At 43.2% G+C, this 70,370-nt stretch overlaps 3 protein-coding genes across 4 annotated transcripts in view; 2 read left to right on the forward strand and 1 right to left on the reverse strand.

Moving 5' to 3' along the window:
- The first annotated feature begins 41,739 nt into the window (after window positions 1-41,739).
- smu1a (SMU1 DNA replication regulator and spliceosomal factor a) lies at window positions 41,740-47,273 on the forward strand. The gene is made up of 12 exons (XM_070963061.1): window positions 41,740-41,854; window positions 42,366-42,576; window positions 42,897-43,049; window positions 43,250-43,360; window positions 43,520-43,648; window positions 43,762-43,881; window positions 43,968-44,084; window positions 44,327-44,454; window positions 44,605-44,731; window positions 44,823-44,990; window positions 45,284-45,436; window positions 45,860-47,273. The coding sequence occupies exons 1-12, from the start codon at window positions 41,829-41,831 to the stop codon at window positions 45,956-45,958; spliced, it is 1,542 nt and encodes a 513-aa protein (XP_070819162.1). The 5' UTR covers window positions 41,740-41,828; the 3' UTR covers window positions 45,959-47,273.
- A 164-nt stretch (window positions 47,274-47,437) lies between these two features.
- On the forward strand, window positions 47,438-59,230 carry LOC139331226 (probable carboxypeptidase X1). Of its 2 annotated transcripts, XM_070962613.1 has the most exons (15): window positions 47,438-47,763; window positions 49,031-49,174; window positions 52,422-52,531; window positions 52,629-52,768; window positions 52,901-52,985; window positions 53,609-53,768; window positions 53,855-53,946; window positions 54,722-54,845; window positions 56,507-56,703; window positions 56,801-56,980; window positions 57,227-57,424; window positions 57,544-57,640; window positions 58,320-58,459; window positions 58,570-58,672; window positions 58,829-59,230. In XM_070962613.1, exons 1-15 carry the CDS (start codon window positions 47,439-47,441, stop codon window positions 59,131-59,133), a joined length of 2,400 nt encoding a protein of 799 aa, XP_070818714.1. In that variant the 5' UTR covers window position 47,438; the 3' UTR covers window positions 59,134-59,230. The 2 variants fall into 2 exon arrangements, with proteins under 2 accessions (XP_070818714.1, XP_070818715.1); XM_070962614.1 differs by lacking the exon at window positions 49,031-49,174.
- Window positions 59,231-62,324: 3,094 nt separating this feature from the next.
- elp1 (elongator acetyltransferase complex subunit 1) overlaps window positions 62,325-70,370 on the reverse strand; it is a 10,169-nt gene continuing 2,123 nt past the window's right edge. The window contains exons 6-36 of the mRNA XM_070963056.1: window positions 70,352-70,370; window positions 70,065-70,255; window positions 69,801-69,924; window positions 69,610-69,703; window positions 69,296-69,526; window positions 69,046-69,216; window positions 68,783-68,870; window positions 68,531-68,686; window positions 68,342-68,448; window positions 67,948-68,051; window positions 67,800-67,853; window positions 67,597-67,702; window positions 67,335-67,450; window positions 67,122-67,195; window positions 66,900-66,978; window positions 66,721-66,800; window positions 66,478-66,615; window positions 66,269-66,354; window positions 65,954-66,102; window positions 65,659-65,782; window positions 65,315-65,412; window positions 64,757-64,958; window positions 64,612-64,673; window positions 64,461-64,523; window positions 64,219-64,279; window positions 63,960-64,073; window positions 63,671-63,770; window positions 63,443-63,570; window positions 63,001-63,152; window positions 62,754-62,832; window positions 62,325-62,524 (exon numbers count right to left, since the gene is read on the reverse strand). The exon at window positions 70,352-70,370 is cut by the window's right edge and continues 67 nt beyond it. Coding sequence (XP_070819157.1) covers window positions 62,457-62,524; window positions 62,754-62,832; window positions 63,001-63,152; window positions 63,443-63,570; window positions 63,671-63,770; window positions 63,960-64,073; window positions 64,219-64,279; window positions 64,461-64,523; window positions 64,612-64,673; window positions 64,757-64,958; window positions 65,315-65,412; window positions 65,659-65,782; window positions 65,954-66,102; window positions 66,269-66,354; window positions 66,478-66,615; window positions 66,721-66,800; window positions 66,900-66,978; window positions 67,122-67,195; window positions 67,335-67,450; window positions 67,597-67,702; window positions 67,800-67,853; window positions 67,948-68,051; window positions 68,342-68,448; window positions 68,531-68,686; window positions 68,783-68,870; window positions 69,046-69,216; window positions 69,296-69,526; window positions 69,610-69,703; window positions 69,801-69,924; window positions 70,065-70,255; window positions 70,352-70,370 — 3,418 coding nt within the window. The 3' untranslated portion in view covers window positions 62,325-62,456. The remainder of the gene's footprint in view (window positions 62,525-62,753; window positions 62,833-63,000; window positions 63,153-63,442; window positions 63,571-63,670; window positions 63,771-63,959; window positions 64,074-64,218; window positions 64,280-64,460; window positions 64,524-64,611; window positions 64,674-64,756; window positions 64,959-65,314; window positions 65,413-65,658; window positions 65,783-65,953; window positions 66,103-66,268; window positions 66,355-66,477; window positions 66,616-66,720; window positions 66,801-66,899; window positions 66,979-67,121; window positions 67,196-67,334; window positions 67,451-67,596; window positions 67,703-67,799; window positions 67,854-67,947; window positions 68,052-68,341; window positions 68,449-68,530; window positions 68,687-68,782; window positions 68,871-69,045; window positions 69,217-69,295; window positions 69,527-69,609; window positions 69,704-69,800; window positions 69,925-70,064; window positions 70,256-70,351) is intronic.

The raw sequence follows: 70,370 nt of genomic DNA on the forward strand, positions 1-70,370 counted from the left end.
GAACTACGTTTGAAATTGTAAATGAAAAACTTTTTTTCTGCTTAGGTGGCTGAAATCGGCTCATTGTCTGCTGACAGAAAATGTGTCTCCTGCAGGTAAATGGAGGGTTGTTGTTCAGCATCTCAACTAATGGTGACAGAGTGTTCCGAGGATTCGCTGCGACACCAGCAGACACCTTTTGTGCTATTTTGGGGACGTTAACCCGGCCTCCGGGACACGATGGATGAGAGCAGATGAGTTCCTGGACTTATCAAGAGTTCTTTCAGTTGGACCACAAAAGCTCCGGAAGGACCATCAGGAGGTTCAGCACGCAGTCGCACACTTTACATTCTGATTACGGCAATTATCAGAAGTGTGCTCATGTTCAGGTTTAGATTGGCTGGATGGCTTAAAAAGGGTTAACAAGCCATTCACTGAAGTGAAGCAGGAGGCATAGAGGGAAAAACAGATGGTGCACGATACGTTAAACCGCCCGATGTGCCGGCATGTACACTGCTGAGCTGATGTAAATACATCAGACTTTTTATTTAGGTCAAAATACTTTAGAGTTTATTTTCAGTTTTCGAGTATTAAGAGCTGAGTACCATTTAGGCTTCAAGAAAGCAGCACATGCTAACAGAATGTGTTGAGTGTTTTAGTTCATTTTGATCATTTTATGTATTTTGTGTTATGGCAAAAACAGAGCAAACAACAAATGAATCAGGTCGAGTTGCAGAGTCAGTCATACACACTCAAGCCACACTTTGTCACACAGTACTCCAGTGAGTCTGTGACTGTTTAAGGTGGAAATATTTCCATTTTGATGCAGGTTATACATTAAAGCCAAGTAAGAGCTGCTGTTTTGTGTCAGTGTGCGTGGTCACATTTAAAGAAACCCTTAAATCAACAAGAGGAAATGCATGTATGCATAAACCTATGGGTTCCCAAACTGACCCCTTTAGTGTATTATGTGGTGGTATTAATGATTAATAATGTACAAGAATACCAGAATGAACATGACATCAAGTGCAGCTTGAAATATGAAATGCCAAAAGTTCATTACCTGCCAGTGTTTTGTTTTTAGACCCATGTTGCATTTAGCTGTTAAGCTGGGATATATGTAGCTGAAGGATCACGAACCAACAGCAATAATATTAACACGCTGTTCCTCAAATACCCAATCAGATTTGTCTACAGCAAGATTTTAACAATACATGAAATCAAATGGAAAACGAAGCCTAACAGAGGCCATGATGCTTTATATTTCAAGATGAGTAACTGACAGAGTAACAGGGGGAAAAGAGAGGGACAAAACCTCAGGAGACATGTGACTCTAAAAGGATATGTATGTCAGTGAGCGCAGCAGCATTCATATTACCATATACAGCATAAATACACACACGTATACATATACGAAAAAACAAAGGCATCGCTGATTAAAGAAATCCCTCCATCAAAGTGGAAGCAGCGTCTGCTCCGATCATGTTAAGGAGGGATACCAGTCTTTTGTCAGGGGACACATGTTCAACATACTCAGTGCCAGCTGTCTCGTCTGTGTGCAAGTTAGTAAGATAGATTTGTAGACAGGGTGCGAAGTACTAGGAAGGATAACGTAGCATCAACACTCAAGATCTGACTTATCTAAATTTTTTAATCTCGTGACACTTTTGCATTCAGGATATGATGACAGATGCACTTCCTGACAGAGAGGTCTGTGAAGCATCTTCAGCTGCTGGTTGTATTACATCCAGGAATCCTCCACATCGTGTGCAGTCCCTAAGATGCTCTTTTCTCTTTCCTGCTAATGACAAACTAAAACTGTATTTTTTTTTAAGATCGTTTTTCTGGTATTCTTGTTAGACAGATGATAGTAGACAATAGCAGGAAATGTGAGCAATAAAAGACACCAGGAACATTGTAATTACACAGCGTGCACCTTAAGCCCCACAGGACACCGCCGTGACCATAAATTTCAGATATTACTGTTATTCCTCTCGTATGTATCTGCCCTTAATATCCCTGTATCTGCTTTACTTTATTTGTCTTTTTTCAGAAGCCTGAAAACAACCCAGAGGCTCTCGGAAGCTAAAAAGTTTGTTTAGCGTGTATTTACCACGACTTTGTTCCCGAAAGAAAAGCTTAATAAAAACAGCTGCAGTCTCCCTGTCGACCACGTGTGTGTCCATAAAGCTGCAGAACCATTTCAGTTTGTTATTTCCAGTATAAACAGAGCGAATGTAGATTTTTCCTCTGCACAAACAAGCTTCTGTATACAGCTCTGAGTTTCTTCACAGTGGATGCAAACCCTGCTGTACTGATGCATAGACGTACCCCAATAATTTACATGGTGGGCCTTTTCAGTAAAGGCCTCCTCTAAACTAAATACCTTCCATGCATTCAGAACTTGGATTTTCACAGATTTAACTGGATTTTTGTCTTCAGTAGGAACCGATGGTCTTGGACCTGAGAGGAAGAGACAGGGACGTCAGCAAGTGTTGAGAGAAAGACTAAAGTACAATAAGACATGTGCAGAAAAACACCAGGTTTATCCTTTAAGGTTGAACTAATGCAGGACAACAAAGCAAAGCAAGTAAATTTCCATTTCACACTCTAGTCTGAATGTACAAGCGTTACATTCTGCAAAATAACCACGTTTGGTTGTGATATTATCCAGTTTTCATCTAGCGAGGAGTATGAATAAACATTGCTGACAAAACTGACATTTTGGAGTTGAATCACTGTGCAATTTAAATTCATGATGATGCATGATGCATCTCACTGAATAAAAGAAGGCAGGAGGATATTTTTGTTCCCAATGTGACTGGAAAACAAGAAACTCTCTTTAAAAAGATCAAATAAAATAAAATAGTCCCTTTATGCTTAACAGCTGAAAGCATTTGTTGCCAGAAACACTTTCCTGTGATGCAGCTTCTCAGTGTTTCGCTGCGTCCCTTTGGTCGATTTCCCGGCTTACTGGGCTTACTGAGCAGCTCTACTGGAAGTATGTGACTAATGTGGAGCTTAATCAAGGCAATCGTTTGAAAGGTCATCTAATGAGTAGGAGTGAAGATCATATGTTAGCCTTTATCCCTCACTGTGGGATGTCGGGGTGAGCGGGGAACACCTGCCGCCGCCTGTCAAAACATTAGCTCATGTTAATTAGCCGAAGTGATCTCCTTGTTTTACCAGTTCAGCTGTGGGCCAGAAGAAGAAGCAGCAGGAAAGATCTTCTACAGAAGACTCGTGAACTTAGGATGCATACTTTGAATAATCTCATTTTAATGCAGAATAATTCAGAAGCTCCTGAATGGACTCATTTCAACTGTACTATCCATTTTGAGCCAGTTAGCCTAAGCAAGATAGCGGTGTTAAAAAATTAATTTCAAGCTCGGGCGATTGTGGCATAAAATAGATCCGCTTCAGTCCTCGAAGCTCGTTCCATTTCAAAGAGACGTGGTTCTCCTCCCTTAATATTAGGATTTACTGCTCACTGGAACCTTTCAACGGTCACTGGGTCTCTTAGCACCGGTTTGGTGACACACAGGGCATTTTAGTCAGCATTACTTTAAACCACAACATTTTCACTTTGACATATGTTATAGATGTGAACTGAGAAATCCACCGAGCGTATGATTGGCACTGGTTGCAGTAACAGGAGTACTATTACTCCCTTCCTGATTTCTGACTCCTGAGTGAACCGGCATTGCAGCAGATTGCGTTTTTATATCCTCATGAATCATGATCTCAGTTGGCCGCAGTCACTTTCATCAGCCAAAGCACACTCTTTTATGCTCCTGTCAAAATGCACTGCCAGTATTTAAAGCCGAGGTTTTCCACAATGAGACGTCCTCCAGCGAAACACGCCTGAAGGCACCGTGCGCTCGTCGTAATGGAATTCTATACGGTGACCGCTCGACTGTAAAAGTCAAAGATCACCTGAGGGCCAAATCATGACCAGATTAAATTAGCCACCGGCATAATTAGCCGGCGAGGTCACGAGGTGTGTTTATGATGGAATTTCCCATAATTCAGTTCCTGGAAATGAATTTCCATTCATTAGTTTTATTTATCTGAGGATGTGCCGTCCGCCCCTCACATTTCCACTTATAACCATCTTATCTTAAATATTTCGCCATATTAATTTCTGTGTGGACCTCCACTGGCTTCCTTTCTCTCCTCTTCTCCACCTTTTCCTTCGTTCTTCTCCTCTTTTCCATGATTTAATGTTTTTGCCATCGTGTCTCTTCTCCTTTCCAATGCTAACTTTTTGTCTCCTCTCCTCCATCCTTTTCTTGTTTCCTCTCATTTTCTCTCCCTCTCTCGTTCCTTCCTCACTTTCTGAATATATCTCGTCTCGCCTCTCCTTCCCCTCCTCGCCTCCTCTCACTTCCCCCCTCCCACCCCCCTCGCTGCAGCCTCGCAGGACTCCTGTGGATATCTAAAGGTCAGTGAATGTGGGACCATTAAATGCACACACACGCACCACTCTCAAAAAAAAAAAAAAAAAAAAGGCGGCAAGGACACACTTACACCTACACACTTACACACTTCCAGGTACACACAGACACACAAACTCATTGCCAGTCCAGCGGTTCAGTGTGAGACACTAACTAGAAGCCAGCATGCGAAGGCTGCCATGTTTCTGAAAGAACGAAATCACAGTAGGTTTTTCTGTGACGGTGCCTTAGCGTGTGCGTATGAAACCTGCACAGCTGGGCTGGACGCACACCTTTAATATAATGTGATCCATAGACTGTGACATTTAATTCACATTCGTGCAGCACTCGCATAAACTCAAAGTAATTGGTGCATCTTTTGAAGAAAATGCATGACATTTAGTTGAGTTGACAGGCTTGACAGTGTGTTATGTCACCCTCATTCACATGCCGACAACAACAAGTATTCTCTAGGGTTTCTGAATAAAAGTATACAAATTCATGAAGGAAAATGTGGCTTTAACATAACAGCTAACATGCTAAGTTCATTATAATGGAGGCTACAATTCCACAGCTCTACTTCCATCAGTGCAACAACTCACACATTGCTGTATCATTTTAATAGAAATACTGAATATAGAAAGAATAGAAAGAACTTATTATTTCCCACAAAAGCTTCAAATTAAAATACTTTAAAAGTCTGTATATACACAAAGCAACATGCATGTTAGCGTGAGTTCAGTGTAAGTCCACTGAAAGTCTTCTCCAGTACACCGCACTTCTTTCACCAAATGCCTCCCTCATGAGAGTCATCCGGTCGGTTTCCAGCCTTTTAGGGACCTCACACACCAAACTGGAGAAGAGTTATATTTCAGATTTAAACACATTAAACAGTGACAGAGAAGGATTGTGTCCTTTTAGCCACTGGAAGGCCTTTAACCAAAATATGTGAGCAGGAAGTGTCGAGTTTCAGCCGCTGAGGAGCGAACAGTAATACAGAAAGGTGTTTGGACTTTATTCTTGAAGTGCTGAGTTTACATTTGTAGGACAGATCAGAAAACATACTTACTAAAATACTACAAATTTTACTTGAAACAGCTAAAATTGAAATCAAGGACTCTTCCTAACATGTCTATTTTGTTATTTTTGCAGCTGAGGTAAATAGATATATGCTAGAATGAACATTTGCAATAAAGCAAATACCTTGAATTTAAAGTGGAGCATGTCTGACACACCTAAGGGGCATTTAGCAACAGTAAGGCTTCTGTTCAACACGCAGCGAGACGTGCTTTCACTCACCCCGCCAGGTTTTTTAACGCGGCACCAGAGGAACATGTTGCGTAGCATATGGTGGAGGCTGGATGTGCTGCTTCCCGCTGAGGGATGATTTCTAACAAACCTCAAATTGCACTTGATGCGATGTCTGCTTTTTAATTTCAGCTGAAGGATTAAAGCTATAAATGCTTCTTTCACAGACTGGAAAGGAGGCAGAAACAAAATGCAGCAATTAATGCCAACAAATCATGCGTTATTACAAAAAAATAAACTTCACTGCGTCACTGTGGCCTTTTCAGCAGCTTGTCGATCTTTGAGAGGTGCAATGCTTTCCTCTTGACATACAGGGAGGAATGAGACATTTGGCTGGATTTAGATTGAGATTTGAGGTCATACAGTTACTGCATGCAGTAAAAACATTTAGCTAATAATTAGTTGCTATTTGATGATGAAATTGATGCATATTTCACCTTTATTGTGTGCAAACTCCTTTTGCTCAAAGCGACAGTATACTGAGTCTGTTTATCTGGTTAAACAAGAGTTAAATCTATTACCTCCAGTGTCATCAGTCCTGCTGTCTGATTGGCTTTGTTTTCTTTCAGCCCAGTTATCACTAACATCCCCCTGCACACAGTCTGTTTGCTCCGCTGACGTAAAACTCTGATCCTCCTGAGAATTCAGTGCTCCAATCTGCCGTGAAGTCCCATCACCTCCGCACGTCAAACTCGTTTAGCCCCGTCAATTTAAAATCATCTTTTCTTTTCAAGCTGTCGTCAGAGGCACATGTCCCATTAGAGAGGTCATATTTAAGCCCAGATCTTGTCAGTAAATTTCTTTAACAATGGCAGAGATTCACAAAGACAGTTTGACATCATCTGGTTTGCTCCGAATCTCCAGAGCTATCGAGCAAGCTTGTTAACTCGCCCGCTCATCGTGATGTTATCTCACACTTTAGCAATAAAATGCAACATGCAGGGCTTCACGGTCAAGTTGCCAATCATAGATATACAGCATCCAGTCAGCAATGTCCAGTTACACTTTCAAAATAAAGCTTGTTGAGGACAATAAGAAATATGTGGTTAACATGAAACTTTCATTAGGTTTAGGCAGCAAAACTTCTTGGCTGGGTTTGGGGTCGTGGTCGTTACGTACGTTTACTAGCTTACCTATAATACATTGCTTCATTTGCCAAAGGAATCAGCCTTCACTTATGGTTCCTCACAGGATACAAACTTCAGTCTCTTTGGTGAGGTTGCCTTCGAAAGTGACGCAAAGGAGCCATGAGCAAGCATCCATATGTGACGAGTTGGCAGCACGTCAGTGTTTTAAAGAGACCTGGATAACATGTTTGACAGTTAGCTCTCCAGGCTTCCTCACGCTTGTGCATGTTTGTGCTCAGTTGGGTCCCTCTGCAGAAGAACTGGCTGAGCACATGCATGTTCAAGACGTCCTCTGGCCGAGCCAGTCGCCTTCCTCTTGGCTTGAGCATAGCATAAAATAATATCATAGCACTGCTCAAAATTGACAAAAGAGTCCAGAAAGGAATGAATGAATGAATAAATGCTGCTGTAAAATGCAAATTTCAAATGTTCTGCAGTTGAAACAAAGTGTGACAGAAACTCTTTGTTAGCTTTGAGGTTTCATGCCCCGTTCTTCCTGTGTGCATATATATGGTTCATGGGAGACTTGGCTGGAAAAACTATTTTTGTAGGCAGCTCCACTGTCACACTAGCCAAGCAGCCTTCAGGCATTGCACCCCAGTGGACGCTCTTGTTTCAAGCGAGCTGCAGCCACACGCCGTGTTATTTCTTCATTGCAACTCACTGTACGAGGTCCTGTCACAGAAACTGTCTTTGAAGGAAGCCTTGCTGTCACAAAGGCACAACAGCCCGCAGGCCTCCACGCCTCAGCGGATGCCACATTTTTGCTGCAGTCTGTTGCTCCGTGTGTGACGGACACGCCGCTGTTGTCAGTAGCAAATAGGGATGATGGGAAGGCCCGAGCTTTTAGCAGCCTCTGACGGGGATCTGCTCTCAAGGCAAACACCCAGTCTTGTTTAATTCAAAGCCCTTCCACGAAAAGTTGCCTGAAAGTCCGAGGGCTCTAACAAGCTTTAAAACTTATCCAGAAAGCTTTCATGTCAGCGTTCATCATTTCAGCCACGTATACTAGTCGCCCACTAATGAGACTTTAGCCTCCACGCCGCGTTGCTGGCCTCCCTCTTTGGTCGTCTGGTGATGCGTTAGACAGCGAGATGCCGAAGATGCAGTATGGACAAAGTGATTTTAAAAGCCTCATTTGCTGTTGTCATGACTGATGCGATCGCCCACCCCCTCCTCAGCACACACAAACACACACACAAACACTCCGCGCCGCTCTGCTGTGAATTGCATATTCACTTCCTGTGCATGTGTTATTGTGTTCGTGTCTGAGACAGAACAAAAGGGGAAAGACGGACAGAAAGCAGGAGAAAGTGTGTGTGTGTGTGTGTGTGTGTGTGTGTGTGTGTGTGTGTGTGTGTGTGTGTGTGTGCTCTTATATTTCTATGTAAGCAACTTAAACTTACCTGTACTTCAGATTTGTTACTGTACACACAAAGCTATATGACTCTTTATGATCCTTACCAGTAACTCATTTCTATTTTTGGCATTGTGTATATTTGTACTGCCTCTGGATGAGTAAAGTTCTACCTTATCATATTTTAGACCTTAATATCGAGGATTGGTCCTGAACAATTTACATGATTCTCACTTTTTTAAAGGACTTGAAGGGTTAAAGATATGCTGTGCAGGAGTTTCCTAAAAAAAAAATCAATGCATATAATCTCTCTCCATCATCACTTATGACCCACTAAAAGTGTTAAGTGGCGTTTTTATCTGCAGAAATCTTCCTTCTGCCTGTATTTTCTTCTCATTTCGCTGTGGTCCGAACGTTTGAGCCCACAGCCAATCGCAGATGAAGCTGGGACTTAAAAAGAGGAAGCGGGAGACAAACGCAAATACAGTGAGGAAAATGAGTTAGCTTGGCTTTGAATTAGCTTAGTTAACTTGCTTAAGTATCAGCTTTATCAGCTTATCTCCCTGATATGAATAGAGTGGACAAAATGATAGAAACATCCCTTAGTGATTCATTAGACTGCGTTCAGAGCGTAATAAACTGAAAACTGCTGGCACTTCAGTTCCATCCTCTACAAATCACACATACATAAACCTAATTTGCACTGCGAGGCGTCACCACACTTTTTGCACTGGAACACATCGATGCCAGTGAACCCAATCTGGGCAGCAGCACATTTCCTCCCAAAATGTATTAGTCAGTGCAAATTAGTTTTAAATGGGTGTAATTTGTAGGTGACAAACTTGTACATATTCATGGCCTGCATGCATGCACGTGTGTCTGTAACGAGTTTGCGGTGGAGTGGACGTCCACATGCTATTAATCACAGGGTGAACACCAGAACTGGCTCACATCGTAAGGAGGTTAGATTAATCATTTGTTTGAGGGTTCAGATTTGGTCGAAGGTGGAAGTTAGTCTAGGGTTTGTAATTAGGCGAAGGTCAGAGTCAGCCTTATGGAAATTAATGCATGTCCTAAGTGTCCTCACAAGACTTTCGAGCTTTGTTTCCATGAACTCTTGTTGAACTCTTGAGGTCAAAGCCGTATCCTCACAGTACATCTGTGAGCAGTTGATTTGATTATTGATTAACACCCATGACTCAACAGTTATTGGCTTGTATCTGAGATTTCCAGCCTTTGAAGGTTGTGCACTGCTAAGCTTCATCGATGGAGGACGGACGTTTCTGTGAGCAACAAACATTATGAGACATTTCAGTCAAGAGAGCAAAAAACAAATGACATTATTTCACCAGGCACCATGGTGACATTTCAGCTCTTTACCTGTTTTCTTCTCCTGCTCTCATTAGACAGCTTTTACCTGCCAATATTGTGAGACTTTATTTTTTCAACCCTCATGTAAAAGCAAGTAAAAAATCCTGCTGCAAAAAGCTCAACACCATAGAAAATCTCCTGTAATAGCACTGACTTTAAGCTGCTGTGCTAATAGGTTCACACACACAGTGTCTTAAGGTGAAAATAAATTAATTACAAGGAGGATATTGGCTTCCACCTCTGAGGTTTTATTTCTTCATTATCGACCGGTGTTATTTCGCCGCTCTGGCTGAGATACTGTGCTGAGAGGCCAAACGTGGTTTCTTTTTTTCAGCGCCTGATGAAACATGATGGGAGGAAGAAGCAATTAGATCTACTGAATCACAAAACAGCTTTTTTGGACGAATCGGGAGTCTGAATTTGTGCCAATCCTTGTATTATTTGTTGTGTTGATTATTTGTGTGTTCATTCATTCATTAATTCACACATTCTGTATTCACTCGTTGCATTTCATGCATGATTCTTGAAGAATGTTACCGCCTTCAGCTTATCTACCATCCCCTTGGAGCCAGCTCAAACTGGAAAAAAGCAAACAAATATATTGAATTTGGTTGTTGTTGAATCTTCATCAGTCGGTTACAGATCAGGTACATTCATGTATGGGTTTGGTGGGCAGAAGAAAAATGATTAAACAGGATAAAAGCTCCCAATTTTGATTGATAACTGATTACATCCTGCCAATGTTACGGACAGTATCTACTAATATATTTAAAAGTCCATTGCAGAGAAGCTATAGAAATCACAAAGATTACACAAAATATTGAAAATATGATATATATAAATACATATACGGATAATAGAAAAAGAGGATAGAGTGTAACATTGTCAGGGAAAGAGTCTGGGAACAGTTATCCTTCAAAGATGGATCACTAATGTGTTTGAAAATTTCGTTTTCTTTTCTTTCGTCTGGCAGCAAATAGCATCCTGTGAGGGTAATGTCGATGTGGTGGTTCACAGTAAAGCACAAACCCATTATCCGCCATCCTGTGGTCTTCTTGTCTGAACCAGTCTGTTGCCAGTCTGAACTGAACTGACTGCTTTCTCTCAACCTGCACATCCAAAGCGCTTCACATGTGGGACACAGACGCACGAACGCAAACACAAAGGAAAGCAGAAATCTTGATTCAGGACCAAACACCAGAGGCTGATTGTGCCGCCCGCCTCGGACAGAATGCCATCTTGGATCGTCTGCGAGCTTTGATGAAGCGCGGTCGCAGCAGTAACAGCTGACTGCATCGCTCTTATCTCTCCAAGACATCTAATTAGAGATGAGATGTGTGATCGTTGACCGAGATGAGTGACGTGTTTCTGCTGAAGCCTGAAACCAGGAAAGCCAACGGAGCTGGCAGATAAAGTAGGGGAGGTTTGTGCGTGCAGCATTTTCTGTCTGAGAGCGTGTATGGAGAGAAAGATGGCGTGACTGCAAATATACTCTGTCTATAGTAGTAGTATTAAATAATTCAGGGCCTTTGCTCCACTGTTGACATTCCCACTAATGGCGGCAGAGAGTGATCCCACCCAGCTGAAGCGCCGCTCGTTACAAACACACACAAACACACATACTCCCGCTATAAATAGGCCAATCGCAGGTCCTGCTCGTTCTCTCTACCCCAGCTTGCTACGAGGGAGAAATTACAGGCTGTTAGTGAATTCACAGGCTGTTGTAGCGATAGCAGGACTGAGACATTAGACATTAGTGACATGCTGTAGCATTCGCTTCATGTCATTTCTCTTCATTTGTGAGGTCGTCATGCAGCAGACAATCGCTGAGTCATGATGTGAGCAGGAAGCTGAGGGAGGCTCTCAGTATATGTGAGTTAAATGGTTAAAAAGGGCAATAAGAAGTCAGGAGTCGCCTCCAGTATTTGAGGTTATTCAGATAAGAAGACATTCATTTGAGAAAACCCTTTTTTTTTAATCAGTCTGCATTCAGTAATTTCCTGAAATGAGCTTGATGTCTAAATAAAAATGCATGAAATACGTGGCAGCCTGCGAGCTCCGTGGTCGAGACGAGCGGCGGTGGGTGTGTTGGGAGTTGGCGAGGACAATTTTGAGTTGAACTCCTGACTCATGCTGCCAGTTTTCTATTGTCAGTGAAGTTTTCCTCAAAGTTTATTTCTAATTGAAGCTGAGCCTCATTTCAAAGCCTCGGTGTGCAGAATTGTTATGTGATTGGTTCAAATTACTCTATTGGTATAATAGAGTCATTCTGGTGCTTTTAGCTCAATTATGTGTGCGTCCCTGGGTCGCACACAGTCTGCCAGTGTCTTCTGACATGAGGCCTGGGGGGACGACAAATTCCAAAATTTAACAGCAAATGGTTTTGAATTAACCCTGTTGTGAAGTGGCACCGCCTGCTCTTCATTGTCAGCTGGGATTGGCTCCAGCCCCCGGAGACACATCCGAAGGATAAGCGGCTATGGATAATGGATGGATGGATGGTTTTAAATTCTTTGACATGACGTCCTTGACTGTCACAGCTTAATAACATATTGCGTGGACTGAAAATCATGACTCATAAGCCGTGTTTGCATCTGATTGCCAGTGCCGACATCCATCAATAAATGAATAAATTTGAGATGGGATGGGCTACGTTAGCATAGCTGCACTGAACGGAGAAGAAGAAGCAGAGGTTGTGAACTGGAGACAGAAGCAGTTGTTTGCCAGCCACCAATTAACCTCAAAGAAGAAGAAGGCAAAGAGGAAGAGGAGGATTTTTTATCATGGATGAGACAGAGGAATAATCATTGGTCCACATGTACCTGTTGCTACAACCGGCCATGTTATGGGAATATCTGGTAAGACACCAACAGCGGCAACAGCTTCTTCTTCTTCTTCTTCTTCTTCTTCTTCTTCTTCTTCTTCTTCTTCTTCTTCTTCTTGCTGCTGCCTCTGATCCTGAACTCTCTCGAGGAAAGGCTCGAGGAAAAAGGGGCCTTTCTGTGTGGAGTTTGCATGTTCTCCCCGTGTTGACCCGGGGTTTCCTCCGTAATAACCCCCACTAAAAACAGGCAAGAAGATCACCACCTGACCAATGATGACGAGAAGGGATGGGTCCCCGGGCGCGGGCACCAGCATCGGCTGGCAGCTGGCAGCCCACCGCTCCTGGTCTGCCGCGGAGGATCGACAGACCGATGATGGGTCAAATGCGGAAAAAATAATTTCACTGAAGCATGGCGTGTGTGCATGTAGTGTGCAACTAACTATGTGTGATAAATAAAAGTACATTTCTTCTTCTTCTTCTTCTTCTTCTTCTTCTTCTTCTTCTGTGAAGGGAAGTGTAGTTCAATGACTCCACGCATGGCCGGCGTGAATACAGGAGGGTTCCGATCCTGAAGTGAAAGGGAATCTCTGAATTAAGCTTCCCAGCCACGTTTGGAGCGCTCTGTATGCATCCACCGTCCTGCAGCTGCTCCAGAGGTTGCATTAAAACTCGATAGCTCTGGGTGTGTGTGTGTGTTTGTGTGTGTGTGTGTGTTGTGTGTGTGTGTGTGTGTGTGTGTGTGTGTGTGTGTGTGTGTGTGTGTGTGTGTGTGTGTGTGTGTGTGTGTGTGTGTGTGAGGCATGTTATCGGGGATGAATCATCTTTCCCTGACTAAATAAAGGTTATAAAGATCTGACATTTGTTCCAACCGCTTGATGCCGTGGTAGCTTGCATGTGGTGACACTGAGAAATGCCACGGCGAAAGGCAGAAGTGTGTGTGCTCTCTGACACCGCTGCAGTGCGTGACAGTTTTTTCAAGCTGTGACATCGCTGGAGCATTACAGCCTATACGTTGTCTGCTCTCAACTCGCTGAACGAGTCAAAAATCTGCCTGGAAAAGATTGTTTTTGGGTGAAAGACATAAGTTCTCAAACAGCCAGAGAGATGATGTCAGTGTCTTTGTGACATGGAGTCTCTGAACACTGAGAGGCTTCAGGCTGTCCATCACAGCGGGGACATGAGACAGGGCTCTGGTGACAGACTGATACTGTGTGTTTGTGTTCAGGGTCAGCCAAAGCATGAGATTTATGTGACAGCATACAGTAACCACGCAGATGCACTGACATCCAGGTCTGATCTGCCTTTTTATTTTAATATGAAACGTGTGAAAATATATGTGCATTTATTCTTTTTGTGTCTGGTTTTATTCAGTGTCGGCGCAGCAGGAAATATTTTACCATGCAATTCTGCAGAGCAAAGCAGACAAAGACGGTTCTGAATTCTCCAAGTATTTGCACATGAAAGGAATAAAAACTGAAAGGAAACTAAAAAGAATTTAAAAAAACAGACAGATATGCCACACAACAAAAGAAGGAAGCTATTTTATGCGGAATTGGGTTTTAATTTTGTGGTGTAGTGATCTGGCTCAGGTTTTTGGTGAATTTAAGAATTCACCAAACAGGGAAAACTGCAGTTTTCTTATGGAAAAATCAGCATCAGACTAAATGAAGTGGAGATAGAGGTGAGGTAAACTGGACAGTGAGAGCAAATAGCATCAATCGTCAACACAATGTTGTGTAAAAATGATAACAGGGTTTGGTTCATATGGCAAAGAACAATTCCCAGGCCTCTCAAGTGGCCTCTGGGCTAAATAATTGTTCAGCACTCCCATGGTCAGCACTGGAAATTACACACTAATGGTAGCTGACTGCCTCCCCGCACCGCTGATGGAGGGAGATTGGACTGACAACACTGATAACGCTGATGGCTCCATCTTCGCTGCGCTCTCATTCGTCATTCTGCACCACCTTGATATAAAGGTTACACATCTATCTGTCTCAATGGAGCTGCGGCTGTCGTTCCAGACCATGAACTGCGGTCTTTGCCATCAGGGCGAGAGGCTAACCTCTTCGACCGCAGTGGCCTGATGAGTTCCACAGATCCTCAGCAGTTCAGCTTCACTAGCTGAAGGCGCTATGTGCTTTAAAGTGACGCCTTAGATTTGGTTTATTGACAAAATTCTGATATGTTTACAACATGCGAGAGCTCGTCTGGGATAGAGGAGTAAAGTCCTGGGCGCCGTTGTTGATGATTTAACAGAAGTCTGGATTTTTTAGTACTTTGAAGCTACTTAAAATTGTGTCTGCGGCTCCTTTTATAGCAGCAAAGATTCACCTAAAAAAGAAGCTGATTTGTTTTGGGATCCTGCTATACAAACAAAAAGACACACACAACTCAAATGAACCTGAAGACAATCAGACAGCACAGCAGCTAATTAAAAAACAACACAGGAAGTGCATGCTGGGAGGTTTAGCGCCCTGCCCGCCTCATGTAAGTGCACTATGGATTTCAAATTAAGAGCGCACAATTCAAGATGACTTCATCTAAAATGAACAAATCAGTGCTCTAAACGAATTTCAACAGCCAAAGTAGTTAGATGCGAATTAGCAGATGTTATTTCCACTGCAGCCCCACTGATCTTTATCAAGGTGGAGATGAAAGGTGGGAAATATTAAAGAAGAAGAAAATGAAAAAAATGAAGTGACTTGTGAAGTGAAATCCTCTTTGTGATGTGATTCTTTGATATTTTTTGTTGTGAGGGACTGAACATACCAGCCAGGTGCTCCTCAGTTTGATGAATGAAAACCAGCAGCCCTGAATCCTGAGGATTAAAGACCACTGTGTTAAAGCAATCCATGACTTATTTACATCCAGCTGATAAAAGCTTTTACATTTGAGCTCAAAGCACTCCGGCCTGATCAGCGCTGAGCCTGTGCTCTAATCACTACGCCCTTGGCCGTTTTTATCATTATCACCTGTGTGTTTAGTGTAAACGCGTCAGTTTACGAAGGCGCAGCAGCTCTGAACGAACGCACGAGGAGCAGGACGAAGCCTTGTTAACAGCAGCAGGGCCGAGTAAAGTGAGCCTCATGCTTCATGTTTGATTTATGTCTGAGTACTTGCTGCTCACTCCCAATTGTGGCCCAATTTGTAAGGCAAATAGTGATGTTCTGTCAAATTAGACACACACTGCAAAGTCAGCATTGCAAACCCGCAGGATGTGTGTTAAATGAGGAAGGCCCTCGGGCGTTTGGCTGGTCTGAGAGTGGGACGGCCCCAAGTCCCTTCAGACGTCTCAGAGACACGTCAAAGACAACGAGGGTGAAGACCGGGACAAGACCTCAGGCTCTCAGGATGCGATGCGTGCTAGGTTTCCAGTTCATTTGGACTAAACAGAAGAAGAACTGCAATTACAGATTCAGGTTTCAGGTGCACATAACACACATAAGCAACTGTTCATCCACATGAGTGACAGGAAAATATCTTGACACAGCTGCTGTTACTGCTCCAAAGTTTGGAATCGCCTGTTTCTCTTCTGTCCTTCGATAATTTTAACAGATAAAAACAGTAGAAGTTAGACACCAAATGTATTATTTACATGTGAAATGGATTTGGAGAAAAGAAGAAGAATGAAATAATTTAAAAATCTATTTATCCCCACAGTGTTGCATGGCAGGAGAACAATGTTAAAACCATTTTTCCTCACACAAAACAACATCTATTTGTAAGACGACTCTCTGCAACCTGAAAGCGTGAAAGACCATTCAGCAATACAGACTAGTCCTCTCAGACTGTACTGAATCCAGCTTTCATGGCAGCTGACTCCAAACTTTTGAACATCAGTGAACATCCACTGACAAACACAAAAAGGAATCTAGTAGATAATGAGATTGATTTCCCTGATTTTAGACTGAAGACGATTCCTCTAATATCATCAAAGCATCACAATCACAGCAGCCTCTTGACAACAGTGGCGCTGTGAGTCTGTGATAACTGTCTCATTGACAGAAGGAAGAGAGCCTCTCTGTGGACTGCCAGCTAAAGAGAGACATTCATGTTTAATTCATCTGTAGCCTTATTAATTTGGTACAAGTGACTTGATTTCTTACTACTGCACACGGTCAGCTCCCCTCAGCGGGGGGACAGTTGCTTGGAGACACAGAGATTCCCAGAAACACTTCAGCAGCTCTGCAGCTTCAACATGAAAGTCTGTCATAAGTTTCTGGAGAGAGAGCTGAGGCGTCTCTCACTGGACGAACAACGACTCAACGTTCTGCTGTCTGGTCGTGAGCCGGTCCTCCCGTCTTCTCAATTCACAGTTCCTGCATCCTCACTTCCTTTCCTCGACTCCTCTCCTCACGTCTCAGTCAGTAAATATGCATAGTTTGCAAAACAAAGCAACGGCTAACGTTAGCACGTTTTTAGGCTAAATGACTTGCTTATTCATGAGAGACTGATTCAATGTGGTCGTCTTGTATATTAAAGTCATTAAAAACCCATATTAAGGAAAATAATTTGATTCTTTTTGTATGTATTGTTAATATGAAGGTAGAGGCACAAAAGTTGCATTTAGCCAAAGGAAATCCACAGCTATCCTACCATCTAAAAACGTTAACATATAACTAACATACAGCCAATTTGCATCTACGTTATATTTCATTTTTCTACACTGAAACACTGGAAAATTATAACGTGTTCATATGCATCTTAGAAACGTTGAATCTCCGTGTATTGTGCTTGTTTTCCCCACAATATCTGCTCATAGTGCAAGTAAATCAGGATTTATGTTTATGTTTATTCAAAGCTCTTAAAATTAAGAAAAGCTTGTGGTCTTTTTTATTATATATCACCTATTTTTTATTTACAAGTATATAATTCTTTGGGAACAGGGCTGCTCTGGTTGCTTTGTTGTGATTTTAATTTGTTAGATAAGCTCAAATGTTTTTTATTCATCTTTTGAAATCGTTTTAGTATGAAGCAAAAGTGTTGGAAAAAAGACACTCGGTCACAGCGAGCACCTGACAATAGAGCACCGGCCCCAAACAGCTGCAGCATTTGTTTGGCCTTGAGGCTAATGGAGTCTGAATGGAGGCACATTTCACTGTGAAACTCTTTATGCCTTGTATCTCTAAAAGCAGATACTGAGATGACACTTTCAGTCCTCCGTGGGCGAATCAGCGCATACAGCAAAAGTTTCCCCACGCGACAGCTGTGAACTTATGACTCCTCTCAGACTCATTTTTCACTGTGAAATTGGACAATCGCAGCGTAAGATCAGTGTTTTAAACCGCCGTGAAAAGCAAATTTTGTCGAATCTCAGTAAAAGCCAAGTGAATTTCATGGCATGACTCTTCACCCCGCTGCAAGATAAAGTGGCACTTCAGCAGCGAGCACAATCTGCATCCCGGCAAATACTCTGAGAGGAACACATTCACTTATCTGCTGCTCTAACGTGGCCGCCGGAGACCAGCCGTGTGTGCAGTATCCCAAGGCAACATGTGATTATGCTATCAGCTAGCATTCAACAGCCATAATTTTATTGTCATACAGGATGAGAGGACGGGGCAAGCCAGAGGAAGTTGAGGCTGAGCGGCAATCCTCAGGGAAGGACGCGCCTCAGGGAGGAAGCTGATGGCTGATTACCTACACCAGGAGGAGATGGAGGACTTAATGCATACACACACACACACACACACACACACACACGCTGGTAAAGGAGGCTCTAATGGCATAATGGAGACATCAGAGGAAAAACATTCCCATTCCGAGTGTCTGAAGATGGATCTGAAATCCGTGTCATTGGGTCTTTCCAGGGGCCGAAATGTTGCATGAGGTTTAAAGTTTTCAACAAATTCAAAGCAAATGAAGTCGACTGTTCAGCTTTGGTTTGAGCACATGAAAAGGTCTTCATCGTAACCTCTATCTTCTCTGACAGATCAAACATGTTGGGATGTTGTCCCTGTTTCTCCTCTCCTGCCATGTTTCTGCCTGTCCAGCAGGTGTCCTCAGACTTTCTCTCCTCTCCCCATCACCTGACTGCCCCACCCAACCTGCAGTTACCTGGACTTCCCTGCACACCTCCTCACCTGCATCTCACTGCGTCATCAGCGTCCCTTTAAGCACTGGTCTCCGTCCTTTGTTCCTTGGCAGATTGTCACTGCTCCATGTTCTGGCTCTCTGCCTTGTATTCTGTTTGTCTGTTAACATCATACCAGCATGTAGAGCCTGTTTCTGCCTGCCTGACTTGAGTTATTTGACCTTTTGCCTATTTGCTCCTTATTGGATTTATTCACTGGTGCTGAACTGGTTTTGACCCGTCCCTGCCTCACTGACTCCATAAGCCCATGTGCCTCCGCTTATATTATCAAATCACTCAAGTGCACCAGGTCTGCTTCTGTGGTTCACATTTCAGTCCTTTCTCTGTATTCCTGTTACCCTGCTTGCACATCAGTTGTGACAGATGCAATGAAAAAATAATGTAATGTTGTGGTGGGCTGGATGTAATTGTATCGCCAGAAACAGGCTTGCCATCAGTGTTTACCAGCCCAGGAAAAAAATCTCTCCATCCACTCACACTGGGGACGATGGTGCTTCAGTCAGATGTCTTCACTTCCCTTTGCGCAGTGATGACATGGGAAACAATGTGAAACGCAATGACAGCAGTGACATGTAGGAGCCTCAGTCCATGTAATCCTGCCCCCATGGATGAGATGCTAATGTACCAGTTTTTTGTATTTTAGGATTATTTGTTCGCATTTTCAGCTGCTTTAGAAAGCAGGCTTTAAGGAAGCAGACAGGATATTACATTGCAGTACTGTGGTACCTGGGCCTTAACCATTTGTTATCAGGTTTTTCAGTCAAGGAGACGATGGTGCACATGGTGATTGATAGGCATAAAAAGTGCACTGACACCTGGGGCTTTTGCATCTTGAGGCCTATGTGTGGTTGGATTTAGGCATTAATATACATTCATTAAATCTTTTGATCAATATTGTATCTTTTACTAATTTAGCTTTACAGTCAGATGTTGAAGCTGTGGCCGGCTATTTGAGTTCATTGTACATATAATCAGACTGGGATTTTAAGCTGCTTAGGGCCAAAAATGTGTAATGTTGTGCATAAATTGTGAATTGCATCTAGGATTTTTCTTGGCCAGCTCTGAAGATCTAATGTGACATACCACAAACCAAAGCACAGCCCTCGAAATGCTATTGATTTTTGTCCGAGGGGCTACTTTGAGTCTCATTGACTCCGCAGTATAAATTGCACAGTCAAATGCATGCTTTCATTGTGAGCAGCCTTTCAGCAAGAAGGATATTAGAAGTCTATCATCAGGCGTAATGGAGTGGAGGTAGTGAACGTGCAGCCAGGACTGATTGCACTGGAGCTATGAGAGGGATTCCCTCTGTACCAACGCTCAGTATTTGGACTTAAACTAATTCTGTTTCACTTTGGGGAATGAGAAAGGTGATATCCTATCACTGTAGCATTTTCCAAAGGGTGGAAAAGCAATCCTGACACATCCGACCATTACACTCACAAGACAGAAGATTGATTAAAACTGTACGTGTGAGCGTACGAGAGGGAGCTTGCAGGAAAAGCAGGACGAAAAGATTTATTGCCAAGTGAGGGTATAAAAGACGAGGGAGTGAGTTAATCAGAGCAAAATGAGATGACCTTTAATATCATGCGCTGAAATTCCCACTCTGATTGTGTTTGTCATGTTTTTGCCGACCGGCAGAAGAGAGCCAGACTTCAGGAAAATGAGTCTGATCATCGATAAAAGAAGCGAGAAGATGAGATCTCATCCTCTCAGATAAGATCTGCTGAAGCTAAAGGAGGCTATTTGTCACCGATGTCTGCCGCTTTTGTTTATGCCTTTTCTGCTTCTGACAAAGTGTTTTCTAATGGACTGCTTCACTTTTCTCATGAATGCTGTATTCCCCCTCGCCAGGGTGCTGAAGCCATTGAAGCTATGCGCATCAGGAATGTGGTCAAATGTGAGTCCTTTTAAATCCTTTAAACTTTAGACTGCTTCCTTATTGATCCCAATTTGGGAAACTGTTTCGTTGCAGTAGCATTTAAACATACAGACAAATACAGAATGTATACAACAATTTTTTAAAAGTAACAAAAAATATAAACAGGACTAACAGCAGTTTGTTAAAAATAAAAATACAACTAAATATATAGTTATATAATATGTATTCTAATGTATAATACACATTACATAATATCCTAATAATATAACAAAAATACAATATAACTAAGTATATAAACAAGCATTTACAGCAGAAAATTTGTGCAGTTTCAGATGATAAATAAATGTAATTATTATTACCAACCTCTAAATGTGGAACTTGAGCTCAGAACCAAGATTTCAGACATGGTTTTAAGGATTTGAATCCAGTAATTAATAGTATTTGGGCAATCCCAAACATGTGCGCCAATAAGGCTGCCATTAGCAGCCCATGCCAGTGAAGTATTTGACGATTTCACTAATAAACGATAAACTCTTTTATGAGGAAAATGTTATGTAAAGCTTATCTGTGAATAACGGAGCTTCAGAGATAAAAACACAGCCATTTGAAAAAACTCAAAGTAAACTCCACATTATTAATTAAAAAGAGGTCCATCTGACTTTAGGTTCACATGGTGCTACACGCAGTTGAGGACCAAGTTCATTTATCTGAATCTGGCCCTGGATGCAAATCTCATCTCCACTTCTAAATTATTGATACGGCCTGTGCCATGAAAGAACAGCTAACCCCAAAAGGCTAAATGTCATTGATGTTAATGAGAAATACACTTTTGAGTGTCTGGAGAAATGTCATACTGTGGAGGTCAGATTGAAGCCGAGCAGAGAGCGTCAGGGCTCGATCTCATTTGCACTGAGAAAGGCGGAAAGTTTAGGCTTTCAAAGTGCATCTGAAGGTGTGCGTGCGTGCGTGCGTGCGTGCGTGCGTGCGTGCGTGCGTGCGTGTGTGTGTGTGCACTATGTGTGTCAGTACAGTGTGTTTTCCTTGCACAATTTCACTGGGAGGTCAAACTATAGAAAGGATTGCGCTCCAGAGATGAACTACATATCCCATACCATGCTTCATTCTTCTGATTTAGAGGTTAGCCTAATTTTTGATTAAACCCTTCATGATCTGTAGGGAAGCGAGGCTCACTCACTGCATTTTCAGCTTGAATAATTACATTTTAAATAATTTAGCAGCAAGACAGAATGCATATGAATTCCCTATCTGTATATAAAGGGTTTGGGTTGTCTGGAAGGCGGCAAAAGGCAAAAAAAATTGTCTCTCTTACAATGACTTCTAATACTATATGACTGGAATCTATTATACCGTGTAATACTGTAAGTCCAGAAACCTGTAACCACCAGTAGTGGTCTAGTGGTCTGTGTCTTTTGCAGAGTCCCCCACAGTTTAAGGTCTCAGGCAACGATTAACACAGCAGGACTGACTTGCACTGGGAGGACCCTGACCGAGTTTAAAACCCACATCTGTTCACATGTTATTAACACTGACCGGTTATCAGAAGTTTTATTGTCTAAGTATTGTGGGAGAAAGGAAAAGGAGCTGTAAGCAAACTCAATCTCTCAGTTTCTCCACATGCAACTATTTTGGAGGGAAAATCCATCCGCTCTCAACAGCAGCACCTCGTCTTCCTGCAGTGATGTAGAAAGGTACGGTCAGGTCGCCGTGACATCACATTTGGTTGTGCTTACAGATGCCACAGAAACAGAAACACTGAATTTCCACAGCTCGCTTCACCTTACATTCACAGCCCCATTGAGTTGCTTCATGCACGTTTTTCTCTTTCGTTTGAATCACTGTTTAAATGTTGAGAATGTGATGCCACATCCTAATATTGTAGCTAAAATGGATATTTTTGCAGGATTTTGAATGGGCGTGAGCAAAGAGGATTACATTAGAGCAAGTGAGAGCAAAAAAAAAAACTACTTTCTCAAGTTCTGCAACTGTTAAATTTAATTGTGCACAAAACTACTTGCACCAGCAGGTTATGGCTTACGACGCTGTAGCCATCAGCTTCATTCTAGCTAAAGTGCACCTCCTCAAAAACATTGGAAAACTAAATACAGATAAAATCTAACTTAAATGAATCCAAAGTTTGAAATGAGAAAAGTAAAACTTGAGAAAACTGAGAAACAGGAACCTCACATCAGGACCAAACATTAGTCAGTGCTCCACCAGCTGAATTCATTTGACTGTGACTGAGTCTGGTCACGTTAACGACGGAGAGAATTCATGCTCAGTCGACTTTCCCTGGAAAACAAGATAAGATGAAATAAACTTTATTGATCCCTGAGGGAGAAGAGGCTCACTGCAGCAGCGAAGAATAGAGACGTCAGCTCATGGGGAAAAGATCGAAAGATACCAGGAAATAAGAATGAAAAGGCAATGAGGGACGCAAAAAGACTGCAATAAAACAGAAAATATATTAAAGATCTTCCTGATTTCAAAAATTGGGGGGGGGGGGGGGGGGATTAATGGTATGATGCCATTTTACACTGACTAAGAATACAGACAGAGTGGGTTCAAATGAGGATAGAGAGAGTGAGTGTGGTGGTGGGGCCTGCACCCCTGTGTACATGTGAACTGCCGGGCCATGGCTAAGTCCTGAGCCGGGCCTGATCCTGCAGCCACACCCTGTGCATGTGATGAAGATCCCAGATTCACACAGATTCCAACTCCTCCTCCAACACCCTGAGCATGACTGTATAAAACATGGATGAAGTCACAACATCACCCACAGGATCCTCAGCATGTTAGCATGCTAACACGCTAACCTAAGATGGTGAGCATGCCTGCTACACATCAGCATGTTAGCATTGTCATTGTGAGCATGTTGATATTAGCTCATTTCAATGAGGAAAAAAACTATTAACACTACATTTTGCATTGTTTTTGACTGCAAGCAGGAAGACTAATCATGATGTCACAGACTTGCTTGTCGTGTCTTATTAACTGCGGACCAATCCAGCACTGGCACCATACTGTGCTGGATTTACCTTTGAGTCTTATCAGCTCTTCGGTGTTGGTCTGCAGGTTTTAGTGTTGTATAAGCTTTTTACTCGACTGAATGGAGGTTTGGAAACACCTCTGCTCTCTGACATCATCCATTCCTTCCATTCTCCTCGGCCACAAAAGACATTTAATGTTACATAATCTCTCCTTTCAACAGAAGAAGCCTGAGGATATTTTTTTCTTACGCCTCCTCTCAGAAGCAAATCAAGGAAAATGGGATTGATAATGATTTTCAGAATAAATATTGACTGAAAAGGAATGTAGAGAGTCGCTCGGAGCAACGGCTTGTGCATCCAGCACGCTGTATTTTCAATGCCAGGCTAAAAGGATTCAGTGTGTAGTTCAGTGCAAAGGACAAAGGTTGAGGAATTGATTCACTGTGTGTCTGAAAGTAATAATCTGCAACAGTTTTGCATCAAGAAATGTCTGTTACATATGGCAGTAATCAAACATATGTCCAATTTGTGAACATATTATTCACATTTGCTGTGCTGAGCATCCTCATAGCTTTTGTCTGTTGTGCGCTGGGTTTGTTTCTGGTTTCCAGTTTGCTTTGAAAAAAATAGAAGAAAATCTGCAGAGGTAGGCGAGCATATAATAGCCATTGTTGGGCAGACAAAACATTTTTGCCATTTACAGGAATTCAGACTTCATCTTCATCAACAACAACAAAAGAATGACGAAAAATACAAACAGACTGTAGATTTTTGTGAAATGCAGCACAGAAATGAGAACCTAGCACCAAACAATGATCAAGATTGGCACATCAATGGGTCCTAAATCATACGTTTCTAATGCTATATTAACATTAGGGAGAACATATTGGGGGTGGCATGATTGCATTTGCAGGAGGAGGAGATTTGCATTTGGTGTGAGAGAGCCTGACCACGCTAAAAATAACACAGTGAAATTTCTTTATGCGTCACTGCAGTTTTAGCTCCATGAACCAGAAGCTAACTGGCTCACTCAGGATGGCACTAGCTATATAACAATACTAGCAACTAAGGCTAACAAGCTAACAAGCTCATCTGCAGCACATTTCAGGATACTAACACAAAAAGAGTCACATCATGTAATTTAAGCGTCATGACTAACAACATTTGTCGATTTTTACTTTTTTAGATAAAGGCGAATGTCTCTGGGCCAGACGGCCTTTCAGAGATCAACAGAATAACCGTTTGCTGTTGGTTGAATGAAATTATTTGTCAAAGTCTTCAAAGGCTGAACTTGCCACAAAACCTCCTCAAGAATTTACTTACTTGCTTTGTGAGCAAATCCTCTGACTGTGACTAAATTTGGTTTAATATTTCAGTCTAGCAAACAGTGGAGAGACAGAGCCTTGAGACTTGATCTTCCCAAATCACTGACAACTTACATTTAAATGTAGAACACATAGAAAAACACCTTGCACTTAATTTTACAGCTAAGACTCAATTAAATTAGATTTTTTTTAGATTTCAGATTAGAATTAAATCCTCCACAAGCCCTTGAGCTTTAAAGGTTGATTGGCTGAAGGAGTAGTATGACTCCAAATAAGACACATCAGATAAAAAGCATCCACTTAATGACTTCGTATAACAAAACATTCATTTAAACTTCCAGATATTTCCTGAAGCTTTATGCCGAGTCGCTCTCTCAGTTAGTATTTAACATTCATGCTGCAAAAGCTCGGACGACAGGGTGTAGCTTGTTCCTCCCGTACAATTAGCCAAGAGCCGAATGTTTATGCATCAGAAACTGCTGGAAATGATGCTCCAGCGCCTCATTTCTTGGCTCCTGTTTCACCCCCAACAGATCACACAGTGAACTCGCCATCCACCTTTACTTTGATGAACAGTATATGTTCTATGATTCAGTGACTGAATTAAATATGAATTGCTTTAATTAATGTCAGTCAACGCAGAAGGAAAACCATCAGCACAATCTCTAACACAAAATCTTCAACACAGACCTAAAAATCATTGTTTCCACCTATTAGATTTGGTGTATTGTGATAATGTGATGTTTCACAGTGTGAGATCACATCAAACTGATCGATGTCTGCAGCCTCACACAGCTGTGGAGGACAACACCGTGTGATGCTTGTCTTTCTCCTCACGTCCTGCTGACCGGGCTCACCTTTGAAGCTCAGCGATGGTGTAGGCAGAGTTGATGGATGCTCACACTCCACTTCTTCTGCTTCACACTCCAGTCCATCTGTGTGTGTCTGTGTGTGTGAATACCTGTGAGAGCAGTGGAGAAAAATTTGCATCTGTGTGTCCATGTTTGTGTTTGAAGGTGTTTCCTCTGCATCGGCAAGCATTCGTCCTGAAGAGTACAGAAGAGTGTTTCCTCCAGTCGGCAGCCACATTTGTGTTTTTGCCTGAAATGAATGTTACTGATGATGGAGAAGCAACATGAACATTTTCAAAAAGAAATGACCTTTATGGCCTTCAATTAACGACCAGCAGGCTCCAGTCTCAGACTTGAAAGGACTTTTATTAAGAAAAAAAGAAAGAATAACAGTATAAAGACCAATTATCACCCCCTAGAGGCTGTAATATTAATTACACCCAGCAGTCTGAGCACAATGTTGAATCTACACAGCGCTATCAGCTGTGGGTTAAAATCCAAAGGGTTTGGGGGCCTGAATGTAAATAGTTAAAACCCAAGAGGGTCTGAAAAATCATGTAATTGATTTGATGAATTTCATTAAGATTTGAAATTGATATGCCCTGTGGTAGACTGTGCTTTGGGAAGTTGGGAAATGATGGAGGGATGATATTGACATGCCGGCAGAAATGGCCTGATGATGGAAATGTCAGGAAAGGCCGAGGGCTCAGCTTACGTAAATGTTAGGACTCATCCCTTAGGAATCCTGATTATCCACAAAAACTCCACTGCAGTCTGGACAGTAGTTGTTGACTATCTCCTACTGTCCTGGACTAAATGTTGGACAAACCATCCTTTTTATATCACTTTGAAGACACCATTAGAAGAGGCAATTATCTGATTATAAAAGATAATAGGGCTTGTAAACCCTTTAAAGGGGCTAAATAAGAGGATAAACTTAAATATGTATTTTCCTCTCTGTATGTGGGCTTTAAGGAACGTGCATACGGTGGACCGGCGGGTTTATTACACGCTTCAGTGTGACACCGGGTCAGATAAATGTCACATGCAACAAAGAGACGCCAAGAGCATTATTAACCCAGACAGGTTTTTTCCTGACCTTTCCTTTGCACAGTGCAATGTAAATGAGTATAAGCACTTGGTGACAAATGTTTTTTTGGGCATGTTTTTCAAAAATGGTGTGGTCACAGTCTGGATTCTTGGTGCTAACACTCCCATGAACTTTATATGATTTTATTGTCTGCTATTATAAACATACTTTCAACAAAATATTCAGTGCGACACCTAAGAAACAAGAAATATATTTTAGTGTAGTTCTCCGGTGCTAAAAATATGACATTTCCGTTCAGCTTGATGGACAGTAATTATATCATATCATACATCATAAATCCTAAAATTAAAATGCTTCTATGAAAAAAAGGCCATGCTGTTCTCATTATCAGGATGTGACCTTTGCAAAAGCACCATTCCTTTATTTTCATTCAACAGTGACAGCCAGGTCTGTTCCTATAGAGACAAAATGCCATGAAAAAGTAATATAACACAGGGTGTTGCTATAGAGCAGATGAGGAGAGGCAGTGACATTTCAGACTTCTTGTTCCATTTCTGTAGTCGACCCCCCTGAAGAACCCACAGCTGATTTGAAGCCTGATCCAGCATTTGAAAAGGAAGCATACATGCCAGTCCTGTCTCTATAGACGACAACTGCCACGGCCCATTATTTCAGTCTGAAACCAGCACCATGCTGAGACATCTACTGTCGAACAGTGAAAATAGCCTCAGTCAGCAAAGGATGAAATGTCGTGAACTTCCTTTCAAAACCAACAGGATCTTAGAGGCCAAGTGCACCGTTGACATGTATGCTAACATGCTACATAAAAGCCCAGTATGTACTTCAGGAAGGCACCAAGAGATTTGAAGAATAAGGCTAAATTTCTACTGAAATACATTACATGTCTGTATTTTGGTCTTTTTTTGTAGCTTGTGCACGTTGAAGAGGGACAGCACATGAGCTTGGGTGTATATTTCTCATGAAGTGCACTTACGTCTCTGAGTGTTTATATCCCATCAACTAGCTTTGTTCCACTCCAACGGCACATGTTAATTAAACCACCACGGATGAATTTATTCTATTATTGGATTCTCTCTGCTTGTGAGTATCCCAAATGTGTCTGAGTCCCCTCGCGCTTCATGCGTTGGTGCAGCTCAGAGCGGCGCGTTGGGACCGAACAGGAGAAAACAATACGATGATAATCCTTAACAAAAGACAGGAAAATTGGACCTGAATATATTGGCCTCTTCCCCTTAGGACTGCATTCCCTTCAGCAGGGACTGATGGAAGATGGATTTACTTATTATCGTGCCTGTGCATGCCAATGAGCGAGACATGGGGAATCAATAACACCCCAGGAAGAGTGTGAGGGCCATACAAATGCACGGTCAAGCCAGGTTAGGAACGAGGCAGTCACTCGAGTAAGAGAGGCCTAAGTATCCCCCTTTTAACTGGATAAATTATTGGACGGTTACTAAGAAAAAATTGCTTTGTTAATTAGCTCCAAATAGCCTCCCTTTGTCTTCCATGTTTTGCATAGTAAGCTCATTTCAACCAGCCAGATCTGCCTGTGTTGAATGGGTTTCTGAACACCATTGAGGGTTTTCATTTTGAGCCTCAGCAGCACGATAAAAGCCTGTTTGTGGCTCTGCACCTTGGAGGATTCTACTTGAGATAATTAAGAAACGTAGAATGTGTTTCTATTTCCTTCAGTAGTTTGAGGAATCTTTACCTGCCTTCAACATGCAGGTGCACAGAGTTTGCGTGAGGTAGAGCACAAAATGAAGAGTCTCCTAGCAGCTAACTAAAATGCTAAAGGCTACATCAGAGGGAAATTGCGGACTGATCTTCTAACCCTCATCTTTGCTGATTTTTTTCGCCAAGCTTGAGATTTTCCCCGGCAGGATAGGAGGACATGCACACTTAGTCGGGCGCAGGAGACCATGACGGCAGGTTTTTAACCCCCCAAGTTCAGTGAGGCCATTTTGAGCAGGTACAGTATGAAGACTACCATACGTGGCAGCACACTGAAGAATTTAATCCAAGTTATAATGCAACTTTTTGCAGCATCTCAGGGAGTCAGAAACTATTCTTTCTTTGTAACTCCAAAGGCTGCAACTACAGACCATCATGCAAGCTTTTATTGTGCCTTCAACAACTAAGCTCTGGCTGATATTTCACACCTCAAAGCCCTTCGTAGACATTGCGACCCTCCAAAAAGCCTTCAAAAGCTCCACAAGCACGCCTTTCATCGCCACTCCGGCTGAAAAGATTTCGGTGCGTTGCATGTATGTCCATAAAGCCCTCCAGTGAATTCCCCAACAACCTGACAAAGAGCACGCCTCGAGTTGTAGATGTCAGACTTACATGAATGCAGGCGCTGGAACAAGCAGAGATAGACCGGTAATTGAAAAGAGAGAGCTTACCCCACTCAGATGCATCCACTTGTGTCAGCACTTTGTGGGTGTTTTTTTTCTTCTTCTTCTTCTTCTTTTTTTTGTAAATACAACCAGCCCCGGGAGCTTTTCAGCTGAGGGGAGGCAGCTGCATTCACTGGGTGAGTGGATAGCTTCTATTTACATTGTCACGGGTAGAAACCTGCCCTGCTGTGTACCTCTCTTATCCAAACTGCTCAGGGACTATCATATATCTGTTTACATGTGTGCTGCCTTCCAATGTAATCCCATTTCCGACGAGGTGCTTCATCACCTTGATGACCCTTCATTCGCCACACTCCAATGTGAGATGCTACGGCATGAACAAACCGAATTGTATGTCTCTGAATGGGTTTGTGTAGCTCTTCAGCAAACTGAATGCAGTTCTGCAGCTAGGATGTTTCTCCTTATTCCTGTCTTTTTGTATCTAGAAGATTGAGAACATCAATAATCCCTGTGGCTTTCTAATGTGTCCATTGAGAATAATCGTCATGTCAATAGGCTCCTCCACCTGGACGATAACCCTCCAGCACCACCGCTACCCCTATCACCAATACGAATACAAACACACACACTCTCCACCCACTACCACCCATGACTCAACTGCTGACTGACTGGTGGAGAAATCAGCGGTTAGCAAGAAGCTGTGAGTAGCTTCTCAGCCGCAAATTAATGGACCTTTGCTCATTGTGTTCAGTCACTGGGTACTCTCAGGGCAAAGCTCTTAAACAGACATAAACAATACCAAACAAAACAATGACACTTTAGCTGTTTTTATTCAGTATTAGCATGTGATGCATCAGCGGGATGGTGGAAATGTGAAATGAGCAGTGTATGAAAATGCAAACATCCTTTAAACTGACATGCTCCGTGCAAGTTCACATAAAAGAGATGTGATAGAAACAAGAATTGTTCTGATGCTTAGAAATATCGATGTGTCGCAGGAAAAGTTGCACCTGAGCAAGTAGTGACTGTCCCCTCTTAGTATGCAGAAGCAGTGTGTTTTATTTTAGTCCTGCAGTGGCTCTATGCCCCCCGAGGACGGCCCATCCCAAAGTTCGAGAATCAGTGCCTCCGCTGAGCAGAGTTTATATGAGTCATTTGTGCATACAGTTTCTGAAAAATGTCAGATTTTGCTGTTTAGGTACTTTCCAGGTATCGTCTGGGGACCATAATCTGCTCGGCTGACTCAAGAGACAGATCTCATACTGAGTCTCCTCCCTCTTGAGTAAGTAACAATAACAAATACACATTTGCAACTGCATACTTTAAATTACTGGTATTATTTTCTTAAGCAAATGCAGATCTGTGACTTTTAAACTTGTCCTACAGTTTAAGACACTGATTTCATATTTAAGACAGTCCAAATAATAATATTGTGCCAAGCAAACAAACCTAGTGATATGCCTGAAAGACTACACTCAAGGCAAAAGTGACCTATGGTGTAGCGGCTGTAGCACCTAAATCTGCCTCCTAAAGATGTGATTTCTACACTTTTAAAGTACACACCCTGCAGGGGTTACCCAGCAAAGTAAAGCAGCACTAACAGTTGTTAACAATAGAACTAAAGACTGTCCTATTTTCTCTTCCATGTGAAAGTTCAATATCTGTGACCAGACAGTAAATAATGGAAATGAATGGAAGTAAGAGAGGACTGATGGGGTGATCAGTGTCTATGAATGAGTGTTATGTGTGTGATGGCACTTATGACCGGGATTGGAGTTGTAAAAAGTATATGATCTCTACATTTTGTGCCTTGATAGTGTCACTTTTGGGCTAATTGACCACAGAGACATGTCACATTGGATGTCAAATAACAGGTTAGGATGTCTGCAGCCATTTGGGAAAACACATGCAGCAAAAGACGGGCTGAAAAGTGATTTTCACTTGGTGACAGCAGCACTGCTGAACTGGTTTATGGGCTGTCGTAATGATGTTTGTAGACACATCATGAGAGTAGGCCTCCAACCATGTTTTGATTCGAATGAGGAATCCATTTTTTGTTTCAGGTGCCATGGAACTGTATTAGGTGTTTGTTTTTGTTTAAATGTGTAGTTTTGGCTTTGATCTCTCTGAACATTTGCATTGTAGAACAAGAACAAAGTGCATTACTTTGATGTCATTGTTGTGATGTCACAACATTCCAGACACCGGCTATAAATTAGAGAATATTCCAAACAAAACAAACTAAACACAGTTCATATCATTTTAACGCTAAACGACGTACTATTTGAGACTCATGGATTTCAAATCGTGGCCAACAACACGCACTGTTCAGTGCCGGATCTCCAAGAGAAATTCGGACGAGAGCCTTGAAAGAGTCGACAAGAGGAGGAGGACAAATCAAAGTTCCTCCAAGGACTCCTGCAAGACCATTTTGGTTATTGAACCCACCGTCAGCAGCATCCCCTCTGGGAGTGAAGAGGGGACCAGCAGAAAGAGGAAGTCTGAAGAAACAGAGGAACCCAGGAAGAGGAGCAAAAAGACCTTCAGTTCCTCTGAGACATCCGAGGACTCCTGCAAGACCATTTTGGTTATTGAACCCACCGTCAGCAGCATCCCCTCTGGGAGTGAAGAGGGGACCAGCAGAAAAAGGAAGTCCGAAGAAACAGAGGAACCCAGGAAGAGGAGCAAAAAGACCTCCAATTTCTCTGAGACATCCGAGGACTCCTGCAAGACCATATGGGTTATTGAACCCACTGCCAGCAGCATGCCCTCTGGGAGTGAAGAGGGGACCAGCAGAAAGAGGAAGTCTGAAGAAACAGAGGAACCCAGGAAGAGGAGCAAAAAGACCTCCAGTTCCTCTGAGACATCCGAGGACTCCTGCAAGACCATATGGGTTATTGAACCCACTGTCAGCAGCATGCCCTCTGGGAGTGAAGAGGGGACCAGCAGAAAGAGGAAGTCTGAAGAAACAGAGGAACCCAGGAAGAAGAGCAAAAAGACCTCCAGTTCCTCTGAGACATCTGAGGACCACGCCACCAATGTTTCCTCCAGGGACACGCCCAGCACCTCCTCCTCAGCAGTAACTGCCTTTCCTGGCAACAAAGGTAAGACTGGATAGAAATATTTGACTTTACTCTTCATGAGCGTGAAGATCTAGGGGCTTAGATTCATATGTGAATTAGGATTCTGAGAAGTTACTTTCTTAGTGTAATCAATGCAAGTTTTGAACAAGTATAATCATACGTTTTTATCTTTTTTTTCTCCTGCAGCTGCCTTTGAAGCCAAATACAGGGAAGACCAAGTACTCGGTCAAGGAGGCTATGGAGTGGTCTTTGCCGGCTACCGCAAAAAAGACAATCTACCAGTAAGACATGCCATACAACACACAAACACACACTTGCACACACACATAGACAGTCTTTGAGACCATTATCCACTGTGTATGTAGTATATGCTAACCACATGTCTGTGTTTCTGTCTTGTAGGTGGCCATAAAACACATTTACCGACACTTCGTTAGGTGGACATCCCTTGTAAGTAAAAGCTCTATGTTATTTAAATTATATGACAAACATTTCTTGATATTTGTCTTTTCATACTTGGCATAAGGGAACATACCCACATGTTTGCCTTGTAACTCATACAAACTAATAGCGAGAATGCTGTTTACTTTTGTCTGTATGTGCAAATGAAGATTTCATTGTTTTTCATTTTCCTCTTTCACCCTTTGTAAAGTTTCTGAAAGGGAAATTTCAGCAAGTCCCTACGGAGTTGGTACTGCTGCTCAAAGTCAAACCAGCAGCTGGAGAGACCAGCGCAGCCGTGGAGCTGCTGGACTGGTACGATCTGGACGATGAGCTGGTTATCGTCCTAGAGAGACCGGTCCCCTGCATGGACCTGATGGATTACATCAAGTCGAAAGAGCCCGTCATGTCGGAGCAAGAGGCTAAAGTAAGTAGCTGATGCACTGTATATTTCTGTGTTTCTGTATTTGTGTCCAAGTTCACCAACTCACACTGTCTCTTTGTCTCTTCCTCAGATCATAGCCAAACAGCTGGTCGATGCTCTCATTGAGATCCACTCCAGAGGTGTGTTCCACAGGGACATCAAGATTGAAAACATTATGATTGAAACTGGCTCTGATGTTCCACGAGTCAGGATTATTGATTTTGGCTGTGGCACATATCTGAAAAACGGGTTTTATTCCGGAATGGAAGGTAGGCCATCTTTCTGTAATAATCTGGTTCTCTGAGCCAGTCCACCATCTTTGCTGTCTCTGTTCTTTACCCCTGTTCTTCACCATTAACCTTGTCTCTGTGTGGTTGTGTGTATTTTAGGAACCTATATGTACAGCCCTCCAGAGTGTTTCCTGTATAACCGTTACAGGGCTGAACCAATGTCAGTGTGGCAGATCGGCGTAGTGCTGTTTGGGACACTGCATAGATTCCTCCCCTTCTGCAGCGGCATCGAGATTGAGCATCAAAACCCTAAATTCAGAGAGGATCTTTCTCTCGGTAAGTACACAGTACAATCAGTAGAATCAAACACATAGAGAAACACAAGCACAGTTGAACACCAAAGTAGATGTACTGAAATGTCCTGTTTGTCTCCCCAGACTGCCAGAATTTTCTTCAGAGCTGTCTGACCAAGAGCCTCGAGGCCCGAGCCACCCTGAAGACGCTGAAGAACCACCCGTGGCTGTTATAATCCGGACCAGACATCCCAGGACCACAGACCCCAGTTCCCCTTCGTCCAGGACCAACTTTTTTCTACTCGTGTGTAAATGTGTATATATATCTTTTGGATGGTTCCCCCTGCGTCTAATACCGCAGAAATCAGACTGCTTTGACCGCCCGGCTGTCCTCGTCTTCTTAGAGAGCTTGAGCTGGGTTGGACGGTGACTGCACTATTCCATACGTTGGACCATTCAATAAATCAATAGAAATAATAATGAATAGTTGATTTTTTTCAAACAATATCTTTATTTGTTTTCAAACAAAGTAACATATATAACAACTGGGACTCAAAACTCTAGTTGAAAACAATGTAGAATTCACGCCCAAGACATAACACAAGAAAACAACACAGATAAAGGACTAAAAATAACTATAGGAGAAAAAGGAGAAACAAAAAAACAAATAGCAACAGAAAAAAGGCTAAATACATAATATATAATAAAATAAAATAAAATAATAAAATGATGATACAAATAATAACCAACTATAAATCTATAAAAGATAGGGGGATCAGTATATACAAAACCACCTGTATATTGATCCTTTTCACAAGTATGTTCTGCACATAAATCGGGTATACACCACAGACCACACAGAAAGTATATTCTCCAAATAGACTGCAGAGGTCTACTTACAGGTCATCCCCTGGAGTTTCCATCAAACGAGACAAGTCTTTGTTTGCTAGAAAATCTTTAAAGGGGCCCCAGATGTTCTCAAAAATTGATTGCTTACCCTTGATTGCATACGTAATCTTTTCTAAAGGCAGGGTTACTACTAATTCTGAAAGCCATTTATCTATCCTTGGTCTATCCACCTCTTTCCAAGCCATTGCAATGACTCTTTTGGCCAGCAGCAGACCTATATCTAGAAATAGTCGATGCTTCTTTCTAATATTACGGTTAGCTGGGTAGATACCCAATAGGAAGAGTTTTGGTTCTAAATGTCATTTTATCTCTAATATTTCCCCAATACATTGTCTCACTTCTTCCCAGAATTCCTGGATTTGAGAACACTGCCACAAACAATGAAAAATCGTGCCCTTTTCTTTGTCACATTTTACACATACATCTGGTATGGCACTGTTGAATTTATTCAATTTAACTGGCGTCAAGTAAGACTGCGTTAACCAGTTGTACTGCAGTAATTTTAAACGAGTGTTCACTGTTTGTGATTGGGCTTTGCTACAAGCCTTCTCCCACTCCTCAGTGGAGAGATTCTCCTGTAGATCCTCTCTCCAGGACTCAAGCCTATTTACTGAAGATTCTGAAGATTGATCAACCAGCTCATTATGTATTTTTGAAATCATACCCCTTCCCTGGCAATCTTTCACCATCATATCTTCGAGTATTGATAGGCCAGGAATGGACAAGGACTGATTTTGTTGTGATCTAATAAAATCTCTCAATTGTAGATAACGAAAGAACTGGCTGCGGGCTATGTTGTGCTTGGCAGCTATTTCATCAAAGGACATCAGATGTTTATCATCAGGACTATAAAGATCTCCTATTTTTTGTAGCCCCTGTACAGCCCAAAGTTTAAATCCTCCCTCACCTCCTCCCGGGGGGAAACGGTCATTTCCCCATATCGGACTGAATAATGAGAGTGAGTCGGATTCTTTGAGATATTTCTTAACTTGTTGCCACACACTAATCATATTTTTAACCATAGGATTCTTAGTGATATTTTTAAGTTTCTTAAAATTCGCTGAGTACAGGTAAATGGGCAAAGGCAGCTTCAGTATATAACCTTCCATTTCTCTCCACAGTGGCACATTCTCCTCTGAGTAATAGAACATCAGAGATCTCAATTGCGCAGCCCAGTAGTACCAAAGTGGGTTTGGGCATTTAAGCCCTCTTCTGTCATACGGCAAGTACAGCAATGAAAGGCGCAATCTGGGGCGTCTATTGTTCCATAAGAACTTGATGAAAAGCGTTTTCAGCTGAGAAAATAAATTGCTTGGTGGTGGTAGAGGTAAATTTTGAAATAAATATAATAGTTTGGGAAGTATGTTCATTTTGAGAGTATTGATTTTCCCCATTAATGACATTGGTAAAGCAGCCCATCTATCTAAAGAATTTGAAACCTCTTGTATAACTGGTTTATAATTAGTTTCTATGATATTATTAAGCAACGGAACAATTTGAATGCCTAAATAAGTGAAGCAGTTAACCACCTTAAATTGAGCAACTACACTAGTTGGATTTTCCCTATCTACATGGTTTAATAACATAATGGATGTTTTAGACTTATTAATCTTATAACCTGAGATCTTGCCAAACTCTCTAATCAAGTCTAGCAAGGCCGGGATGGATTTGTTGGTATTTTTGAGAAAAACAATTATGTCATCAGCATATAATGCTAAACGATGCTCCGTCTGACCTATGGTTATCCCAGAAATGCAACCATGTGACCTCACTGCAATCGCCAAAGGCTCGATTGCCATAATAAACAACAATGGGGACAAAGGGTCCCCTTGTCTGCATCCTCGATTTATATATATAGTTTTTGATAAATTACTATTAGTCAAAATTTGTGCGTATGGTTCCCTATAAAGTAATCTTATCCAATTACAAAAATTCTCTCCTAAACCAAAGCGCCCCAGAATCTCAAATAGATAAGACCATTCAACTCTGTCAAATGCTTTTTCAGCATCGAGTGACAGTAACGCAGTATCTCGGGCCCCTTTCTGATCATAAATAATATTCAAAATCCTTCTGACATTATGGAAGCCTTGTCTGCCACAGATGAACCCATTCTGATCTTTCCTATTTATCTTGGGTATTATTCCGTCAATTCTTTTTTCTAAAATCTTACAAAGTATTTTAAAATCAGCATTTAGCAGACTGATAGGTCTCCAATTTTCGCATTTATTATTCTGTTTACCTGCCTTCGGAAGTAGAGTAATTAATGCTCCTCTTAGAGATGATGGCAAGGTACCATTTTGGAAAGACTCTCTAAACATTTCTAAAATTGGAGTGAGCAATTTATTTTTAAATTTTTTATATATTTCAATTGGGAGACCATCGGGTCCGGGAGTTTTTCCTGACTTAATACTATCAATTGCGGCAGATAGTTCCTCTACTGTGATATCTTTCTCCAAATTAGTCTTAAGGTTTTCTGGCACAATGGGTATATTTATGCTGTCTAAAAACACTTTTAGCTCATGATTTTCATTAGTTATTTCTGAACTATAAAGGTTTTCATAAAATTTCCTGAAGGAATCAGAGTAGTTGATTTTTAATCAAATTTAAATAAATAATAATAATAAAACTTTGGCACAATGACCATTTATTGGTACTATTACATCTTTGTGTTTTAAGGAGGGGCTATTGGATTGGATTGCAGAGACTGTAGAGTGATGTAGTGGCCATATTTACTTGCCAGTCACAGGTCTTTACAAAAGTAACTGCTGTTGATGACATTTGCTCAACTATTGACAATGAGAAATGAAGGGCTGGCTTTATTTTAGGGAACACTTCAGAATATAGTGGCACAAAGGTTAACTTATGTAGTGTCTCGAAACTTCCGCTTATTGGGATGCATCAAAACTTTTAGGCAAATTAGAAAATTCACATGTAGCTGCCTTTACTTTTTTTCCTTGATCTCAAAGCTGGATGACCAGGATTCATTTAATGGACAAAAATCACCTTTGCAAAAAAGATAAGAAGAGAACTATGATTGAAATTAATTGCATTTTCAGCAATTAAAACTAAATGATAATTTGAATTATGGACAAATTAGCTCCTTAATGTTTGTAAAGTCTCATCTAACAACCCACATGGAAATGTGGAACCACATAAATGCATCGACAGTCCCAACAGACGAAGAAGAAGCAACCATAAAACTGGGACAACAATGAAAACACAGGCAACATTTAGGAAAATTTAAGCTCAACTAACGATATCCAGGGCTGTGGAGGTGCATGTAACATTAACACTACTTTCAGTTAGCCTTCTTTTGTGTTGCTATCAGTAGCAGTGAGTTCAGGTTTAATGTCCTCCATCGAAATGTTACCTTTGATGTTTGCTAAAGGAACATTACAGTGTTGCCTTTGTTTGAGCTGCTCATAAATCATCGAGCTAAACTCTCATCAGTATTTCAGTGACTGAGTGAGTCAAATCTTTTGACTAACAGCAGGTTTCAGCAGAATGAATTGTTCAGGACAAACACGTTTCAAGCTGAACCTGAAACAGGAAGTCATACATTAATTAGTCTTTATATTATTATATGAAAAAAAAATGTTAGGCCTATTGATGTAATTATAACAGTTTCATTGAAATAATAAAATCAGTACACTATAAATAAAGACCCAGCACAAATAAATTCAATATACAGTTCTATGAACAAAAGAGATATATGCAACTTAAAGTGTCTAAATGTTGGCATTTTAATCAGGGATGGAGAGAGTACTGTTACTTTTAAGAGGTTTTACTCCAATAAAAGCAAAAATAAGGTCATTTAAAATGTGTTCACAGTGAAGATTACTGTGTTGCATTTTTTAAATGATGATATATGATACTACTGTTAAATTAAAGAACATCTTTAGGCTACAAAATAGGTTGCATTAAATGTCAACTTGTACACAACTCATCACGAATCATCATTATTATGATATTTAAATAATAATCATTATTATTATTACATTTGTTAATTATACTTGTTGCTATTTTTATCTAAATATGAATTATTAGAATCATACACTATTATTACATTAATCAGCATTAACTGCTACATATATTTGTCAGTACAATAATAAATAATGCACCTTGTTGAAAACATATGATCATTTTGCAGCCTGCAGTTTGTGATGCTGTTTAGTGAAGAAATCGGGCAATAATTGGTCTTTTTCCATCTTTCAGTGAGCAACTCCCTCTGTTCGTGTTCATGCAGCAGATCTGATACCGATAATCCAACAATCACTGTGAACTGGAAAATGCTGCATCAAGTTTTCTCTGCGTCTATTTCTGGATCATGAATCTAAGATCTGATCCTGAGTCAAACCAATGATGAAAGTTTCTGGTTTTTGGTATCTGCATCTCAGGGTTCGGTAATGTGCAGAGCTTAGCTGAAAACCAGAGTGCATGGAAAACACGATTGCTGTTCAAATCTCAAAAAAGCCAGTGCATCCTACACCAACAGCCCACCTGTAATCCCCTCAGCAGCTCGCAAGACATCACAAAGATTCACGATTCTGTGTAACTTATCTGGTTTTATCCCCATTAAAGAGTAGTGTCACTGAATCCCAGCTGTGACGTACAGCCGGAGAATCCCATGTGACTATTTGCATTTCTTTGTTATAACAGGCGTGCTCAGAGTGTCTCTGTCCATCTCATTCGCTCAAAATGCAGATGAAAAAGCAGAAATAAAGCAAAGCTACAGGAAAATAATCATTGCATTCAGATCATTCAGTCATGTCACTGATGAATTGTGTGTTTAAATGAAGAATGCAAAGCAGCATAAAGCATGTATCGATAGATTTCAATGCCTGCAATGCCTCGACTCGCCTACAGGCTCTGTTATTTTGTGTGTTCATTAAAACTGGTTCACTCGCTGTCTCTTCTCTTATTTTCATTCTTTTTATTTTACGCTCTTCTATATTGGCCAAACACGACACAAATGCAACAGCTGTGTACATTTCTGCCAACAGTGTTTGGGAATATTACAAAGCCAGAGACAGTTTTTAGAAAGTAGGGCAGCTGTCTGATGTCACAATAAAAGTTGTAATCCAGACTTCCTGTCACTGGATCCATCCAGATGTGCTCTCCCTTGCTGGTAAAATGTCTCGCCTTGACAGATCCAGGCCTGTATGGATCCCTGGGTACTCCTCCTCCTCCATTCCTTCCTCATCCTCACCCTCTGCCTCACTCTGCAGTGTTGTCACCTATTCAATCATTCATCTATTCATCTCTTAAACAAGTTGGCCCTGTCCTTTGATGTGTTATTGTTTTCAGAGCTGTGAGTATTCAGTGTGGCCAAATGGTCATTTCAGTTTAGCATTTTAAATGGTTTCCATGAGAACAAGAGATTGAGATTTTGAGGATCGTGCCAGAAATGCAGAATTATCTGTTGTGTTTCACAAATATGCGATTCAGGAGCAGTCAATCACAGATAAATGCTTATATTTTCACAGAATACTGAACAGGGTTGAGTTCGTGAATGTCAGGGTTACGTTGCTTCGTCATGAACAAATGACACACTGTGAAGTTACTTTCTCTTCTGCCTTTTAGGCTCGGAAACATTGTGGGAATCTCAGCTGGGAAGTGTTTTGATGTCAGGCATTAATTCATAACACCGTCCGATCCATCACTGAGCAGGTGGGTTTTATGCATGTTTGTTCTCATAAAGCGTTAGTTTCCTTCCTGACGGACCTAAGAACGGCTACAGTGCTTTGTGGTGGTAATGTGCTCTAATTATGATGGACACGGGTAACTTTATTGCATACCAAGAACGGTACCTCACATAAATTTAGACTTTTCTTTGTTTTTCTCAGAAGGATGAAGTGATTACATTACAGCCTTTTGTGCCGCTGTCATTCTTCCAGCGTGGTGGCGTCTCCCTCGTTGGTAAGCATTCTCCAAACAGCCTCTGCGTTGTCATGCCAGAAGACGGCAAAATTATATCGACGTCTTTCTCCTGCTCTTATGTTAATATATTCCCAGTGACTGTGGTGTTGTGGTATTGTGAAAACAGCGCTCCTGCCCTCCCCATCCTCTGCGCCTCTCCTCATCGCTTCCCAATATATTTCTCCATCTGCAAGGACAAATGAAACCAAGCGAGGTCTGCTCTGTTCCTGGTGCCAAATTCATTTTCAATGTGGATGAGGCTCACAGTGGAATTATGTCATGATTGCCCAACACAATCAAACCCAGGCAGGGGGAATGCGGGCTGAAGTGGCGCTGCGCTGAACATCATCATCATCATAACCTTGAAAGACCTTCACTGGCAGAGAGGAGAGAGTCAAGAGGGCCTGTGGGCCATAGCTGTGCACATAGCGCCCTCTGTTGATCAGCCTGGAGAAGAGAAAAAACAAATAGCTTCAAAGCAGATGGAGATGTCTGCGCACATTAAGGCCTCTGAGCATGAAAGGTTCATAACAATCACATTATATTTCCTGTTATTGAGTGCTTGAGGATACAAACAGATCTATGCTTTGACTTCATATAGAAAGAAAACAACTGCATTGACAATTGAGTCCAGGAACCAACACAGGTCCCTGGACTCAATTTTAAGAATAACTGATCTCAGGTGTACATTAAATCTACTGCATGAAAGCCACTGTGAAGGTGCCTTACTGTCAAAGGAAGAAGTTTAATGGAACTGAATAATAGCGACCTCAAATGAAACTGACATAAAATTGTGGAATGAAATTAGCACCTACCATCTGTCAAATACAGCGTAGATAATGGCTGCAGCGGGTAAAAGATTTAAGTCACCTGCCACCAGGTCAGATAGAAGAGTTTCTTATATAAAAACATAATAGTTCTTGAGAGCAGTCAGGGATTAAGGTTACATGATATATTTAATATTTCTACTGTTATGTACTACTAATTCAGTGTTTACAATTGTAACGAGTTCTACATAGATTTATGGTGGCAGACAAAAGAAATGTGGCTTGTAGAAAAGTTTAGAGATGAAAAAGGGAAAAAATAAAAAGTTAAAATTGATTTAGTACATTGGTTATATTTAATTGGGTCAAAAGACATTTGCTAAGCACAAAAACAATATCTCAGACTGGAATCACCGGAATCACCACCTAACTTCAGCAACAACAACAACAACAAAAGGGTTTTGCTTTTCAAAATAAAGTGTAGGGTAACATCACATTACACAGATGTTGCTTTATATTGTGTACACGTCGTGTTCATAATATATCGTATATGCTAATATTGTAATATAAACCAATTTGATGGGACATTTCAGAGGCTTTTTGTCGATAATTCAAAAGAATCTAACATTACTATCTACACGCAATGAGCGTTTTATTTTGAGGGTCTCTTTCCGGTACTTCCGTGTTTGCATCTGTGCTGCGTGTTACTTGGCTTCGCTGCATACCCTAGAGTGTCTTGTGGCCACAGTTTTTAGATAAATAACCATGTCTTTGGAGGTGGAATCCGCAGAGTAAGTAGTCTCGTTAATTAATATAAAACAGTCCAATTTCGACAACAAATTTCACGCTAATAACTGTACATTTTAGCTTATTTTCTGTTAGTGAGGCCTATCTCATCCTGCAGTTCGCTAGCGTTAGCGCGCTAAACTAAGCTAACAAGCCAAACTACGGACCTCTCTTTAGATGTTGTTTGATCTTTTCGGCAGCGAAGTGGCACTAATTTCAGTCCGAAGTGTTGCCGTGTTTATCAAGTACACCTCCGTCGTATTTTCTGTGCTTTTCTGAAAGATGGGAGTTAGCTAGAAGTCATTAGCGTTAGCGTTAGCTAACGGTAAACCATCAGTTGTCACAGCTCATGCTCTGACTGAAGAAATATTTTTTTCAAACTAAGGCAGCCAAAGTCAGTTGATGGTTATTAATATTGCTACTGTTTTATTTTCCATTAAAGTTCGTCACTTCTTATGTAACAAATTGGAGTATGGCTTCAGCTGAGTTACTGGGCATATTTTCTGTTTTCCACAGCGTGATCCGTCTGATTATGCAGTACCTGAAGGAAAACAATCTGCAGCGGACTCTGGTCACCCTGCAGGAGGAGACCACCGTGTCTCTGAACACTGTGGACAGTATAGAGAGCTTTGTGGCAGACATAAACAGTGGTCACTGGGATACTGTCCTGCAAGCCATCCAGTCCCTCAAGCTGCCAGATAAGACCCTGATAGACCTTTATGAACAGGTGAGGTTTGTGGTCTGCAGCTAACTTAACACTGTGCTCATGCAGGATTTAAATATCATCTTGAATTTCCAGTGCATCCACTAGAAGTTTGAAGTTCTTAAAATATATCCTGATGTCTTAAACTTCATTCCTGTTTGTTTCTATTCAAGGGGTCAGTGTTCAGTCTATTCTTTGTACACCTTTCTTAATCTAAATCTTTAAGTTTACTGTTTTTGAGATGAGATGACCCAGCATTGCTTCTGCTGTTATCACTCATGTCAGCAGATCTCTGAAAAGAACGTTTCCTCTGAATCTGAACGTCTGCCTTCTTTCCTGACCAGGTGGTGCTGGAGCTGATCGAGTTGAGAGAGTTGGGTGCAGCCCGTTCACTCCTCAGGCAGACCGACCCCATGATCATGCTGAAACAGACCCAGCCAGAGAGATACATCCACCTGGAGAACCTGCTGGCTCGCTCTTACTTCGATCCCAGAGAGGTGAGTCCAGACTGAACTTTAAACAAGATGCAAACAGGTTAAAGGCTTAAATATGCTTTACTCTTGCACTGACTACTGTTTAATAGGATTGTCCTTCCTGTTATGAAGATTCAACAGATATGTAATACAATACAATCTGCCAAACCCGATGTTGGTTAAATTGTGTTGAATTTCTGATGTCCGTGTTATTCGTTGTCCAGGCGTACCCAGATGGCAGCAGTAAGGAGAAGCGCCGGGCGGCCATCGCCCTGGCCCTGGCAGGGGAGGTCAGCGTGGTGCCACCCTCTCGTCTCATGGCTCTGCTGGGACAGGTAAGGAAATGATCGGGAAACCTGCAGGTGTGATGAATGTCAGAGACTCACTATAAAATAATTTGCGTCTTTGTGTCGTCTTTGATTAACGTAAAAGTTATGCTACAACTTAAAGTGCTAATGGTGATTTTGCCCACTGTCTTCATTCTCCTTCTTCAGTCTCTGAAGTGGCAGCAGCATCAGGGCCTCCTGCCTCCTGGTATGACTATCGACTTGTTCAGGGGTAAAGCTGCTGTTAAAGATGTGGAGGAGGAGCGCTTCCCCACCCAGCTCAGCAGACACATCAAGGTACCCACAAGCATACTGTTGTTTATGTCTTACACGTCCAGGAGTTAGCTTAGCTTTCATGACATTAAACATTTGAAGTGTTCTGACGTCACTCGTTTCCCCTCCCTGCACAGTTTGGACAGAAATCTCATGTGGAGTGTTCCCGATTCTCCCCTGACGGTCAGTACCTGGTAACCGGCTCCGTGGACGGCTTCATTGAGGTCTGGAACTTCACCACGGGCAAAATCAGAAAGGTAGCTTCTCCAGAACAAACGCACATTAACCAGAGTGACTGTCCTGGTTGAACGTTACACTTATGCTCATGCGTTGTGTCCTACAGGATCTGAAGTACCAGGCTCAGGATAACTTCATGATGATGGACGATGCAGTGTTGTGTATGTGCTTCAGTCGAGACACAGAGATGTTGGCCACTGGAGCTCAGGATGGAAAGATCAAGGTAGACTAGAAACATTGGTTCTATTTCAATCCTTTCAGCTTCTCAGTTGTGCAAAAATATGATGTGGTTATAGATAAATGATCATGTAATGATGGATTACAAACATACCTCTGAAAGGCAATGCTCGGTGTCTAAGTTACATTATTGAACCATATTATTTCCATTGCGTATGTGTGTTGTGATGGTTGCCTGCAGACTCAGTGTCATGTTGCAAAAGCAAATTAAAGTGTGTGTTTGTGTAGGTGTGGAAGATCCAGAGCGGTCAGTGTCTGAGGAGGTTTGAACGCGCCCACAGTAAAGGAGTAACATGCGTCAGTTTCTGCAAAGACAGCAGCCAGCTCCTCAGTGCCTCCTTCGACCAGACGATCAGGTAAAGTCCTGTCCGACCAAACACCTTCACCCTTTATTCTTCTTCCAAAATGACATCTCATTGTTTAGTTGATGGATCACCTGTGCTCTTTACTGAACGTCTGTCTTAGGATCACTTTGTGAACCTGAGTTAATTCTTCTCTTTGCTAAGGATCCATGGACTGAAGTCGGGTAAAACTCTGAAAGAGTTCCGCGGTCACTCTTCATTTGTGAACGAGGCCACCTTCACACCGGACGGCCACCACATCATCAGCGCCTCCTCAGACGGCACAGTCAAGGTGATGCAGTAAATCACGTAATGGCATCAGTGTGCCTGTACGCACTCTGTGTCTAACTAGTCTCATCTCTCCGTGTTTGCCCTGCTTTCAGGTGTGGAACATGAAGACCACCGAGTGCAGCAACACCTTCAAGCCTCTGGGCACGTCAGCGGGCACCGACATCACAGTCAACAACGTCATCCTGCTGCCCAAGAATCCGGAGCACTTCGTCGTGTGTAACCGCTCCAACACGGTGGTCATCATGAACATGCAGGGACAGGTCAGTCCAAACCATTCCTGAACTCAACAGTCCAGCAGGAATCAGAGCACAGCTGAGCACAGATGTGATGACAGGCAGCTCAAGTCGGTTACATAAACTGTGCTTTTGTCTTTGTTACATGATTTATAGTCAGAGTTCATGCTGCTTTTTCCTCTTAAAACTGACCAGTAAAGGTGGAGAACTGCAGGTTTTTAAGGTTTGCTTATGAAACTGACGCTGCCTACCTGCCTGCCTCCTGCATACAGTTCATGCTTTGTGTGTGTTTGATTACACTCATGACTCTCGCTGTGCAGATCGTGAGGAGTTTCAGCTCCGGTAAGAGGGAAGGTGGTGACTTTGTGTGCTGCACCCTGTCGCCCCGCGGCGAGTGGATCTACTGCGTGGGCGAAGACTTTGTGCTCTACTGCTTCAGCACCGTCACCGGCAAGCTGGAGAGAACGCTGACGGTACGTTGGTGCACTCAGGAGCTCAGATCAAAGCATCCAGAAATATCACAGCACATTCCCTCCTCTGCCTCTGCCACGAAAACGCCCGGCTCTGAAGTTTTCATTTAAGTTCTGAGGCGAGGGCGAAGCTCTTTTGTTTTATTTGACGTGACAAACAGTCATGGACAAAGAAGGATCAAACCCTTGGAGGTCTTTGCTGTGTTTTATCAGTTTCTAAAAGATCTGCGTAAGTCACGTAACTTTTTGGAAGTTATTTTAGCATCATTTCATTTAAATTCTGGTCAAAATATGTTACTGTAACTTGGTTTTATTTTATTGGTTTTATGATTAAAGTCATTTCTAGACCATCATTTTAGTAACTAAAACGCTGCCTTCATTTTCAAAGATGGGTTCATGCTCACGTCTCGCTCCCACGTCCTCCAGGTCCATGAGAAGGACGTGATCGGCATCGCCCACCACCCCCACCAGAACCTGATCAGCACCTACAGTGAGGATGGTCTGCTGAAGCTGTGGAAGCCGTGAGGAGTCGTTCTGAGCCGAGGCTGGACGTTCTCACACAGCGGCTGCTCTCCTCGCTCTGGACACTCTGCTCCCGTCCTCCTCTTCTCTGTTTGTTTGTCCCCTTACGTCTGTGGAGGAGCCGTTCTCTTTCAGGTCACTGTGAACTCAGCGTTTCCGTATCCATGTTGATGGTGTCAAAAACTCCAGGTTTTATATATTCAGATTTAAAGTGCATCTTACAAAGCAGCGACTTGTTTGGGATTCATGACTTTGAAGCAGTGGAGATGATTTTTTTAAAGAAACATTCAAAATGTGAACCAGACACGATTATTACGAGTCCTCTGTAACTGTCCATCACACACACAAAGACAGCAGCTTCCAGATTCAGTCCGGCTCACTCATTCATTCATTCATTCGTTCATATTGTTTCAGTTGCTGTCAAAATAAATCAGGTTCTGCTGCTCAACACCTGAACTTCACAGACGTTCAGTAGCTTCAGCTTTCTTTCAGCGTTGGAGAGACGAGGTGAGACGTTCACGGTGACGAGAGCTCGTTTTGAAAATTCCACCTTTTTGTAAATATATTTTTTATTTGCATTTGTTTTGTTTTTTTCAAGAAGACCTGGTTAAATAGTGTGTGTCCGTTTCTGTCTTTTTTTTTCTTCTTTTTTTTCAGAATTGAGTGGCATCACTCCAAAATTCTTTCAGAACGTTTTGTTTCCTGAAATTATTGAGTTATTTTAATATGGAGATCCAAATAATTCTCATTTTAATAATGAAGTGATTGTCAGAGACTTAACAGGCTGAAACATTTCCCTTTCATGTATCTGTCTGCTATTAAAGCTGTTTAACCAGAACAGAAGTTAGCATCTTTGAATCTGTTGTTAGACAACTGGAATATGGACAAAATTGAAGTGCATCTGACTTTGCAGGATGTTCAGAGGACACAAGGTGTCAGTATAAAACCGTTTGAAACGTCTTCAGATAAATCCGTTTGCAGCCGTGCATGCTGCCTCTGTGACGGAGGGAGAGCGGACTGAGTTTGAGCCCTGAATAAACTCTGGTTGTTAGTAGAGGCGCAGCAGAGAGGAGCGTCAAGTCAGCCAATGAGACAAATGCCAGGGTTCTGATGGCGACTTCAGAATAAAAGCATGCATTTGTCACTTTTACCAATGTGGTATGTTTTACAGTTTGAAAGTGTTGGCAACTGACTTTGCCTCTCTGCTGTCACCATTTCCAGACTTGCTCTTGAAAATTAGATAAAACATTTGACATTGAGAAGATTTCCCCCCATGCTGAAGCCAGTTAACATGAGTTAAAGATCATTTTAATCTCTCTCAAAAAAAACCCACATAAATTATCTACATCAATGCAGCTTTTATTTTTTCAATCTGTGACAGGAAGTTGTTTCTCATTGTGGGTGACATGACTTGCAGAGCCGCAGGTCAGGGAGGTTGAATGAGAGTTTAGTGGTGGAGGGGCTTCTGCTGGGAAGCGTTACTATGGCAGGACCTCTGCACTTCATTCTGCTTTTCTTTCTGCATTGTGGATCATTTCACCTCATTTCAGCCAGACCTGATCAAAACACGACTACTGAGGCTCAAGATGCGGCTTTTACCACAACTGAGAGCCTTTTCTCTGCAGGGAAGACCAATGTTACTGAGGTTCCCACCACAGGATTCACAACCGGTTACAGTAAGTCAACAAGTAAACCTCCCACAACCTCCACAACTACTGAACAGCTGAGTGAAGACACTGGTAAAACAGCAGAGAGAGCAGTGCCCAGAAAAGACACTGAAGAGGAAGAAGAAGGTCCTTTGGAATTAGGTGAGTGGATGTAATTTAATATGCTGGAACTGTAATGCTGCTTTATTCCTTATAGAAACAATATTCCTGTGTGTCTGTGGTATTAAATAATGGATAATGATCCAGTGATTATACTGTGGCCTTATGAAATTTGTTACAGGATTTCTGCTTGTTCGGAAAGATCTTCATGAGGGTTTTACGACCTGACTAATCATTTGTTGGTTTTGCATTCATCTCACTGCTGTTCCCACAAACAGAAACAGCCATGCTGGTGAAGTTAACATATTAAGGGTACAGTAATGTGTTTCTGTGCAAACAAACAGAGAAAGCGAAGTAAAAAGTCTCAATGAATCTGCAAACTCAGATCTGCTGGGAAAAAGAAATGTCCCTCAGACCAAACTCCAGTGAGTCAAAGCTCCATGGTCCATTGATGAAGGAGTTCCAGTTTGTGAAGATGCTTCAGGACAACAAATCAGAGGATCTCTCAGGGTTCCTCAAAGCCTGACATGTTGTCAGAGTGTAAAGAAAGCTCTGCTGGTGGTTGCATGTGCGGTCAGAGTCCGTGTCCGAGGGTTGGGGGAGGATGTTCCACATTCTGCTCCGTGCCGTGAGACATTTTAGCCGTTTTCTACTGATGAGAACCAGATGGGCTGTGTGATGCCTCAGACCCAAAAAAATGCAGATTGTGTGGCATTGCTCATGCAGGCATCACTTTAACTGTACACTGTCTGAAAGTGTGGCTGCAGCCAAATGACTTTAATGTAAACAGATGTAAACATCTGCAGCCAAAACCTCGAGCTCAGCAGCATTCACATGAATCCAGTCTCAGGTCTGAAAGCTGGTTTGTGCTGCTTGCTGTGGCTCTCTATGACATCCTCTGTTGGTGGAAAATAAAGTTGAATAAGAAGATTGATACCTCTCATATGTTTATGTTGAACATGAAATTAGCTTAGCTCAGCATGAAAAGGAAACAGCTAGCCTGTCCAAACATCCACCAAGCAGCACATCTACCTCATTAATATGTTGTTTGACTTTAATGTGCTGGACTATTTTTTGTCCCAGCCAGGAAAGACTAATTTCTCTTAGCTTTGGACACAGTTTCGCATGGTTTCCAGTCTTTATGCTAAGCTAAGCTAACAGCTGCTAGCTTCAGATTTAACAGACAGATATGAGAGTGGTATCAAGCGTCTCGTTCAACTCTTTGCAAGACAGTGACTGAGTGTGTTTCCCAAAATGCCAGATGAGTCCATGTTTCCTGCTGTGCATTAAATGGTTTGCATTTCTGTAGAAAGGAGGTCCGCCAGGAGCGTTAAGGTAACAAAGAGGCCCAAAACAATCCAGAAGAAATCCAAACTCATCACCAAGAAGCCAAAGATTGTTAAGAAAACCAAACCTCAGGTCAAACCAAGTGCGGCCACGGAGACGCTCGCACGTATGTATGGGCATTAGCCCAGTATGCCAATCAGACAAGGGTCAGATATTAGTGGCAAATAGTTTTATGTGCTTTCACCAGCTGTGGGAGTTTACTGCGTCAGGACAATTTAAGTGGTTTCAAAAAACTGCAGCATCTTCTGAAGGTGTAAATGGGACACGCTGAATTGTCCTTTGAGGCAAACCCACCCAGGAAAGCACCAAAGTGTAAAGCTATTTGCTAATTTAACACCATATTTAGACCTTGATCTGATTCATGCAGTGAGGCAAAGCATACTGTGTATCTAAACATGCATATTATAAGGAAATTAATTCAATCTGCTGCTTCAATTCACAATCATTCCTTCTGTCCGAGTGGAAGCACAGATTCACTGCAAATGAATCTCTGAAAAACTGTTCATGAAAAGAGCGGGAAAATAATACCTGTTGTCACTGCGTGTTGCATTAGACTGCAGACATTCGAAATGTCTCCTGTCCTTCCTCTTCCATTTCCTATTTGTCCACCTTTGTTTTTTCTTTTTGTCTCTGTTTTTAAAACTTTCTTCTTCTTCTTCTTCTTCTTCTTCTTCTTCTTCTTCTTCTTCTTCTTCTTCTTCTTCTTATTATTATGACCTCACCCCTGAGACGACGTCCTGGCCCTAGAATAAATTAACAATGTGGGGGATGGATTTTTGTCTCCCATTCATTTCCTGGAGACTCAACCATTGTCTGCCGACCCCTAACCCTCATCTTAACCTTAACCCTAAAACCTCACGATTGACATTATGGGGACTTATGATTTGTCCCCATAAGGAAGCAAATGCTTGTATTCAAGCATACTGTGTGCATGTGCTGGACAGGGCGATGAGCTGACCGGGGTGTGTGTACACAGAGTGTATGTATATCTAGTGTGTGTGTGTGTGTGTGTGTGTACAGTCGAGGGAAGCGGAGATTAATGTGTGGTTGGCTGGAAATAAATGCTGAGTAAGCAACTTGTCACGTCATGTCAAATCAGAGCCGATGCTCATTAAAACCCGCTCCGGCAGCCACTGCTGGAGTTTGATTAACTGTGAGTAATATGGGAAAGTGTGACAGTAGAGACTCATGATATTTCCTCTTCCTCCTGAACTAAGTGACTGAAATCTTCATTTTTGTGCAGCAGCTTGTGCAGTTCTGCCTCATGGAAGAGAATCTATAAACACTAAAGTCCAGATTGAGTAAAATGTCCCATCAGGTGGTCACGTTTCGTTCAGTTCGCCTTAGTGTTGTTCATCATTCTTCATCTGAGTGAGGAGAACATGTGGACTGTAGATGTGACGGGTGGTCGCTTAACGGACACGCCAGCTTCACCTCCTGAGCCAGAAGTTTAAAGTCCTGCAAGCATGAAAGGAAGAAAAGGTTTCAAATGTCACCTCATAACAAGAGCTGCCACTCACCGCCCAGGCTGCAGGCAACCTGGAGGGTGATGGGCTTATTGAATAAGACGTCGTTACACAAAACAGCTTCAATCCTGCTGTTCTGTTTAGGCCACATCTCAGGAACATTATCAGATTTGAATAGATATAGTAGAAAATTCACCATGAAACCAGTTTTTAAGGCACTTTTCGGTGCAAATCTGCCATTTTTTTCAGAAGAACTCCATCCAATGTACAAAAATGTTGGCAGATATCGAAGGAGCCCTGGACAAAAGTCTTATACAGTTTTAATGTAATAGGTTAGAATTTACTGCTTTAACTCTGAAACACATTGTGCCATTGGTACCAAACTCAGATGTCATATCAGCTCCAACCGATTCTACACGTCTGACGATGTCCTCCCTGCAGGTGGTGTTACAGCGATGCGATGCGTTCACTTACCTATCGTGAGTTTGATTCATCCTTCTTCAAAGCCTGAATATAAACCAACAGCTTCTTCGAATGCTAAATAGCGATCATCAAGGCAGAGGGTCGTGTCGGGGAACCCAGGGAGGTGAGACTCAGGGCGGGGGAACGTTTCTTTGATGACTCCATCTTTTCTTTGAGGTTCCTTTAAAGAGAAGGAAGAAGGCAAAATGAAAAAGGGGAGTGGATGTGAAAACTGAAAAGGGGGGGGGGGATATATCTGACTGCAGGTTTGAACAATTAGACTGAAAAACACATTTTCCTTTGTTTGGATTTGAGGACCACCTTATGTAGCTTATGATTTATCTTCTCTCACTGTGGGTTTATTTACCCAGATAATCAGCTGGGCTGTGGGCTGCTCTTACGAGCTATAGATTGGGTGTCAGTTATCATTGTCAGTCTGCCAGATCTCTCTGGCTCGCCTTCAGTAGTTTGGCAGGAGTCCACCAGTCAACAGCAACAAAGACACTTTGGTTTTTAGAGCTGAGCAACATTCAGTGCAGCAGAGATCCAGCTGGACTACAAGGCAAAAGGGGGAAAGGGTCTTTAAAGGAAATGCCACCTACATTTAGCATCCATTTAGCTGCTTCTATACGTCCGCCTGAGACTTTTTAGCAGCCAGTAAAGCTTCCTGGCAGGAAGAGGCAGCGTGAACCCAACTGAACCCTGCAGACAATGTGAGTCTGTCTGAGGCTTTAATACGGCAGCAGAGGACGCTGGACAGGTTTAAAGAAATGTCACCGTCTGCAAGAGAGTCGAGTTTTCTCTGTTTCCTGCCCTCCTTTTTACTTCTCTTTCAATTTGCTTCTTCGGTTTGAGATCTGAATCCATCCAGGTATTTTTACTGAAGTGCAAGTCGTAGTACTTCAATATGAAAAATACTTCTTTTTTTTTTTTTTTTTGCTTCAGTCTGTCGCTTGTCATTTGTCGCATTGATCAAATGTGAGAAATCACTTGTAGTAAACAGCGCAGGTTTTTTCTTCTTTCCTCTCTGCTGTGTGATATAATTTGTACTCGCATGCTTTTAAGAACTGATCTTGTGATTTTCAGATAAGGTCAAGCGTGCGTACATATATCATTGTATATGTACATGTGAATGTATGTGTTGTATGACTGCAGCACATATAGTGTATACTGAGGAGCAAAGTGGGTCGAGATGCTGGTTCATTGGAGTTTTTATCCAAATGTAAGCTAGAATTTGAAAGTTTGCTAAATTATAAACTCATTATCATGCAACACAAAAATATTTTTCCCAACTGTGTGCTTTGTTTTAAGGCACTTGATGCTACTCGGCCCTCTGAACACTGCCTCCTTCTTACTTTGCTTCTCTGCTCTCTACCATCTTTATATAATCACATTAAAATGGCAAATAAATCCCTGTTGTGTCAGAATGTCCTCCGCTGGGCCTGGAGTCACTGAAGGTCAAAGACACCCAGCTGAGAGCGTCATCATATAAGCGCAGAGGCCTGGGCCCTCACCGCGGCAGACTCAACATCCAGGTAGACTTTCAGCAAACCAAAGGTGTGATCTACTCCAGTGTGCCAACAGAGCAGCGACATCAGGGTGTTTCTTTTCTGTTTCCTGTGTGTGTTGCAGTCTGGGATAGAGGACGGTGATATCTACGATGGCGCCTGGTGCGCTCAGTACAGAGACAAGAAGCAGTGGCTGGAGGTCGACGCCCTGCGGCTGACCCGCTTCACAGGGGTCATCCTGCAGGGTCGCAGCTCCATCTGGAGGTCAGTGCTGAGGGGTAAAGTTCGTTTAGTGTCAGAGGTAACACGGGAAATGTAGTTTTGTACAACAGAACAAAAAATGTTTTTCTGATATGATGTGTACTATAGAACTACATGCGTCTCCTTCACACACAGTTGGGACGTCGTTCACACCTACAAGGTGCAGTTCAGTAACGACTCGCTGGCCTGGAAGCCGTGTATGAACGGGACTGAAGAGGCCGTGAGTGAACATCCTGTTCTTCTTTTCCAACATTTAAACTCAACTTGTTTCTCTTTGCTCGTGTTTCCCACATTTACGTTTAAGTGCCACGGAGAAAAAAAAACTATATCTCGTGCGCACGAGATACTAAATCGAGCGCACGATTTGATTAACTCATTTATACAGACAGGCGGCAACATACGGAGCCCCTAAAGTGCCACGAAGAAAATAAAACTATATCGTGCGCACAAGATACTAAAGCTATACTTATTATTTCTTCTTTTGCAGCAGTAAACAATCTAACAGTAAGCAAATATCTGCAGTTCTGTCTTTTTGCTTGAAGGGAATAAGTGGCATTGATATTGTTTTGTTATCTCCATATGCTCAACAACAGCGCTGTATGATTTGGTAACCTTTAGGAGACTTTCTCCCTTTTGGTTTTTCAATGTGCCAAAACTTTGCCGCCTTGGTTAGGCTGGTTTATCGGAGCGGTCTTTAAGGCTTGTGTGCCAAAGCCACAGCTGACCACCAAGTGCCAGTCATGGCAGGCAAAGACTGTTTTCCACACAGTATCAGACGCTTTAATGTACCATAGAGACAAATGAGTCAAAAATAGATCCTGTATCCTGTATTTCACGCTGCAGGTATTTGAAGGAAACCAGGACTCGGAGACACCAGTCCTCGCCCTTTTCAACACATCCACGGTGGCTCGTTACATCCGGATCAACCCACAGACCTGGTACCAGAACGGGACGGACGGTTCGATCTGCCTGAGAGCTGAGGTGTTGGGCTGCGCACTCCCAGGTGCAGGAAGTCAACTGCTGGGAGTCACATAGATTTAAATTGAGAGCTTTTTGGTTGCTGTAACAGGAACTTTTCTTTTTCCACAGATCCAAATAACATCTACGCCTGGCAGACAGAGCCAACAGAGTCCAGAGACAAGCTGGACTTCAGACACCACAACTACAAGGAGATGAGAAAGGTAAGACAGAGTCTGACGTGTGTGTTGATTTTTAATGATTTAATGATTTGATGGATCACGACGATGGAACCACGATGTTCCTCCATCTGCTCACTGAGACTCACCAGGTCAGACGTTTTGACCTGTGCAGAACAGCTTTGCCATCAAGGTATGTTTTTCAGAAACAAAGCTCCAGTCCAGGTTGACAGATGCACCAGTTTCTGGGTTTTTGCAGTGAGTCCAGGACGCTCCCGCAGTGTGTGTGGGGTCTGGTCTCAGTCTGACCAAAAGCAAACAGTGTGGGAGGTTTCGCTCCTTCATGGCAGCGTCCTCACTGCGCTGCCACTACCAGCGGTCTGTTTGGAGACGCCGTCCTGAATCTGTCGGTCAGAAAACAGCCCCCAGAAACAAACATGGATCCGCATTCCACATGTGGGATTTAACACGGCCTTGACGGGCCAGACATAAGTGCGAGTTTATGAAGGGACTGGGAGACCTGCCACCAATTATTTCATATAAATCATTTGTCCCCTGCAGTCCTTTAAGTGGCAATCGATGCAGGTCCTAAAGTGCCTCAAATGGAAAGTTATTCCACGTCACTACTTTGTTTTCAGGGTGAATTCATGATATTTCTACACAGTTATCAATAAAAAAAAATGCTTTTTTTATGCATCACTGTTCAGTGACTTGGCCAAAGCCAAAGCTGAAATGTGGTCGACCTTAAAATGCCAGGACTTTTCTTTACTTTGCTGTAGTGCCTCTCACTTCTCTGAACAGCTCTGTTGTTGTTTCCCAGCTGATGAAGTCCGTGAACGAAGCCTGTCCTGACATCACCCGCATCTACAGCATCGGGAAGAGCTACACCGGTCTGAAGCTCTATGTCATGGAGATCTCCGACAACCCCGGAAAGCACGAACTGGGTGAGACGCTGGAGACGTTGCTAATATGCAAAAAATCCCCTCAGGAAAAGGCTAAAAATTGTTGCCCTTTTTGCATTTAATTCAGTGATTTTTCATTATCTACATCTTTCATAATAATGCATTCCTTATTTACTGAGCAGGGGAACTTTTTATGTATTCTTTCAAACATTAAATGCTGTGAAGCTAAGAGCAGTTCACCCTCAAAGAAGGCATCATTTCATCTAATGAAGGACAGAGGCTTGATGATCACAGTACTCTGAGGGGTCTGAGGGGTCTTTCACGGCGGCTGCCCCTGTGTCCCCACCCTCCACAGCTACACTGACAGTCCAGCTCTGTGTGAAACATGAACCGACACAGACCAGAGTTCCTCTGTTTGCTCTGAGGTGTACAAATGTTGTCTTTGGCCTCGTCAGCTCTGTCCACGTGGCGGCAGAGCGGAGAGGTTTTCCCGCCAAAAACACACATGGCAGAGGAGGCAGCACGGAGGAGCAGAGGGAGAGGATGTCCGTCCATTCAGGCCTTCAAGTCTCTATCCAGTTATCAAATGTAATCCTCCAGCAGGTGCAGAAAAACTCCTCCAAAGCTTGTTTCAATGCAGTTTCAAGCTAGATTACCTGTAGAGAAACACCTGATCCTTACGCTCAAGTGAAAATACAAAAAGCACCAACAAACTGGCTTTGTTAGGACTTCCTGCTCCTTCCTCTTGTATTGTCAGGGCTGATAGTTGGTAAATAGTTGGTAGTCTGGGAAAAGGACAATGTCAGTTTTTCCCTCCTCTCAGTCTGTGACCTCATTTTTCTGTTCATCTTTTTTCCAGAAATCAGCATCGGTTTGGTGTGATCTTATGTTCCATGTGTCCAAACGATCAGGTTTTCAGTATTTCTTGCCATCTCAGTGGTTACACTTGGAATAACTGGAATTTCAGTGTAGTCAAATAGCCTTGGTCTCCCCCTTCACTTTTCCACAGTTATGTAACTTGCATGAATGTTCTCTGTGTTGTTTGATGTTGTTTGTTCAAAGCTTTTATGTTATTATTGATGCTGCTCTCTTGGCCGAACTACTGGTACTTTTCTGTATCTCTATATGTTTACTTAGAGATTAGTTGAATAAATTGAGCAAAAGAAAATGCTGCTCTTTACAGACCCAGACAAAGTATTTAACAAGCACCAAATAACAGGACGCAAGCATGGAAGTTAATCAGTGAACAATCATTTTGATTTTGCAGTCAGTCTCTCTGAATGCGTGTTTTCCAGCAGACACTCGTCTCAGTGCTGAATGTTTCATTAGGAGGAGAGTGAGCTGAAACTCCTCCTCGTAAACATCTGTGAGGAGGAGGTGTGAGATTTCAGATCTGCCCGTCAGTGCAGTGTATGCAGACCAAACAGGAAACAGGACTTTCAGCGGGGTCACTGACAGAGGTTGATCTGTGCAGGAGGTGTTTTGAAAGCACAGGTCATGTGTCTCTTCGTCCTCACTGAATATGATCTGCAAATATTTCTTCCTTTCTTCTCTGTCTTTTTTTGGATCTTTAGATTGATTGTTTCTGTCTGTATGAACTCTGGCTTTGGAAAACCGAAGTAGAAACATTAAACATGTCAAATGTTGCACAAACCGGTGCTCTGAACTCCCTCCCTGTGTCTGTGTTTTGGTGCCCCCTGCAGGAGAACCAGAGTTCCGATATGTTGCAGGGATGCATGGGAATGAGGTGCTGGGCCGAGAGCTTCTGCTCAATCTGATGGAGTACATGTGCCAGGAGTACAAACGAGGAGACCAGCGCATCGTCCGGCTGATCAAAGAGACTCGCATCCACCTCCTGCCCTCCATGAACCCGGACGGGTATGAGATGGCCTTTAAAAAGGTGCCTGGAAATGCGTTTTGTCCAAGATTGTGCTGTAATCTCCATGATGGCCACAATATAACAGCAAAGGCTCAATCCCACTTCCTTTGATCCGCAGGGCTCGGAGTTGGCAGGCTGGGCTCTGGGTCGTTACAGCTACGAAGGCATCGACATGAACAGCAATTTTGCAGACCTCAACTCGGTGATGTGGACCGCCATCGAGCTGGAGACAGACCGGTCCAAACTCATCAACCACTACTTCCCCATCCCTGAGCAGTACACCTCCGAGGAAGCCTTTGTTAGTTTCACACAGACACGTCACACACACGCTGGACTGAAGTGTGTCATTGGTTCAAACTCAGCACCATATCTCCACCGCCTCTCCGCCTCTCCCTGCAGTGTTCCTCCTTACCTTGTTTCTGGTCTATGGATTCATTCACCTTGTTTTTTTCATGAGTCATCACCACTTTTTGCACACAGGTTGAGGTGGCTCCTCTACTCTGTACTGTTACTTTTTCCACTAAGTCTCCAACTCCACCTCTAGGTGGCGTCAGAGACCCGAGCTGTCATCAACTGGATGCAGAACATCCCCTTTGTTCTGAGCGCTAACCTCCATGGAGGAGAGCTGGTGGTCACCTACCCGTTCGACATGACCCGGGACTGGGCGCCTCGCGATCACACGCCCACTGCTGATGAGAGCTTCTTCCGTTGGTTGGCCACAGCGTACGCCAGCACCAATCAGGTTCATCCTGCTCCTGCTGTCACTTCCTGCCCTCACCTTTAAAAAACAACCTCAGGGAAACGATGAGACCTGAAGGCAGCACTCTGTGCTGAACTTGTTCCTGTGTCTCATTCAACCAGGTGATGTCCAACCCAGACCGGCGGCCGTGCCACAACAAGGACTTCCTCAGATACAACAACATCATCAACGGAGCCGACTGGCACAACGTACCAGGAAGTAAGAATGTGTGTGTTTTCCAGAGTAAACTCAACTTCATTCAGTGTGACTGAAGCAGAAATCATACAAATATTATGTTCACGTGGTGGAATCTGATCAAGTACGTTTATTCAAGTGCTGTGCTTAAGTACAATTTTGAAGTTTGTGTACTCTACTTGAGCACTTTGTACTTCTACTCGGCTACATTTCAGAGGGAAATGTAATACTTTTTAATGACATTTATTTATTAAATGTATCAAATTGTATTTATTGCTTGGTTACTTTGCAGATTACACAGATTCACATTAATGATACAAAGTAAGTAAGTAAAATAAGTTACTCAGCCAGATTAATTAATTAGATAATTAGCCCCACCTTCAGTAGCTGCAAGATTAAAGTGAAGTACAATTGATGTGCATGTATAATCCATCATACCATTTGAATGCAACTATTTACGTCAAATGTTGCACATCTATATTTGAAGCAATACGAAACTTTGGGAAGTAGCTAAATTGAAGTAGTGCAAAAATGCAGTTTTTGGCCTGAGTCTGAAAGGGTTCAGTCAGCTGCTGATATTTCAGCACAGAAGGCGACAGATTACAGCTTTCAGTCTAAAATGAGATAAAAGCTCAGTAGGAAACTCAAACCCAGCAGAGGCTCCATCAAAGAAGAAAACCTCTGTGCACTCTTTAATTTGCAGGTATGAATGATTTCAGCTACCTGCACACAAACTGTTTCGAGGTGACGGTGGAGTTATCCTGTGATAAATTTCCTCATGCCAGTGAGCTTCCCATCGAGTGGGAGAACAACAGAGAGTCTCTGCTGGTCTACATGGAGCAGGTCTGGCTGCTGCTGTCATTTTAAGTGAACATCCCTCCCTGATAAAGTCAGAACATTTCTTATCTCATGTTTGACAATGCACCAATGAAATGTCTCCTCCTGTTTTTTAGGTCCACCGTGGAATTAAAGGTGTGGTTCGTGACAAAGACACAGAGGCTGGGATAGCAGATGCCATCATTAAAGTTGATGACATTGATCATCATATTCGATCAGGTACAATCTTACATCTCAGATATGAATCAAATCAAAGCTGTGGCTGGAAAACATGAAGAGCTTTGGAGTTAAAGGCATTTTCTATCTCAGCTGTCGTCCAAAATAAACACTTTGTAAATGAAACTGCTATAAAATGTCTTCTCTGTTCTGCTTCAGTTAATGATGGCGACTACTGGCGGCTGCTGAATCCGGGTGAGTACCGGGTGACGGCCAGCGCAGAGGGCTACTACCCCTCATCCCGCACCTGCCAGGTCATGTACGACCACTACCCCACAATCTGTGACTTCCGCCTCACCAAGATGCCCAAACAGAGGCTAAAAGACTTTTTAGGGAAGGGGGGGAAACTCCCCAAGGACCTGCAGCTCCGGCTGCGACAGCTGCGTCTGCGTAAGCTCCGCGTCACCACCAAAGCCATCAACCAGAGGCGTGCTGCTGCAGCCAAACGGGCAAAGAGGGTGTGAACGAAGCAGGACTTGGTTCAGTTCACTCTGGGTCCAGAGATGCCCCGATTCACTGGATTCAGGTCACTTTTCTTCTTTTAAATGCTGTTTTTCATGAAGGGCAGAACAACACCAAGCTGCAGACCAGCTGAGGGAGCAGCTGCTTCCCGAAGGCCACGTTTATGGCTGCTGTTAAAAGTCACATTAAATGTCTTTGCCATGTTTCAGGCTGAACTGTTCCACTCAAACAGTTCAAATGGTGCAGGAGTTAAAAATGTCCCTTTTCTGTTTAAACCCTTACATTCATCCCTCGGGGCATCTTTTAAAACACACTCTGCTTCCCTCATTTGACCTTTTAGGTCACAAGCGAGGAAAGACTGTAATACATATATATTTTTTAATTTAGGTTATTAAGATTAAGAGATTAAGATCCTTCTTTTATTTATCACCGACACAACACAACATGCATATGTTATTCGGTGCCCACAACAACATTACATGCACATGCCATGCTTCGGTGAAATTGCTTCCTCCGCATTTAACCCATCCTGGTTAGTCCTTCGTCCGCAACAGACCAGGAGTGGTGGGCTGCCAGCCGACGGCGGCGCCCGGGGACCAAGTTCCTTCTTGTCACCGTTGGTCAGGTGATGATCTTCTTGCATGTTTTTAGTGGGGGTTTTTTAAGGAGGATACCCCGGGTGAGCACGGGGAGAACATGCAAACTCCACACAGAAAGGCCCCTTTTTCCTTTTTCCATGGTGGAGGACATGCCCCTGACAACCACAGCGGGATTCAAACCGGGACCTTCTAGCTGTGAGGCTAGAAGGTGTTACCACTTGTTCCACTGTGCCACTTATTAACTCTAGTCCTCATTATTTAGTTACAAAAAATACAAAAAAATACACCATTTCCCTCCTAGGACCTTTTAAATCACTGGACCATAAGATACAAACATGAAACATGAATATTGCAATCCAATAATTTTATTAACATTTCAAATTAAACCTCAAATTAACTTTTCATTCAAATTAACATACAAACGTGGAACTAAATGAGAGAATTAATGATAACAACAAACCAAATAGCAACAAATATACATATACAGTTTAAGCAGGTCAGAGTCTCGCTGGCAGCAGCTGCTTTAAAGCATGGACGATGGCTCTGCCTGTGCCCTCTGCCCACAGACTTTTCGTGAATTCATTGCGTGACCGGTACACCCCAGCCAGAATTAGCAGGCCAATGACACTCGCAGCTCGACCATGGTGATGTTTCCCCCGGCATCACCATACGTTTGCCGGCTGTAGACATTTGTGTACTGCAAGACCTGCCCCAAAATGTCCTCAGTAATAAATAAATCCATGCTGGATTTTATGTCACTGATGCGGCAGAGGGGATATGTCGTTGGGCCCTGGGGGAGACAGGCTGCTGGTGTGTACCGGAGCGTTTTTTCATCAGTTGGCTCCCAGGAGATCTCCCCGGACCGGGACAGCCACTTCACCCTCTTCCCTACATCATCAGGGACATCCAACCCCGGGGAGCTGTCCAATGCAGAGCTGGTCCTGTCCTGGTGGGGGAACTGTTATCCTTCAACACAGATGTTGAGGAGGAGGACCCGGTCGCAGTATGGGCTTCATTCTGCTCTGCCAGCTGTTTGCCAAGCCAGTCTGCTCAATGACGTAACACCTGACCACCTGACCCTGATTATCGGCGAAACAGTTTGCTGTTTTGCAAATCAAACCACCCCTGAAGCCCTTGCTCGCTCAGAGCAAAGACTCATAAGTTTTCAGGTTCAGCCGGGGCTGCTTTTCGTTGCTGGTAGCCGTTATGCACTGATTTTACAGACCACATCTCTCTTGCATGCACACACCCACCCACACACACACAAATTTCTCAATACACCCAAAATAGTTGAAGTTGAAATAACTTATTCCACTGTCCTGCCGTCACTGTTATATCCCATTAGTTCAAATGGGGCTTTTATCCCTCACAATGCCTCCCTGCAAAACATGGATTTGATGTAGATAGATAGATGGCACCATCTGGTGGATTTTTTTTTATTGCAATTTTGAGCCTCTGAATGGCAGGGATGCAGAGGAATTAACAGAATTTCACATTTCTGTATTGCAATGGCAGTAGAATGAAAATAAGAAGTTTTAATGATAGTTAATGTGACCTTAAAGGTCAAAAAGAGGATGGAAGTGGCAATCTTGCCTACACAGTGTAAAATTTTGTCAACACAGTTTTCAAGCTGGAATCCCAAAATTCATTAAAAATGCAAAATCTTTGCCAATTTTCATCATCTCAGCACAAGAAATGCCAAAATCTGAGCAAAAAAAAGCAAGCATTATAAAGACCTAGACTTTCCTCTAGGACTGGACCCTCCCCTATTGTCACCCCCCCACCCCCTGACATCATAAGAAGTAATTAACTCTTGATGGGAAGTTAATTTTCGAAAATGGGAATATACACTAAGGTGTGTATCAGACTGAACAGTTTTGTTAAGATTACATTGATTTCTTAAATCCTGAATTTTGGTTAAGAAGTGTTTGGAAAACATGTTTTAAAGAGAATAAAAGAAGTGCTCACACTTCATTTGTCCCGGTGACTCTCCTTTTCTTCTTGTTTTTAAACCCTTAATACATTTTGCTGTGTTGCTTTCACAGAAGTTAAGGCCTGAACTGCTCCTCTGACCTCATGATGACAAACTGAATTGTCTGATGCTCAGTTTTGAGAACTAAAGCACCTTCAGGGCTTAAATTAAGCTGCAAACTGGTGTAAAAGCTACAATCCCAAACTCCTGCTGTAAGAAAAACATTATGTAGTTTTAATGTTTGCATCAGACCGAGTGTCCCTCCTGACACACACATACCAGCCCACGACCACATTAGATATGATCATTAATATTAAAACATTATTCAGAAATTTTACAACACAGAATAGCTGATAAAACATCCCTTCTTTTAAGCCACAGTGAGACTCTACATATAAAGCCATCAGAGAAAGAAAACTGTTGCGCTGTTGAACTACTTACTGAATTAGCCTGCAGTAGTAAACTGAAGCTAAAATAAAAACTACAATCCTGCAGCGGCTCACTGGTTCCTGTGGGTGCAGGACATCGTAGGAACAGACTCTCACTCTTTGGACCGATCCCAAAATCTGCTCACATAAATAATTACAACATTTTCTGAGATCGAAGTCTAGAAACACCTGAAGTGATATCATGGTGTTGAGTTTCTGCCCTCCAGAGAATGAACACATTTATTAAGAGGAGACATTAATTGAACCTTTATTTGTTACATAAATACAATTTAACTTTACAGTTTTAAAAAAGAGACAAAACTGATCTACGTAAGAACAGTGAGCTTCCACTTGATGGCGTTTCTCATCTTTGGTGGCGTCGGGACGTCGGCAGCTACGAAGACAAAGATGAGAAAAATCAGAGGAAACAGATGATGTTTCCTCCTCTGCAGAGCCTGAAAATGACTCTTCAAAGATCCCAAGCGGCTTTAAAATTAACAGCGTGTTTGCTCTCACAGGGCACACGTCAGACACACCAAATAAAAGAAGTTGAGCAAACAGACCTGTGAGTGTTTAAACAATGAGAGGACAAACAGTCATTGAACAGGAGACATTCTGCTGACCTTGTTGCGAAGCTGTAGGTCGCTGCTGCTGCTGGAAAGAAGCCGTGATGCTGTTTGCAGTCGAGTTCGGTCCAGTGAGCTGAAAAGCAAGAACAAGACCACAGTTAAATTAAAAATGAAAAAAAAACTCCAAACCAAGATGAGTAACGCTGCGTTCTCCCTGCCAGCATGTTGACAGCTTCACTCTGATTTTGCTCTTTCGTCGCTGCTTGTCCAAACAAATCTGCCATGGATGCACTTTACTTACCGGAGCCTGATTGTTCTGCAGGCCTTCAGGCCACACCTCAGGAGCTGCCGCCTCCAGCAGCTGCAGAGCCTCCTCGTAGGCCAGCTGCAGCTTCTCGGCCTGTTTGTCGAACTGGAACAGCACCAGGGCCTTCAGCAGGCTGTGCACCTCCTCTGCAGGGCGACAAATGAGCCTCAGTCACACTGGATGAACGACCTCCAGCAAGGAGAACTGAACGCTGACTCTGTGAGTTTGTGTCCTGTAAATGCTGATTAAATGCCTCTCCAGAATAACACCACATTTCCCATCATCCCTGAATGCTTCATACCATTTCACTGCCAGACTGAACACTCCTGAATTTTGGTGATTTTGCGACAAACAGACAAAACTTCACCTTATTTTTTGCGTCAAATCAAACACAAACAAGTGTCAGAGCTGATGAAGAGTCTCTGAGTTTCTGTACCTCTCATCTTGTCCACCGTGGTCATGATCTCACCCAGAGCGTGCATCAGCGCTCTGTCCTCCATCGGGCTTCCTTCCTTCAGACTAAGCTTCTTCCGCTCTGCTTTGCGACGGTTCTTTGATGATCTCCTGGAGGCGAACAGCAGACCAGCAACGTGGAAATCACCAGAAGCAGAGCAACAGTTTTTAGGTGTGTGTGTGTGTGTGTGTGTGTGTGTGTGTGTCTTACGAGGAGATGCGGGAGTTACTGTGGGAGTATTTGGAGCCGGTCATCACGCTGCTGGCCTCGGAGTAAAGCTCAGCATCAGGGCAGTCTGGACCATCTTCATCTGATGAAGAGGACAGAGACGATTACAGCAAATGGTGGTGACATGATGGAACATATGAAGCATCCAGACCACAAACAGCTGAGCATTTTTCTGAAGGTTTTAACCTTAAAAAAATCCCTCTTTTCTTAAATTTTTTTCATAAAATCAAATGAAACCATTAACTTATTGAAGGCATTGACTTCTCCTCACCCAGCATGTCCAGCCTGGCCTTCTCTTTCTGCTCTCGGACCACGGCCAGTCGGGTCTTGTGCCGCTTGAACGTCACCACTTGAGCCTCCAGGAATGTCGTCTGCGTGCTGACAGCTGACACAAGAAAACACGGCAACACCATGAACTGCACGACGACTAAACAAAGACACGATTGTGCTCAGCCTTTTCATTTACTCCTGGTCTGTTCAAGAATAGAGCGAGACGCTGCAGAGCTGAGCAGGCCGTGAGTCCTCCTCACCTTCCAGCAGAGCGGGTTTCAGGTTGGTCTCAGTGATGTCTTGTCTGCTGTGCATGTAAATCTGAAGCAGACAGAGAAAGCATCTCACATGAGCCGCAGGAAGAAGATGCTGCAGATGAAGCATTTTCACTTCATAGCTGCATGTTTTAAAACGTGCTTCATCTTAAGTTCACGTTTTTCTCATTTTACAAAATAGAAATGTCAAAAAACCAGAAGAGAAAATGGAAATATTTCTGACTGACCAATCGGAGCGCCTCCTCCCAGACTGCACCAGTGATCAGAGCCAAGATGGCCTCCTCACAGTCCTGTTGGAAAGAGAGACGTGCAGACCTTCATCCTCAACAAGCAGCCACAGTCATGATTCTTAATGTATTTTGCTGCTCGTCGTCTTACTTTGGCGTACTGGTCCAACAGCAGAGCAGCTTCAGAGTACCGTCGCTGCTCAGTCAGCTTCTCTGTATGAGACACAGAAAGTATTTTAGGATGTACGTGACTGAGTGTTTTTATCTTTCAGTCCATCCACCTGTTGTCATGTTACCTGCCAGGTCTCTGGCCAGCAGAGCTAACTGGTCCGGAGGTAGCGGCATTTGCTGCGCCACACAGATGGCATTTCTCCAGCTGGAGCTGCCGGCGAACGCCTGCAGGGCGCTGGCTGGCTCTCCGCATCGCCATAGCAACAGGCCAGCCTGCTCCGCCTGCTGTTGCTCCACCAGGTGCTGGGCGTAAGCACAGCTCAGAGCCTAGAGTTCAAAGGTCAGAGCAGGGGTTCGCATGTTACCGTGGAGTTTATAGCAAACGAACAAGAGAGCCGACACATCTGGTATGATGTTAATGTTAAAGGATGAGGATCAGGTGGTTTTCTTCCATCTGCGCAGTCAGAGTTGAAAATCTGATCTCAGATCTGCTGTTTTTTATAGCTTCAGTACATTTAATGCAATCAGATCGTGTCGTTTTAAACACAAGCTGTCGAAAACGTATCGAAGCATCGATGCTTTTTATCTTAGTGTAACCAGATGAAGCAAAATGACTGATCTGTGTGTGTGTGTGTGTGTGTGTGTGTGTGTGTGTGTGTGTGTGTGTGTGTGTGTGTGTGTACCTTGTAGTGAACGCTGTCTGCTCCGTACAGCCTCAGAGCTTCACTGTACAGTTTCTGCTCCTTCACGAGCTGCAAAGCTTCAGGGAAATGTTCCTCTCCTGAACACAAAGCACAGCTGCAGTTAGCTCACCATCAGCCTGAGTTCAGCTCAGAAACAGTTTGTCCAAACATCTACAACTGCTCCACAGATTAAAGCGCTTATTACTGCTTTTTCATTGTGATTACAGCCATATTGATTTTCTCATGATAGCCAGGAACGTCTCCTTTCATAGATCACAGCTTCCTAATGACTGTGATCTATAAGCCAATAATCTTGAGACACACGCGAACACGCTGAGACTGACCGCACTTGCTGAGGTGATGCAGAGCCTTCCTGTAGCGTTTCAGGTGCTTGTCGATGGTGTAGCGCTGGTAGTTTGGCTGCAGGCTCTTCAGCATGTTTAAGAAGGGAAGGTACTCTTTGGGGTCCTGTGGACAAAAAGAATTCAGCAGCCAATCACAGCGTAGCTACAGAACGACGTTTACACAATGTCTCTGGATTTCCATTTTTATTGGTGCTTTCTAACATTCTTTAGGCGGGTCAAGTAAAACAAGATGATGAAGAGGTTTCCTCCTCCTCCTCCTCCTCCGTCTTTGTACCTTCTGGGATTTCTCGGCCACCATGAGCACCAGATCGAAGTCGTACGTTCCCAGAGAGTGTTCGTACAGGTCGTTCACGTTGACGAGGAAGAGGAGGTACTTCAGCGCCTCTTCAGCACTCACAGCACCGGGAGCTTCAGGAGGGTTCACTGGACAAAGACGCCGATGCAGCACACAATCAGGAACAGCGTATGCGTGTGTGTGTGTGTGTGTGTGTGTGTGTGTGTGTGTGTGTGTGTGTGTGTGTGTGTGTGTGTGTGTGTGTGTGTGTGTGTGTGTGCTGAAGCGCTCGTAGAAGGTCGTCCGTGTGCTCACCTCGAAGCTCGTGGACCTTCTGCAGAGCGATCTCCAACTCTGGAACTGTCTTCTTCACGTGAGCCGTCAGAATGGACAGAAGGAACCTGGACAGGAGACAAAATGACTGTTTCATGTCCCGCTAATGTCGGAACTGCTGATGAACTCACGGCACGTCCGTGGTCTAATCGCTGCAGAGACGCTCTTAAGTGCATTTCAGTGTCACTTACTTGTTCGGACTCATTGATTCCATGGTGTTCCGTAAAGCATCACAAACCACATCCACCTTCTTCTGCCCAGAAACAGGCTGGGTCTGGACCGGGCTGCCCTCCGGACGGGGGTACATGCTGCTGGTCGTATCCTCCTCCCTGAGAACCACAGACCAAACAGAGTGCGTGAGTAAAATCCCAGTAAAACCACAGGTGACTCCTTCTCAACTGGACATCTGCTGTGGCAGATCTGAAGAGTCTCACTTGAGCTCGGTGAGGAAGAGGTTGATGTGGTTGATGGAGTTCAGTTGTGTGACGAAGGTTTCTGTGTTCTCCAGGAAAACCTGTGGGAAGCGTCAGAAACACACACGGCGCCACTTTAATTCACATGCTACCTTTTCAGAATCTTTTTTAGAAAACTCCACGTCAAACCTTCTACGTACCTTTGGGTTGTGGTCATAAAGGAAGTTCAGGTTGATCCTCAGCTTCCTCATACACTCGAAGGCATCTCTGAACCTCAAACTGAACAAAGTAAACACAGCATGTTGTGGTTTTAACACTTTGGCTCTCTCTGCTTCCCGTCCATTAAGATCAGAGTTGGTCTGCGAGGCCTGTTAGTCACCGAGATTAAGACTAGATTCAGCAAAACAAGCAGGTAACATCACCTGTCCAACCACTTCCTGAGCTGAGCCAACAGCAGCGCCCGATGATGCACGGTCTCCAGGTTCCCACGAGGCATCTGGACTCAAACGCACCAAAATATATCAGAGAACACACACCTCTGCATGAATCATAGAGAGTTCAGACGCTTTCAATCATGTGGTGCAGTGTGTGTGTGTGTGTGCGTGTGTGTGTGCGTGTGTGTGTGTTGAACTGACCTGTAGAATCACTCTGGTGTCTTGTGGAACCACAGTGACGATCCTGGATCCTCTCTCCACCCTCCGCAGCGTCTCATCATTCTGAGCTCCATCTGAGGCCAAAGCCGCCTGCAGCCCTGTGGGGTCAAAGGTCACTCAACTCAGCTGTACCAGAAAATATCCTCTGTGTGTGTGTGTGTGTGTGTGTGTGTGTGTGTGTGTGTGTGTGTGTGTGTGTGTGTGTGTGTGTGTGTGTGTGTGTGTGTGCGTGTCTCCATCCCACCTTTGACGCTGAGTGCGCTCAGCTGGAGGCAGCGGCAGGTGTGGGAGTGCGTGGTGATGAGGAGGAAGTCGTCGCAAACGGCGAAGGAGGAAATATTGGAGGCCAGCTGAGAACGAAGGAGACACACGTGAACACATTTCCTGTTTGCTCTTCCTCACGATGAACACACTGAGTCAGCTGGTAAAATAAAGATGGCCGCGTACTTCCGTGTCTCCAGCGTACAGGTGAGATCTGTCCGTCAGGCCGAGAAGACACTCCTGAGGACATAAAGGTGAAAATACACGCAGTTACGTCTGTGCACAAGATTTCATTCTCAATCAGTCGTGTAATTCTGAGTAAAAACGTTTCCACCTCCCCGCTGATGCTGCAGAGGGCCGTCTGAACGCAGGGAACGGGGAAGCTGATGCTGCATCCCCTGGAGTCTCGCCAACCGTCCACTGACGGCTCAGGACAGTCTGCACAGAATACAAAACAGCTTTTTGTCTCTAAACAAATGAATTTTACTACAGCGACGTTCTCCTCAGCTATGAAGGTAAGGTTCAATATTTGACATGAATATGGAAGAAAAAGCTCTTTCACATCGATCATAGTTTATTCAAAGACTCTGCCAGGAAGCTCTTTATCATTCTGCTCAAAGGTCTTTCAGCCAGAGGGATATCTCCTGTGCGCTTCTGAATGATCAAACGTCCAACAAAACTAGCAAAACACATAATTCAGCCGCAGAAGAAGAGTGTTGACGACTGACCCCAGAGCAGCTTCCTGATCTGTCCATCCTCCAGCTGCAGTGCCACGGTGCCGGTCTGGGAGCAGTGAACCATACTGACCACGACACCGTCCACCTCCATCTCAGAGCTGAATAAAGAAAGACACAGTGAGTTCTGTCCTACAGCGTGGCCTGAATGCAGGTCAGTTCATATGTCAACAGGACAACGACCTGACAGTGAGCGCGTCATCGCCGTCGCGAGCAGGGTGGAGCATCAGCAGGGTGGAGGAGGTCGGCAGCAGACTGGAGCTCACACCCACGAACAGCTCGTCGTCCAGCCACAGCAGCTGCCGCAGGGCCAGAGGTTCCTGCTGGAGAAGCACCACTCTGCAGGAGCATCAGAGACAAACTGTTAGCATCATTAGCCTGCAAGCTTATCTCCAGCATACAGTCTGCCTGCAGCGCGGCAGGATGTCGGGTTACCTGAAGGTTTTCTGGAGGACAAGGGGACGAGACATCGCGCGGAACCCATTGGCTGTTTTGTCTGCCTGTTCTCCAGAATCTGGAGCTTCTTAAGACCCAGAACAAGTAGATACAAATCAGTGTTTATGTCAATTTATAACAAGACAAAATGCTAAATGTTAGCATCAGCCCAGGCTTCATTTCTGTCCTTCTACCCAGGATCCTTTGCGTATTCAGGGTGTTTCCTGGAAGTCCAGAGCTCTCTAAAACACTGTAGAACCCACCTTGGTTGTAGACTGAAATCTGTCCGTCAGAAGTCAACGCTGCCAGTTGATTGGTCCTCTGAGGCCGGCAGAGGAAGGTCACCTGGTTGACTGGTGATTTCAGCTGCAGCTCGAAGGAACACATGGGAGGAGGAACCACGCACTGCCTAAAGGTCGTCACCAGGATTTTATCTGAGGGGGTTAGATAGATGTTAACATCATGTTGGAATTGGCCGACTGTTCCCTGTCCTCTCGTCTCATTGGTTCTCACCTCCGTCAATCACGGCCACGCTGGCGTTGTCGGTGGCGTCCGGCCCGGGGCTCCTCTCAGTCGTCAAGCCCCAGTCATAGGTGATGCTGGTCCAGCCGCAGGTCACCACGTGGAGCCTTAAGGGCCGCTCAGGGTCCCAGAAGACACAGACCGGAGCCTTCTGAGGGTCTCTGCCGAAGTCCAGACTCTGCTTCAGATACCAGTGGTAGTTCCCCACCATCCACAGCTGGACTGCAGAGGAGACTTTCATTACTATTCTCTTATTTAACTCATCGTGTTCAATCATAATCATTAAGAACTTTGGCTGAACTTACTGTAAGTGTTGACTTTTTTGTCTTCTCCAGCAGTCATGTCCTCCAACCAAAGAGCCAGAACAGAGGAGTCGGTGTTCCACAGCAGATCCTTCACCTGAAACATCCATCAAAGTCTTTTTTGCTACTTTTCAAAACTAAAAATCTTTTGATATCTCTAAAATCGTATTTGAGTCAGCTTGAGCTGAGCGTACCTTGGCCTGGTCTTTGCTGAACGGGAGCGTGAAGTCTCCGTGCAGGAGTCCGTTCTTCTCCATGAAAACCACGCTGTGTTTGTTGGGGTGACGCTGAGTGCTCGCTATCAGGCTGCCCGAGGGCCTGAAACACCGAACATTTACCATGAAGCAACACTGCTGATATTCTCTCGGTCAGTTAAACACCAGCAGACAGACGACCGCTGCTCATTTTAATGTAAATAACTGTTTATTCAGGACAGACAGCAGGCGGGCGGCTCTTACTTCCAGCAGAGCGCCTGCTCCAGCCCGTTGATGGGCTCACTGGTGGCCTGAAGGACGCCCTCTCTGTTGAAGACCCGGACCTTCCTGGCTTCGGTCTGAAGGCAGATGGCACTCACGGCAAACAGCTGACCGTCACCTCGCCACGTCACCCGTGGCCTGCGGTCGTCCCAGGCTGCAGCCGGCTGCACCTCCTGTGGGAGCAGGTGTTTGCATCGTTCAGGATATTTTCAAATCAAACTCATTTTCCTTCATTTTCACAGCTTTTGTTTCTGCCGTTGAACACCGACCTGGATCTTCCTCTGTGCT

Source organism: Chaetodon trifascialis, chromosome 5 (assembly GCF_039877785.1).
Source record: "Chaetodon trifascialis isolate fChaTrf1 chromosome 5, fChaTrf1.hap1, whole genome shotgun sequence".
In the NCBI taxonomy this organism is placed as follows: domain Eukaryota; kingdom Metazoa; phylum Chordata; class Actinopteri; order Chaetodontiformes; family Chaetodontidae; genus Chaetodon; species Chaetodon trifascialis.

Bases quoted from the DNA above. Each gene is read 5' to 3' on its own strand.
- smu1a (XM_070963061.1), top strand. From the start codon at position 41,829: ATGTCTTTGGAGGTGGAATCCGCAGA. The intron at 43,361-43,519 runs GTAAGGAAATGA...CTCCTTCTTCAG, and splicing joins TCATGGCTCTGCTGGGACAG to TCTCTGAAGTGGCAGCAGCA. The intron at 43,649-43,761 runs GTACCCACAAGC...CTCCCTGCACAG, and splicing joins AGCTCAGCAGACACATCAAG to TTTGGACAGAAATCTCATGT.
- LOC139331226 (XM_070962613.1), top strand. From the start codon at position 47,439: ATGGCAGGACCTCTGCACTTCATTCTGCTTTTCTTTCTGCATTGTGGA. The intron at 52,769-52,900 runs GTCAGTGCTGAG...CTTCACACACAG, and splicing joins GGTCGCAGCTCCATCTGGAG to TTGGGACGTCGTTCACACCT. The intron at 54,846-56,506 runs GTGAGACGCTGG...TGCCCCCTGCAG, and splicing joins CCCCGGAAAGCACGAACTGG to GAGAACCAGAGTTCCGATAT.